Source organism: Danio rerio, chromosome 14, assembly GCF_049306965.1.
Source record: "Danio rerio strain Tuebingen ecotype United States chromosome 14, GRCz12tu, whole genome shotgun sequence".
In the NCBI taxonomy this organism is placed as follows: Eukaryota; Metazoa; Chordata; class Actinopteri; order Cypriniformes; family Danionidae; genus Danio; species Danio rerio.
This window is the reverse complement of record NC_133189.1, coordinates 11,015,815-11,087,903: the sequence shown is the minus strand read 5'-3', so window position 1 is coordinate 11,087,903 and position 72,089 is coordinate 11,015,815. Positions and strand designations below refer to the sequence as shown.

Genomic DNA, 72,089 nt, shown 5'->3' with positions numbered 1-72,089 from the left:
GGAAGGAAAGAAAGCAACAACAACAACAAAAAGCAGCGTGAGTAAAAGAAATAAAAGAAGACTAAAGGAAATGGCTGGTCTAGTAGGGCAAATCGGCTCATATGATGAAACTGTAGAGCAATGGAGCTCATATACTGAGCGATTTGATTATTTCGTTCAGGCTAACGGAATAAAAGATGAGGTTTTATTACCAACTTTCCTCAGTGTAATGGGCAGTAAGACGTATAATTTATTACGCAGTCTGGTCCAGCCAGATAAGCCTGGTGATCGCTCATTTAAGGATATTGTAGCATTGCTGCAAGAACATTATGCACCGAAACCCCTCATCATTGCTGAAAGATTCCGCTTTCATAAACGTAATCAGTTAGAGGGAGAATCAATTGCACAATTTGTTGCTGTATTGAAGCGATTATCAGAGCACTGTGAATTTGGTACAACACTGAATGACACAATAAGAGACAGATTTGTTTGTGGCCTACGTAGTGAAACAATACAAAAAAGACTTCTTTGTGAAAGTAATCTCACATTGGAATGTGCAATGGAAATCAGTGTATCTATGGAAATGGCTGCTGAAGAAGCACAAGAGTTAAGTACATCCAGTCATGTAAACAAAGTGTACAGTGAGAAAATGAAACAGGAGCCTAAGAAAGCATGCTACCGCTGTGGAAAAAGTCGTCTTTCAGCACATGAATGCTGGTTTAAAGATAAAGACTGTAGAAATTGTGGAAAAAAGGGCACATCGAGCGTGCATGCCAAAGTAAAAAGCTGATTGCAACAGGGAAAGTAAACTCATCCAAACTTACTGAACCTAGGAAAGATTATATCAGGAAAACAACAAAGAAAAAATGTAAATCAAGTGGAGAATACAGGAAAAGAAGAATATGAATCCGATGTTCTCACATATTATGTCTGTGTCTTCAAACTCTGATGGGTACTGGGTAACTCCACTGCTGGAGGGACAGGCTATTCCCATGCAAGTGGACACAGGCGCAGCGGTATCACTGGTGGCAGAGTCGACGTACAGAGAAAAATGGCCACACCTCCGACCTAAGGAAACAAACCTAACCCTGAAATTATACACTGGAGAGATGGTACCTCTTTCAGGAGTTGTGGACATAACTGTGGAGCTAAATAAACAGAAGGTAAAATTACCATTATATATTGTGAAAGGAAGCAGCCACACAGCATTAATGGGCCGAGCATGGCTAGAGAAAATAAAGCTAAACTGGCAAGAAGTGCACTTAATCGCAAAAGAGTCTACCAGTTTGCAAAACATTCTGAGAAAGCATGCAGAGGTGTTCAAAGAGGAACTAGGAAACATGAAAGACATTACAGTAAAGCTGGTCATTAAACATGACAGTAACCCAAAGTCCTTGAAAGCGCGCCCTGTTCCTTACACAATAAAGCCGAAGGTGGAAACAGAATTTGCCTGCTTGGAGGAAACCGGAGTACTTAAGACAGTGAGTGTGAGTGAGTGGGCCACGCCCATTGTTCCGGTGTTAAAAAAGGATGGAACTGTCCGAATTTGTGGTGATATTAAAGTCACGGTCAATCCTGTGCTAACTGTAGAACAGTACCCCTTGCCATTAATCGAAGATCTTTTTGCTGGATTATCAGGGGGTCAGAAATTCAGCAAAATAGATTTATGTCAAGCTTACCTTCAAATGCAGGTAGATCCTGTTTCACAAGAGCTGCTGACCATTGTTACTCACAAGGGCCTCTACCGATATCAGCGGCTACCATTCGGGATAACTTCGGCTCCAGCACTGTTCCAACGGGCCATGGACCAGATCCTGAGTGGTTTGAATGGAGTACAATGTTATTTTGATGACCTGTTAATTACAGGAAAAGATGATGAGGAGCATCTCAGGAACTTAAATGAGACCTTGCAGCGGTTAAAGGAGTATGGTCTTCGGGTCAAGAAAGATAAATGCGAATTCTTTCAACCTACCATCGAATATCTGGGACATGTTATCGACAGCACTGGTCTCCACACAGCACCATCAAAGGTAAAGGCTATTGTGGATGCACCATCTCCAAGGAACATAAGCCAGCTGAGGTCTTTCCTAGGGCTCCTAATATACTATGCAAAGTTCATGCCAGTACGCTTCGTCCTCTGCATGAATTACTGAACAAGTCTAAACAATGGGTATGGTCTAACAGATGCGAAAAGGCATTCAAAGATGTGAAAAGTGTATTGACACAATCCAAGGTCCTCACACATTACAACCCTTCTTTACCCATACAGTTGGCATGTGATGCGTCTCCATATGGTGTTGGCGCCGTACTTTCACATGTGATGGCATCCGTCGAAGAAAGACCAATCGCTTTTGCATCAAAGACTCTAAACTCTGCAGAGAGTAATTACGCACAAATCGAACGAGAAGCTTTGGTGTAAAAAATTTCCACCAGTACTTGTTTGGACGTAAATTTACTCTGCTCACTGACCACAGGCCACTTACATCTATCTTTGGCGCTCAAACAGGCATTCCCTCATTGGCGGCACACCGCATGCAGCGCTGGGCTCTGCTATTGTCAGCGCATCAGTATGACATCAAATACAGGCGATCTGAACATCACTGTAATGCAGATGGACTGTCCAGGTTGCCTCTGCCAGACACGCCACCTGAGGGCAGTCAAGCTGACATCTTCTACTTCAAGGAAGTGCAAAGTGCTCCAGTCACGGCGGCTCAGGTTAAACGATTCACTAGAACTGACCCAGTTTTGTCAGAAGTTTTGACCTGGATCTCTCATGGTAAAAGAGGAGAGATGACAGAAAACTGCAAACCCTTTCTGAGTCGGCATGATGAGCTCACAGTACAGTCTGGTTGTATACTGTGGGGTTTTCGTGTCATTATACCCCCACCTCTAAGGAAACTCCTGCTCAAAGAACTTCATGCAGGCCACGCAGGAGTAGTCAGGATGAAAGAGATAGCCCGTAGCTACTTTTGGTGGCCTGGCATAGATGCAGAGATAGAGGAGGAAGCAAGGGGCTGTACAGATTGCCAAAATGTTAGAAACATGCCACAATTAGCTCCCCTGCATCCATGGGAATTCCCAGAGGACCCATGGCAAAGAATACATATCGACTTTGCAGGACCAATGGAGAACCACATGTTTCTGGTGATGGTTGATGCTCACAGCAAATGGCCAGAGGTAGCCATATGAATGGCACATCTTCTGAGAGAACCATCGAAGAGCTCAGATCTGTATTCAGTTGTTTTGGCATACCACAGCAGCTTGTAAGTGACAATGGCCCTCAACTCGTGTCAGAAGAGTTCCAGTCCTTCCTACAAATGAATGGTATACGACACATCAAATCTGCACCATACCATCCATCTACAAATGGTCTGGCTGAACGTTTCGTACAGACTCTAAAAAAGGCTCTGAAAGCATCGCAGGATAAGGGTTCCTTAAATCAAAGATTGCACACTTTCCTCTTGGCTTATAGGAATACACGACACGCAGTCACAAAAGTCTCTCCTGCTACAGCATTGTTGAAACGTCAACTACGAACCAGACTGGACCTGCTGAGACCATCTGAAACCAAGCACATTGTCTCCTCACAACAGCAAAGGCAGGTGGAGAGGCGATGTAAAGTAAAACACAGAAGTTTCAACAGGGTTGATTGGGTTCTTGCTCGTAATTATGGGAAGGGATCAAAGTGGGTACATGCAACCATTCTTGCACAAACTGGTCCTGTCTCATACATTGTTGAAACTAGAGACAAGCAGACATGGAGGAGACATGTAGATCAGATATTGTCTTCAGCAATGCCTAGCGATGACTCTGGTGAGTTGGAGAACCAACAGAAATTCTGCCCTCACATTGACCCAGTGAAGGATGTGGTACCTGAAAATTTTCCCACACCGCTTGCTAGGGAGTCACAGGTAATTGCACCCTCTGAGGATACACCTCTTTCACCTGCTACATCAGCAGCTATTACAGACACTTTAGTAAACCTGCCATCTGGTTCTTTTCATCGTTACCCAACTAGAGTGCCGAAACCACCACAGAGATTGGATCTCTAGTTAGAGGCTAACCCACGTCGATGGGGCAGAATAATCCCCAGGGTTTAGCCAGGGAAATGAGGCAGTCTACCCTCTTTCCCTTATGTTGGGACTTATTGTGTTATATTGTTATGTTCCCTACATCTATTAAAAATATATATAATAATCAACCGAACATATATAGTGTTAACGTACCCCTGAGTGTTAAAGTAAAGGGGGAGGAATGTGTTGTGTACTGTGGCTTCAAGTGTAACGCATTTTGAGCCTTATGATGTTCCATATGGGACGCGCAGCGAGATCCTGCGTCTGTGCAGTATGACATTGTAGCATGTCTCCTGTATATCCGCAATATTCAGTAAAGAGTTCTGTTGCATAAGTTTTGTGTCCGTGTCATCGCTTAAGTGCAGCGCACTTACATCCATGAGAGATGTAACAACTTTTATGCTGCGTTCACACCAGACGTGGATGAAGCATCAAGCGCGAGTGATGCAAAGAGGTGAATAGACGAGAATGACACAATTTACTCAAGTTAAGGCAGATTTCAAGCGCACACATATGCTTCGGCGTAGCCTCTGCGCGGTCGCATAGCCCTTGCCGTGGCTGACGCCAATGCTGACACGCACCTTTTAAAAAATGTAACTACACAGCAAATTCATTGGTGTTAAATTTCAAGTGTTTTGGTAATTCAGAGTAAAGTGTTAAAATTCTGGAGTTAGATAAAGGTAAAGTAACCCTCTAGGCGTTAGAAGCTGATTTGCCCCCTTGTCATACAGAGTAACATTTATCTACCTTTGTAGAAAACCCTTGTATTTGAGAAACTAATCAGAGTGTCTGAAATCTCGCCACACCCTCATTCACCTGGCCCCTAAATTGGTCAATTAGTTTAGTCCACTAGACAGAGTGAATGACCACAAATAAGTGAATTCAGACACCTGCTGTTGAACACCTGCTGTTAACAAGCACAATCACTAAAGGAATAAGAAATTGAAGGAAGAAATAAAACTACAGACACAGCCTCACACCAAACCAACTGAATTAAAACAGAGGATTAAACAACTCCATTAAATAATAGCATAAGCAGCTTCACTGATTACAGTTTGACTTCATTTCTGTAAGAATATTTGACAATGAACAGAGGTTTATATTTTTTTATTAAAAATATTTCATTTGACCTCACCATCATAGAGATCAGAGGCTGCTTATTTGAGCTCTTGAAGCTTTACTCTTGCATCCTAATGTTTCTCTGACTGTTATAGCTGAGTTTCTAAAACTCATTAGCTATAGCAAGAAAGGTCAAGAGAAACTATACTGTTTATGCTTAATTGTTATAGATATAATTTCAGGTGTTTAATAAGTTGAATCATAAAATATGCAAATATAGTTGCATTAAAACTGCATGGGACAATACTATTCTCAGTCTGCTGCTCTTCATAGAAGATTCAATAAACAATTAGGATGCAATTAATAATTAGAGTGTCATGCACTAAACATTCAAGCTCCAGATTACTCTTTATGACACACAGGCATCAAGAATCAGGATATGAACCTCAACCGTGGTTGCTAAAAAAAAAAAAGCTGCATAGTTCATGCCGCAATGCATGCTGGGTACCAGCATAGTACAAAGCTCCCAGCATGCATTGCAGCATGAATAAATGATGCAGCTTTATGTTCTTACAATCTCTTTCTTTTCCTTTATTTTGTTTTGTTTTTGGGAGGTGATGTTTCAGTAAAGTGTTTTTTTTTTACTTGATTTTTATTTTTTTGTTTGTCACCATTATTGAGATTCAAAGACTAATTGTTGATGTCTGTGTGGTTTTAAGTTCTGCCATTGATCAAACATTCTCATTGTAAATAGTGTTTTTAAACCTGTTATAAAGTCATTAATTATTGGAGCTTCAGTGGTTTCATTTATGCATATTATTTATTTCTCACACATAACTAATATGATACTGAATTAAAAAACAAGCAGGACAGGATGGCTATGATATCACAAATAATCTCTTCAGACTGACACTTTAATTTTCTTTTGGCTATCCATGCTATATGTATAAATAGTGTAATTAACACTAACTATAGCAGTCAAAATAAAAGACATTTAAAGCAAGAAGTTGAAGAGCCTGACTAAAGCAGACTCTGTCCTCCATCATGGTGACTTCAAATGAACAACAGAAATTTCATTAAGAGCTTTTGTTCACATGACAGAAATAAAGTCAAAGGTCAGTAATAGGTGAAGCTCCATGATAAGTTGTTTAATGTGATGAGTTTTTTTTTTTTTAAGATGTTGAAAAATATTTTTTTTTATTGTGTAATTTGTTTTATTTTTATTGATTATTATTTTATTTAGAGTTTTTTTTTTTCTCAGTTGATTTCATCTTTGGTTTTGGCTTGTGTTTTTCTTTCCTTCAGTGATTCTGCTTGTTAACAGTTGTTCATCAATAATTCTCAATCCTCCTTTAATTAGACACTTAATTGTCTCATTAACTTCATCACTGTCTGAGTGTTCAGCCCTCTGTAGTGAGGACACTAGTTAGGATTTTGCGTTCGAATGAAAAATACAGACTATGGGATGTATTTTTAACAGAAATATTCTGGACACTGAATTTACGAATGTAAAATGTTGAAAACAGCAGATTACTGGCAACCACTGCTGCCAGTATTTTGACATACATTTAACAGATATTTTACACAATAAGAGTTTGCTAATTAACACTCTCTGAGTGTTAAAAATTTTAACACTTTCAAAAGTGTTATTTTAACACTTATAGTGGTTCCCATATAAACTCTGAGGGAGTGTTAATTTTAACTCTAAGGTAGTTAAATCTACCAAATCTAAAATTTGCAGTGTGAGTTCGATAAAAAATACAGACTGTTGAATGTGTTTTTAACAGAAATATTCTGTAAACTGAATTTATGAATGTTAAAAACAGCAGATTACTGGCAACCACAGCTGTTGGTATTTTTCCCTAAAATCTAAAAATGAAAAAAAAAAAAAAAAACAGCTAAACGGTTTTTGTGTCACCATTGTGGAGGATAATAGCGTCTCTGTTCAAGTCCAAGATGTACTGAGAGTATTTGATGTTATGCTGCATCTTCTTTTGTGTAAAGGTAACTGTGTAGTTACTAATGCAGTCAAAATCTGTTTGCTAACTGCAATCACACATGAAAACATTATAGCATCTAAAGGCTTTACATTTTTTTGCACTAAGCTATGATTTTGTAAACTGAACATTGGATTAGTTCATGAAATATGGTTACTTTTTGTAAATTTATACAGTTATATAAAACGTCCATGATTTTCACAGAAAGATTCTGGCAACCACAGCTGCTGGTATTTTTTCGGAAATTTAACAGATATTTTACACAATAAGAGTTTGCTAATTAACACTCTCTTGGTGTTGACAATGTTAACACTTTCAAAAGTGTTATTTTTAACACTTATAGTGGTTCCAATATAAACTCTGAGGGAGTGTTAATTTTAACTCCAAGGTAGTTAAATCTACTATCTAAAATTTGCAGTGTACACTCGACGCAGAAGTATAAATCACCAGACAACACCGGACAACAGTTCATCAAACTGGGCTCGGCTCAGTCAGAAGCACTGCTGAAAGCTTCCATCATCCAGGTATAGTTTCTGAAATAGCTTATGAACTCACAGAGCTGGGAGCACCTCTGAATAGATCTAATGAATTCAGACATGGCTCCAAAGGAATCGACGCTGTATATCAGCCTTCCTTAAACACATATCTCAATAAAATCCATGTTAGCCATTTAAAGGGTCACAAAACACATTTTTTTGAGCTGTTGACAGTCGTATATTTGTCCCACACTGCTATAAACACTATTAGGACACATATATCTCACTAAAAAGTGTAAATTGATTATTTTTGTGTTATTTCGAGCAAATTCATACTTCTGGTTTGAAACGAATTTTTGAAGCTGGATCACAGCCATGATATAATAGCATGTATTCCAGCGTGAAGACTGGACGTCTGTACCAGAGTGTGTCTTATTACATCTTACAGTGTGTTGCATTAATGCATGAGTAAGGCTTGGTTCAAACCAATCAGCGTGCTCTTTTGTGCAACTTCATTAATATTCATTACTGTCACAGTGTTTACACGACAGACACCACGTTGTATTGGCAAAATAAGCGTGGTGTTGCTTTTATAGTTTGCTACAGTTAAGGTTTGTTTTCATTTTCTCACTGTGAGAGCGCAGCTGGAGCCACGTGTGGATTAACAGTGTATGCGACGCTCGACAACAATAACTTGTGTCTAAAGAGGAACATTGTTTACCTGAGAGCTGTTCTCATCTGCAAACGCTGAGATCCAGATTCGCTTGTAGTCTTCTCTTTATAAAGACGTGGCTCTAGTTACTGGTGATTGTCCTGTCTCTACAGATTTGGTAAGTGAGCGAGCAGTGCTCTTTGTTTATTCAGTTTGTTCAAAGCGAACTAACTATTACACAGAGTGTAAACATGTTAGCACCACAACCAAACTATTACCGTCGTGTGGGATTTTCACCGCATTTTGTGACTGGAATAACACACGCAGCTGTCTGACACTACCTGCCGTGTGCATCTAAGTTTCCGGGAAATGCGGAGGGTTTTTTTTCTCTCATTCGACGTGCGGTATCAAACATTGCATGAAAAATACATGCTTAGAGCAGTTCCTCGAATCAAATATCTCGTTTGTCACGAGGGGCATGAATGAATTCCCTGAATGAAAGAGCCAAACTGCAGTTAAAGTCCACCATTCAATAATTTGGCAAATAATTCGACTACAGATGTCAATGTAAACACCATCACTTTCTCCTGTGTGTGTGTGTGTTTTGACTCTGAATCTCGCGCATGCCCAAATAGACACTCTCACACCATCCCACTTTAGTTCCTCCGACACTTCCCCTAAATAGAGCTGGACACGCCCACTTTTCTGACTTTTTCCAAAGTAGAGGTGTGAAAACACCCTGCTGAAATGAGGAGGTTTCATGGCCCTTTATTATAGAAACTAAAGTCACTGGGCAGACAGATGCCCTGCCCTTGACATGAAACTGTGTCTATTGTGAAGTGACTGTTTCAAATTGTTCATTTTCTATTTACACCTGAATAGTGCAATTTATTTGTGAGTTTCGCACAGTTGCTCAGTGGTTTGAAGGGATTCACTGCATATGCTGAAGTAGTTGGTGTTTCATTTCTCTGTGGCGACCTCTGAAATAGATGCTAAACCAAAGGAGAATTAATGAATGAATAGTATTTTTTTCACTCTTGTTGAAATACATTTTTTGGCAAGTAATGGTACTGTGTAATGTTAAGATCTCAGGACCATGTGATTTCCCTGATTGGAGTCACCTGTGGACAGCTTATAATGAGACTCTTTAAGCTGCTGTCACACTGGGCTTTTATTTAGACTTCTACTTATATGCACGCGAATGCGTCAGACCGGAAACACAGGGTCATGCGTCAAGTTTCGCAAGTTGCTGAGGTGCAAACTTCAAGCTTGGTGAACTCTGACCTGCGAAATCACATCACTAGACTGCGTGAGACAAATCGAGGATTAAAACATGACCTCTCTGGACAGAAATTTAAAATATGGAGCAATCGCTCGCTTTTTTAATGTCTAATCATCTTGTTTAATCCCGCCACTTTTAGCAGAGCCGTATGACAGATTTTCACAAACTTAAACTGTGGTGTGACCGCAGCTATAGGCATGCGGGAAAGAGATGCGAGCGCCAAGGTGGTGAGTTGTGGGTTGGGCTGTCTCTCGAGAGCAATTTGCCCTCCGGAGATGAAGATAGCTAGTCAGACAGGGCTTTATATGTGAGATAGTCGATTTGGCGGGTGTGTGTGTGTTGGGGGGGGGGGGGTCTCGGTAATCCTGCTGCTGTGATCCGTCAGGGCCATATGCATCTCCAAAAAATTGGCGGTATAAGAAGCGAATGCCATCTAAAGAAGGGGATAAAGGGGATAAGGAAGAGTTCAGCAAAGCAGTAAATTCCTCTGTTAAACTTCACCATGACTTGTCCAGCTTTGACACGAGCACCTCTGCTGTTAAAGGAACATGTGCTGTCACCATATTGGATGCCTCGAGGTCTTGGCCTGGGGCCTCGTGGTCTGTACTACTGCCAGGTTTTTTATTTCTGCCCATTCCTGCATTTGCTTCACTCCCTGATCATTAACGACACTTTAAATTGTGTCGAATATAAGAAATGACTGCTGCAAATGAATCAAACTAAATAAAGAGTCGGAGCATGGACAACATGCGACCTCTCGCTACATAGTGAAACCGATCCAGCAGAGGTAGTCAGTCTGAGCTCTGAGGGGTAAGTCTCTGGAAGGCGAGAATCTAGCCGGAACTGGCCCGAGTGTATTTTGCTATCTGGGTGGCTAGGCGTGTATCAGCAAACTAATAAAGCCCGAAAAAAGCCCTGACCTTAGCGAATAAACAGTGTTGCACTAGGATCATGTATGTCAGAAACTGTAGTTTACTGCTGAACTCATTTTGTCAAATAAAATTACACAGAAATCGAATAATAACACTTCAGTCTCCTGCCGACGCTCAGACGCGCTGCTTTGAGAAACTGTCTATCACCGCTGTCAATCACGATGACACGCCCAGCAATAAATTACTGCTAAAAACAAACTGTTTACAAAAATGAAGATCTGCTCCTATTTCAGCACAATAACCAGTGCCTTAATCGACCAGAACCATCTTTCGGGACATTTTATTGCAAGTGCAATAAATTTTTTTATTTGGGCTCAAGTCTCCTTTATTAACACGGAGGAGTCGGGCTTTATGACTTGTACTGCAGCCAGCCCCCAAGGGGCGATCTAACGGCCGAGACCTCCACTCAAACGCAGGCTTGCGGCACACTTGGCCCAAACATCTCTCCTTCTACTGTACTGCCAGAGCATATGGTATAACTCTTCCGTCACCTGGTGGTAGTGCCCAGAACTTACCAGTGGCCGAACGTCTCTCCTTCTACTGTCCTGTCAGATCATATGGTATCGCTCTTCCAACACCTGGTGGTAGTTCCAGGAACTGCACTGTATTCTTCGATCAGCTTCTTGAAATTACCTTTTAAGGATATATTTGTGTTTTTGAAGAAGAATAAATTTGTGTTTCACCTGCAATTGAATCTGTGATCTTTATCCTGACAGGAAGAGGTGTAATCTGTAAATTAAAGTGAGGTCTGAGCTGAACCCAGATCTTAACTTTAATATTTTTAGAATACTTTGATGGTGAAAACAGCATGGGCAGGCACAAAAGGGATGTGAGTGAGGAAGTGCCACATGAAGCCTCCTCAACCCTTAACCAAGCATGAAGATCATCATTAAAAAGGCACCAGAATAGCAATGTTTCAAATAACTGCAGACCAGTAATAAAACAGGAAATTTGGTAATGCTAATCCACCCAACTCCTTACTTTTTTTGTATTATGTAGATTTGGTGAAGTATGTTCACAGCTTTATTTGATCAGTATACAAATTCTGTGATCTTGCGAGCAATCAGTTTCAGATTGGTCACTTCCCGGCATTCTTTTAGAGCAGCTGTTACCACTAGATTTAAGGTGTGAGCCATACACCTAATGTGCCTATCAGCCATTGCCTTAACCATGTGTGATGGGGCGACGTATGGGCTTGGCACTACATTTCCCATAAGTCCGTAGCAGAGCGTAACGTAGCATAATAGGTGTCAGTACGCGCTATAATACAACGCACAATAGCATAGCATGCTTTTGGTTGTCATTCATTGAGGCTACAAACAAGCGGGTACCAAGCTCAGGTAATTTGTTCTCTAACTATTATGGTAATTGTGACTATGCATGTTCATTGTGTCAGGAGAGCTGTTGTTAATTTGATGTCGTCATTTTAAGTTTGATTGCATGCATTTAGAACAATATGTTGTTAGATCAGCTCTGTGTAGCGGATGATATAAAGTGGACTCACGCATGGGATTTATTGCGAGGTAAGAAATGCGAGAAGAAAGGCGGGGTAAACAGTTGTTTTATTCTGTTGTGTTTCAGAATCCCACCCGTGTTAATGGTGATTGGCCTGGTGACACAGTCGGCAGATTTTAACTGATATGCTACTTGTGTGAATTACATTCAAAAGGTAAAAGCAATTTAAAATGCTACTTACTGTAATATTTACTATTAATAATGTGATTATTTAAATAAAATGGTTTTATAGGTTCTCAAAGAAGAAACTCTGGGTTGGGTTTTAATTCATTTCGGTTAGATCCAGTTATGTAAGGTATTTGAATTTTATCCAAAGCCATTTTAATGCAGATTTAATATTCCCAAAGATTTATTAAGTCGTTTTTGTGTTACAGGACTAGCACGACTATTGTTACTATTTTTGTTTGTTGATTTAGGTGAAAGGCCCTGTTTGTTGTGTACAAATATTATTGGAACTTTTTTCTTTTTGTTTGTTTTGTTACTCCCCTTGTGTTTTAAAGGGCAGCCGCTCGGTCTCCTCCGTGGGTGTGAATGGAACTGGTGAGGTGGTGGGACCTTTTAACGGTTTGTGGTAATTTGTGTATATTTTTGGAGTGCTGTGGTTGCTATAGTGTGATTGCTGTGCTACTGGGAGTTAAGAGCTACTCATTGGTTGCATCTTCTCACACTTCGTCCTGCCCCGTTGTAGGCCTGTGGTTTGCCCTGAATGTTTGTTTCTTTGTGTTTTCTTTCTTTAGCATTCTCTTCTTAAATTGAAATTGCCCCATTTATGCAATGTTTTAACTAGTAACTGGTTTTGTACTTTATATTAAAAACCTTTTGGAATGAGTCATAGAGTTCTGATTAAGTTTTGTGGCTATTATTCACTCATCATTATCTGATGGGTTACACATGTTAGTGTCATTATCTGTGACAAAATTCTCAACAGAAAATTTTGCTCCAACATCATCTTGCCATTGTTACACAACAGCCTGGAAGTGATGTAGAATGTTGGCTGCTGTGTGATCTTTATTAAGAACCTCCATCTTGAGAAGTGCTGTCAAACTTTTATGTTCATCTACTCCTTGTGGACTCTGTTTGCATTCTATTCAGTGGCCAGTGAGAGAAAAAAAAAAGATATGCATTTGCGGACAATTCGCTTGTCTAGATCTCAGACATGCAGTGCACAAATTTCCCTTCAATTTTTGAGAGAGCTTCTTTTACTTTTGTTTTTGCATCTTGGTAAAGTAGATGTATAACTGTGTGAGAGAAATGTCAACGAGATGACAGTTGGTATCAAGATGCAACCACATTGAGAAGCTTGTGAAAACCTTTATTCTCCACTGCTGAGTAGGGCATGAGTTCAAGGCAAATAATTTCTCCCGTTGTGTTTGTTATCTGCTTTGCAGTGAGGTGGTTGGGTGGATAAGCCTGTTTTGCATTAAATGCAGCTAATGTAGGTAATTGAAACTGACTTGATGATTTGGTACTTGTGGAGGTTTTAGCATGGTGGCTTTGATGATGCTGCTGGGGGGATTGGTTCTTGTGGGGAGATTGGCAGACAGAGAGGATGCTTTAAGTGCATATGTTTATGCATAGCAGCTGTTAATAGATGTTTGATACCTCTGCTGATTAGACTTTTTCACACGTATCACTTTGGTTTCTATCTGCAGCACTGACTGTAAAATGCTTCCAGACAGAACTTGAGCAAGTTTTTTATTTATTTTTTTGGCTGGTGGACCAAGAGATGGCTCAGCAGCAGCCACACTCTTTTCTATTTGGTTGCCCAAATCCAGGTGAGTTGTTTCAACTAAGGCCCGATCCCAATTCTATTTTTGTGCTCCGGTTTTCCCCACAAGTCCAAAGACAAGTGGTTCAGGTAAATTGGGTAAGCTAAAATTGTTCGTAGTGTATGTGTGTGAATGAGAGTGGAAGGGTGTTCCCCAGTGATCGGTTGCAGCGTAAAAACATATGCTGGATAAGTTGGTGATTCATTACGGTATGGCTTCCCCAGATTAATAAGGGACTAAGCCGAAAAGAATATGAATGAATATATACACAAACACATTTGATTCATTTTATTTGGAATGACTAATACTATTAGAACAACACAGCATCCAAATAATCGTAAGGAGCCCATAATGTTTCACAGTACAAGCAGCATGCAACCATTGATGATCTTTTGCGTGGCACAATTAGACACTCAATCCATTCTACGTGCAGTATTAAGTAAATGGATTAAGGATAGAGATGGCATCGTCTTCTCCACACATGAAGACTGCCTATTATTGCAGATACAGAACAATACTTTGCAATTTGTTTAGAGTCTTTTTTACTGAGTCCGGCAATTTGTAGTCCCCTCACACACAGTTTATGAACGTGCCCTAGGCTACCGTAAATTAAAACCACTAACTTTGTGTTGTAGCCACACACTTTCAGAGCATTCACTAATGGTTGATATTTCAGCATTTTTTCTGAATAGCACAGATCCATGTATGAGTCAAAACAGCAGCCTACTTCCATTATCAGAATGTTTTTCAATACTTCATCCACAACAACAATATCAAGAGTGTTTGGAAAATCTCTAATGACAGTACTCAGAACATGTGCATTACTGCTCAATGAATGAAAATATACAATGAATGAATATATACACAAACACACACACACAGAGACACACACACACACACACACACACACACACACACACACACACACACACACACACACACACACACTCATATTGGATTGAGATCTGGTGAATGTGAAGGCCATTTGAGTACAGTGAACTCATTTTCATGTTCAAGAAACCAGTCTGGGATGATTTGCGCTCTATGACATGGCACATTATCCTGCTGGAAGTAGCCATCAGAAGATGGGTACACTGTGGTCATAAAGGGATGGACATGGTCAGCAACAATACTCATGTAGGCTGTGGTGTTGACACAATGCTCAATTGGTACTAATTGGCTCAAAGTGTGCCAAGAAAATATCCCCCACACCATTACACCACCAGCAGCAGCCTGAAACGTTGATACAAGGCAGGATGGATCCATGCTTTCATGTTGTTGATGCCAAACTCTGACACATTCTGGTGGTGCGTGAAAATCCCAGTATATCAGCAGTTTCTGAAATATTTAGAACAGCCTGTCTAGCACCAACAAGCATGCCTTGTTTAGAGTCACCTAAATCACCTTTCTTCCCCATTTGCGTTAGTGAACAGTTGGACAGGTGTACCTAATAAAGTTAGTGTGTGTGTGTGTGTATATATATATATATATATATATATATATATATATATATATATATATATATATATATATATATATATATATTTATATATATATATATATAGTAAAATGAACACAGTCCTTACATGTTAAGTGTTTTTGTTTGCTGAGGGAAGGAAGACTTGGTAATGGATGTTTCGGGACAAGTTTTTAGAAACTAGAACTAAAACAAAGGAAAACAGGTACTGCAACAATTGAAATTATAAAATGTTAAATGTAAACCAAAAGAACACCCTGAGAAAGGGCCTACACATAAAAATGTAGTCCCAGTTCCTTTTTTTTTGTAGTCACAGTTCCTGTTGAAGACATGAATGTATCATTAAAAGACAACATTTGTTTTATGACTTAAAAGAGAGCAGTTTTATTTTTATTGCTGTGTTCTTTCATTTAATTTTTATTCAGTAACAAAATGTACAGGAAGTTAGCTGAACATTTTTTCTTCCTCAAACTTTTATTTATTGTAATTGTTGACTTCCTTGACACACATGCACACAAAAGAGAGAAAGGTTTTACCACTTTCAATTGAGGTTTTCACAGTTGCCCTGCATGCACACAAAGGCAAGGTACTGCCAAATTTATTCTCACGAAAGTGTTATATGAAGCGTGCATCGATTACAAAAGGCCTCTGCAACACTTTATAGAAATGTACAAATATAGAAGCATTGCTAAAGGCCTCTAAACACTAAACAAGAATGATGTGCAGGAAATGTTGACAAAGACAAAACAACACTTTGTTTAGAGGGTTGGTTGTGCGCTGTGGTACAAATTAAGTGTATTCCTCTCTTCCTTACTCTCTCTCTTTCTCAAAAAACAAATACAAAGAAATATGAATAATTCCTTTATAAAGGGCTCTTAAGTTCTACTGTCCTTTTACAGAGGGAAACACTGTTCATGAGTTCCCCCTTGTGGCTTTCAAAAATTTCAACTGTCATAAAGGGAAACTAATGAACAATGTTTGAAACATAAAATAAACCACATGAGATATTTATTTACTGTACATAGACACAGAGTCATTTAATACATAAATTTGTTAGAACATACACTGTATAAAATCAAGAAACTGAAACAAATACAAAAAGGTGCCTTCTAAACTGTAATACATTGCTACAAAAATTGTACATTCTAAATATATATTTTTTGTCACTAAAACAATGATTTTCAGTGCATTCTTGGTAATCTTCTTGTTTCCGAGAAAGTAGCCAACAACAGTTAACAGTGAATTAACAGAGCTCGGAGTCGACTTTTTTATGTTTGAAGTCACACTTTGTGCCCTACTTTGTGACAGTTCTTATTAAGAATTACACACTTTGTGAGAATTAACAGGAAGTTCAGGCATTTTATTTTGTTTGCTGTCACTGTAATGGTGTTGACTTTGTGTTGCTTTAGTTGGGCTCTTCACTCATGACTTTTTAATTTTAGTTTTTCCTCTGGCTATGCTATAACAATTTTTTTATAGCAAAAAATTAAAAAAATCAATTGTTAAATTAATCTAGTTTTGCTCTGATTACAATATGTTTATTTAAAGGTGTGACTGATTAATCTTATGCAATATTTTGCTGTTTTTTAATTGTCTACACTAAGTTTCATATGTTTATTAATGACAAGCATATACATGAAATGTAACTAGTTCTTTTACGGAGTTAAAAAAAAAAAAACAGTTCAGTTATTATGAAGACACCCTCAGATCACATGAATGAAACCTTGAACCTCCACAATAGTAAAAATTAAAATGCCCCATGCTCCAATGCATGCTGGGTACGGCACAGTACAAAAATCTCGAGAGGGGTCTGGCTGCAGACTCGGTGCAGTGCAATCTGAGCTTCATCCAATGCTTTTTAACGCGCTCACCTAACCCCACCCCTAACCCTATACCCGTCACAGTGACGTCACTAACTCTATTGAGTGCATTGTGTCTGACATTGCATCGCTGAGTGATGCAATCTCAGCTTGCATCATAAAGGCTGCATCCAGATACTATTGAAAATCTCAGTATGCATTGTAAAAAAATATAAATAAATTATGTAGATTAATGCTCTTATAGTTTTCATTTGCTTTTGATTCTGCCGTTGTATATGTTCAGACTTTCAGTAGTCTGTTTTTGCTCAAGACATGCATACAAACATTCAGAATTCAGTGGCACATGCAAGCATGTTTATTTACTTTTATTTATGAATTAACCATTAGATCAAAGTGTTGAATTGACCCTTCGCTAAGCCCTGCCCTCCTTAGTTACTGTTGCTACGCCTGTCAAGCTTTCATGCCTGGCACGTCTATTACAATATGAAAGAGCCAGTGTCAGACATTGCCAGGGATATATTTAGTCATTTTTGGCAAACAGGTGAGAAATACGAGAAAGCCAAACAAAAAAGTACTGCAGTATGCGTTACAGGGGTAAATTCACGACTTAATACGCAGAAGATTAGAAAATAACTTAATCAAAATTGAAGCTAGGTTAGCCTAGCCGCCTCATACGCTGAACAATCAAGAACTTAGTTCATGCACAGCAGGAGAGGTTTAAAGGGCCATGAAACCCCCTCATTTCAGCAGGGTGTTTTCACACCTCTACTTTGAAAAAGTCAGAAAAGTGGGCGTGTCCAGCTCTGTTTAGGGGGGAGTGTCGGAGGAAGAAAAGTGGGATGGTGTGGGAGTGTCTATTTGGGCACGCGCAAGTTTCAGAGTCAAAATACACACAAACACACAGGAGAAAGTGATGGTGTTTAACCTACATGGACATGTGTAGTCGAATTATTTGCCAAATTATTAAATGGTGGACTTTAACTGCAGTTTGGCTCTTTCATTCAGGGAATTCATTCATGCCCCTCGCGACAAACGAGATATTTGATTCGAGGAACTGCTCTAAGCGTGTATTTTTCATGCAATGTTTGATAACGCATGGCGAATGAGAGAAAAAAACCCTCCGCATTTCCCGGAAACTTAGATGCACATGGGAGGTAGCGTCAGAAAGCCTCGTTTGTTATTCCGGTCACAAAATGCGGTAAAAACCCTACACGAGGTAAAAGTTTGGTTGTGGTGCTAACGTGTTTACACTCGGTGCAATAGTTTGTTCGATACGAACAAACTGAATAAACAAAGAGCACTGCTCGCTCACTTACCAAATCTGTAGAGACAGGACAATCACCAGCAACTAGAGCCGCGTCTTTATGAAGAGAAGATTACAAGCGAATCCGGATCTCAGCGTTTGCAGATGAGAACAGCTCTCAGGTAAACAATGTTCCTCCTTAGACACGTAAGTTATTGTTGTCGAGCGTCGCGTACACAGTAATCCACACTTGAGTCTGAGCTCTCACAGAGAGAAAATGAAAACGAAACTTAACTGTAGCAAACTACAAAAGCAACACTTCACACTTGTTTTGCCAATACAACGTGGTGTGAGTGTCGTAAGCACTGTGACAGTAATGAATATTAATGAAGTTGCACAATAGAGCGCGCTGATTGGTTTGAACCAAGCCTTACTCATGCATTAATGCATCACACTGTAAGACGTAATAAGACTCACTCTGGCACAGACGCCCAGTCTGCACGCTGGAATACAACGCTATTATGTCATGACCGTGACGCAGCTTAAAAAATTCGTTTCAAACCGGAAGTACGAATTTGCTTGAAATAATGCAAAAACAACCAATTTACACTTTTTAGTGAAATACAGGTGTCTTAATAGTGTTTTTAGCAGTGTGGGACACATATACGTGTTTTGTGACCCTTTAAAAATAATCCAATAATAACAAATTAAAACAGTGATTTATTTTTTATAGCTACAAAGCATGATAGACTAATTGTTATGCAATGAAATCTAGCGTTACTAACTGACAAGGTAACACGCATGGACAGTGATGTACGTAAATTATTCATAAAACGAACAACCAGAAAGGCGAAACTGATGGATTTGTGTCAAATATTACCCTCATTGACCCATAACAATGTACAGTAGCTATAACTGTCAGTTTGTTTGTGTGATCTTTATTCAGTTTCTATTCTAATTTGCAGTTCTGTAGAAAAAAAATAAATTGAAATGCAAATCAAAGTATAAATAGCAGAAGTGAACAATTAGATTTTCCCTACCAGCAAATATTATTCAGACATCAAATATAAAAGCAGACAGTAACCTAGTATAATGACTAAATCTCTATACAACAGACAAAAACATTGGTGAACTGTAGCTCTAATATGGACATGAGTGTTATAAATGACTGAAAAACAGTTGAGAGGGAATATATTGATCGCAAGTGCTCAGATTGTGATCACATCTCGGTTTTGTACTGTTGATACGTAATTTAGCTTGAAACAGATGGAAATATGACTGCTATTAGAATGACTACTATGACGAGGGCTTAAACGGAGCATTGCTGTTAATATAGAATAAAAAAAAGAAAAAGACAGCTGGAAACATAACCTGTTTGTATTTTTGTAGGAAAACAGTTTAGATTTTTTAGGGTAAGAGGTGTGTGAGTTATTGTCATCAGGCTACCACTAAATGTGTCAAGATTATCAAAAACAAAACCAACTTAACTCTGCTCCTTTAGCGCCCCTCACACAGCTTGATCCACGCTGGCATTTCTCCCCTTGGGTTTTAGGTTTTGGAAAGGGAAAAAATTCCACCATCCTGTCCAAACTTTTAGGATACCAGGTATCAGATTTGTACAATCCTTATGAAGAGAAGATAAAATCGGGGTGATGTGCTTTGCGTGTGCCAGTTAAAAGACGTGCAGCTGCATTCTGAACAAGTTGCAGTCGAGAAATAGAAAACTGACTCACCCCACAATAAAGGGCATTGCAGTAGTCCAAGCGGGAGGTTACAAAATCATAGATTACTGTTTCAAAGTGCTTGTGTGATAAAACGTGCTTAATTTTGGCCAGTTGTCTTAAGTGAAAAATGGCTAGAGCGAACAACAGACCGAATCTGGCTTTCAAACATTAGTTCAGGATCCATTTAAAACCCAGGTTTACAATCTCTGGCTTACAGAAAGCTTCAAGATTATTCAAGCATACAGAATGAGCGATGTTGGAACTGGAGCCAAACAGCATCATTAAAATGGAGAAAATTCAGTGCCATCCAAGATATGGGGCCCTATCATACACCCGGCGCAATGTGGCGCAAGGCGCGATACAATAGTTGTTTGCTAGTTTCAGCTCGGTGCAAGAGTCGTTTTGAAGTTTTGCGCCACGCTGTTCAAATAGCATATGCATTTGCGCTCATATGTGCGCCCATAGGCTTTCTGATCTAAAAAAGCAGGCATGTTTTGGCACGTTGCTGACGCGTTGCTATTTTGAGAAACTACAATAGTCTGTTCTTTAAACCAGAACAAAGCTGGTCTATTGTCCAGCGCAAAGCGCACTAGTTGTGCGCCTCGCTTACACACTGCTTAATACACACACGATGTAGAGCAATACGCAAATATCTCTACATATGAAAAAGAATTAAAATATTAAGGATATATATATATATATATATATATATATATATATATATATATATATATATAGGATATAATAAGAATATATATAGGATATAAATATAAAGGATTAAAATATTACAAAACATATTATTTTCTAGCCTACATAAATATAAAAACCACTGCCTTCATGCCTTCATCTCGGGAGGCTTTTTCAGTTCATTCAATTTGCTTTTGTATAATGTTATTATTAGCAGTATTATTTATTATATCCATATTTATATTTGTTTTATTAAAAACAAGCTTAGATTTGCCCACCTGTCAGGTTTTTGAACATATGGGGCACAGCATGAGTATTTGGATATAACTAAAGTTTTTGAACACACTTCATTATTATTGTTAATTTATTCGTTTGCTGGAAATTAGAACTGAATTTAGAAATAGTTTTAAAACAAATATTTGCGCTTAACAAACGAAATTAATTATTTATAGGCTAATTGATGTCTGTGCCTACAAGGTTTCCCTTTATCCACAAGAGTGAAAGTGAAAGTTAATAATTTATCTCTCATTCTCGCGCTGTAGATGCTCTGTTTAACTGCTTTCTTTCTAGTGAAATGCTCAGTTTTTTCACTTTCACTTACTTCACGTCATGTAAATAGCAAATACGCAACTGACTCTTAAAGGGAATGGGAGATGAGACTCTAATTGGTTTATTCTCAAAACACACCTATAACTCATTAAGAAAAAAAAACAACTCTTTTAGACCATGCGCCACGGCGCTAAGTGGATTTTTCCATCCTTATATTAGCAAAAGTGGATTCTGACATGCTCTGAAAGCGTTTGCGCCCTGCGCTTTGCGGATGGACCATCAAAATAGAGCCCTTAATGTCCTTTATACATGAGTCCAGTGGATTTAGAGGAAGGCCATCTGTCCTTTTAAGGGGAACATAAATTTGACAGTCATCAGGATAACAGTGAAAGGAGATTCCATGTTTATTTTCCAATGATTTTGGCATAAAAGAAAAGGCAATAATTTTGACCCATACAATGCGTTTTTTTTTTTTTTTAAATATACCAATGCAACTTAGGACATCATTATTATTTTGTTACTTATTTATTTATTTCAGATATTTTTTTTTTTAATTGTATATTCCAAGCAAAGTATAGTCCAAAATATACAGGCTTCAGTTTGTACACTGTTTAAAAGCAACTTATAATGCAGTTTTTTTTACACAAGCAAAAAAGAAATGTATATACAGGTATATTTTCAAATTATGCAACACTCATTCCTTATATGAAGATGTGCTCTCCATACTCATCAGTCGTCCTCTAAGCACTGAGCTGCCATGGTGAGAGAGCTGCTGCTTGAACTCAGTAGTCAGAAAATAATAGATAAGAGGGTTGAGGCAGCAGTTAAGGCTTGCCATACACAGAGAAATGGGGTGAAACTGTTTGATGACCTGACTCGCTTCACAGTTTGTTATGATGCTTTGTGATACCATCAGGTACAGGAGGAAGTTGATGTGATAGGGTGCAAAACAGAAGAGGAAAACTCCTGTGCACACTCTAACCATGCGCAAGGCCTTTCTTGTGTCACTAGTAGACTGCTGCTGTTTGTTCCGCTGTCTCATAGAGTTCTCTATTAAGTAATTACAGAAGCCAATGATGAATAACGGACCAAGAAATCCGAAGAGTTCAGCGGCGGCCATCATAGAAATGGCTAACTGAAAATTCAGCTTGCGCATTGGCAGGTCTTTGAAGCAGCTTCTGTTACCCAGTGACGAATTCGATTTGCTCCTCATTAAAATGAAGGGCGAACAGCAGAGACCAACCACAACCCATACCGTGATACTGATGCAGACGTCATAGCGGGACTTCCAGCGCCTAGCATGAAACGGGTGCATGAGAAAACCACAGCGCTGAATGCTGATGCAGACCAGAAATGCAATGCTTGCGTACATGTTTAGGTATTTCAGGTAAAAGCAGAGCAGGCATAACTCGTTGCCAAAAGGCCAGTCCTGTTGGATGTAGTAATGAATTCGAAGAGGCAAGGAGAGCACATGAGCCAGGTCAGCCACGGTCAGGTTGATCATGAAGATGATGGCTTTCGTCTTCTTGCTGTGAATTAAAGAGAATTGAAGGCTTTAGAGGAAATGCTGAGCAGAGAAACAGAAATAGGTCACAGCAACAGGTGTCCAAAAGCAACATCTGGTCTTTAGAAATCACGCACTTTTACTGTTAGATGAACACTGAAGCGAGAGTTCAGAAAACAGTCATCACACCTTTATAATCATGATACGTCTTGAATATGAAGGAGTTTTATGCATGTATATGACAACTGTGATTAAGTGTCATTAGCTTTTTATCAGTTGACTAAACTGTGTGGTTGAGCTGTCTGGACAAAAATAACGTGCAGTGACAGATCGTAAAACAAGCCAGTCATTGTGTTGCAAGATGCACTCCAGAAATGTATTTCTCAAATTTGTATTGTTATAAAAGCTGCTTAAATGCCTTAATTTGAACTAAGGCCTAACATTGTGTGAAAAAAAAACAATCAAATTCAAACCAATCAATCAAAATCAAATTCAATTCATCTTTATTTCTAAAGCACTTTTACTAGGTAGATTGTGTCAAAGCAGCTTAACATAAAAGTTCTATTAAATTGAAACTGTGTCAGTCTAGTTTTGAGAGTTTAAGTTCAGTTTAGTTAAGTTCAGCGTGGTTAGTTTTCACTGCTGAAAGTCCAAACACTGAAGAGCAAATCCATTAATGCACAAATCACAAAACAAATATGCTAAGTATTCTTAAAGCTGGACTAATTGTCAGTAAAGAGCATCTTCAAACGTGTTATTAATTAGCTAACTTTGCTAACTAATCCTTTTTTGGAAGAACTAATTTGGTTCTAGGTATATTGTAATTGTAATTAAATTACAGTACCTCATAACTTTTAGTGTATCTGGTGTAGTTTTAATTGTAAGTACATAGTAAGAATATGCCTTTGAAAGTTCATTATGTGCTTGATTAGTGATATTAATGTATTTCATTTGTGTTACAAGTACTTTACAAATACATTATGAGTGTATACAGTACATTCGAAGAGTATTCATAGCGCTTCACACATTTTTATGTTACAGCCTTATTCCAAAATGAATTAAATTAATGTATTTCTTCCAAATTCTACACACAATACCCCATAATGACAATGTAAAAAAAAGTATTTTTTAACTTGTTTGCAAATTTATTAAAAATAAAAAACCTGAAGAATCACATGTACATAAGTATTCACAGCCTTTGCTCAATACTATGTTGATGCACCTTTGGCATTACAAGCAATTACAGCCTCACACACCTTGGGAATTTTTTCCCCTTCCTCTTTGCAGTACCTCTCAAGCTCTATTAGGTTGGATGGGAAGCCACGGTGTACAACCATTTTAAGATTTCTCCAGAGATGTTTGATAGGATGGTCTGTGCTCTGCCTGGGCCACTCAAGAACATTCACCAAGTTGTTTTGAAGCCACTCCATTGATATTTTGGCGGTGTGCTTTGGGACATTGTTCTACTGGAAGATGAACCATCGCCCCAGTCTGAGGTCAAGAGCACTCTGAAGCAGGTTATCATTCAGGATGTCTCTGTAAATTGCTGCATTCATCCTTCCCTCTATCCTGAGTAGTCTTCCAGGTCCTGCTGCTGAAAAACATCCCCACAGCATGATGCTGCTACCACCATGCTTCACTGTAGGGATGGTATTAGCCTGGTGATGAGCGGTGCCTAGTTTTCTCCAAACGTAACACCAGGCATCCACTCCAGAGAGTTCAATTTTAGTCTCATCAGACTAGAGAATTTTGTTTTAAATGCCTTTTGGCAAATTCCAGGTGGGCTTATGTGCTCTTTACTAAGGAGTGGCTATTGTCTGGCCACTGTACCATACAAGCCTGATTGGTGGATTGCTTTACAGATGGTTGTTCTTCTATTAGGTTCTCCTCTTTCCACAGAAGAATGCTAGAGCTCAGACAGTGAGACCATTGGGTTTTTGATCACTTCCCTGACCAAGGCCATTCTTCTCCGATCACTCAGCTTAGATTGCTGGCCAACTCTTGAAAGAGTCCTGTTGGTTCCAAACATCTTCCACTTACTGATGATGGAGGTCACTGTGCTCATTGGAACTTTCAGAGCAACAGAAATTTTATCTGTAACCTTCCCCAGCCTTGTGCCTCAAAACAATCCTATCCCGGAGTTTTAAAGACAATTCCTTTGTCTTCATGCTTGGTTTGAGCTTTGACATGCACTGTCAACCCTGGGACCTTATATAGACAGGTGTATGCCTTTTCAAATCATGTCCAATCTACTGAATTTACCACAGGTGAACTCAAATTAAGCCGCTGAAACATCTCAAGAATGATCAGTGGAAACTTATGTACATGTGATTTTTCAGTTTTTTATTTTTAATAAATTCGCAACAATTTAAAAAAAATATTTTTTCACATTGTCATTACGGGATATTGTGTGTGGAATGTTGAGGAAATAAGTGAATTTAATCTATTTTGGAATAAGCCTGTAACATAGGAGAATGTGGGCAAAATGAAGGGTTATGAATACTTTCCGGATGCACTGCATATACAATAAATATACAACTGCTGAGTACAAATATGCTGAATAATGCCATATTATTCCGAATTGGCTACAAACTGCACACTTTGTATTAAATTCTTTTAAAACTTTTTTTGCAAAGTATACTTGTAGTATCACACTACAAAACTGTTAGTAAATAATATGAATTCAACTTAAGTGTTTTAAATTTTTAAATTTGCACAGAAAACTTTTTAACATTGTCCTTATTGGTTGTACAATGTGAAAAAATATAATGGATTGAATATATTTTTGAATAAAGCTTAACCATAACAACATGTGGTAAATGTGAAGTGCTATGCATATGTTCACGATGGACTGCACTTTTAGGACAGAAAAAGAAGTAGAAGAAGCCTAACAATAGTCCTCCAACACAACACAAGTTTTATCAATCATGAATTGCTGACCTTACAAATCGACACAGCACCCAAAGAGCCAGTGTGTTGCTCAGCACTCCTGGAATGAAGATAATCAGGTAAAAGTATGTGTAGAGATGGTTTATGGCTGTTTCCCAGTCAGTCATATTGATGGAACAGGAGAAGTTCACCATTTGATATGATGTATTCATGGATGTCATGGTGAAAATGTGAATTCATTTATTGTTGACGGTAGAAAATCACTGTGGAATGTAACAAAAACATTATTAAACAACATGCACTCGGAAAGTGGGACTAAACCAAATATCAAAATATCACCTCAATCAAATTAAATCACACAAACCCAAAGGTTTTTGCAGATTAAACATTATTAGTTTGGGAAATTTATATCTAATCTTGATTTCTTAATTAATCTTGATTAATGATATAAGGATTTCCTGTCATATATCTATGTACCATGTTGTGTCTGTGTTATCCTTGTTCAACGTGTCTATGTTTAACTTGTGTCTGAGCACATGGCTTAACCTGTGTTTGTGTCTGGCATGTGCTCCTCTGTTCCTCCTTCCTTGTTTCCAGCTGCCACGCCCCCTTGTTTAGCCCTCATCTAGTCCTTGTTAAGCCTGGTTTATACTTCTGCGTCTAGTGACCGGCGTAACCATCGGCGCATGCAACGCCCGTAGCTGTGCATTTATACTTCTGCTTGCTGTCTCTGTTGGTCTGGATTACACTTCCGAAACGCTAGTTGGCAGTGAGGTGTAAATGTTCCTCTGTGTCGAGTTTCTTCGCTGCTATTTTGCTTTTCCTGAACACTTCCTGGATGTACAAGTGGCTCAAACTTGCTTATTTTGAGGCAGGAACCGGCATACGTGCAACAACTTTAACTATGAGGTAAACACAAAACAAAACTTTCCATCCAGAGCTCCTTCACGGGACTCCACAATTGTAAACAATCGCTCCATTGGGCTTGCTCCCGGCTTGCGCCATTCGCGCGGCTCTCGGTCCCGCCCAGACTCGTCAGCGCTACCAAGCCGACCAACCACAGAGCTTGCGCTACGCGTTGTTGCGACATGTAGTTAAATTTTTTGAGATGTGCACGTCAGTGACGCTGACGGCCACGGCGAAGGGCTATGCGTCAGCGCCGTATCATATGCCGGTGTTTGACGCAGAAGTACAAATCAGCCTTTAGGCTGCATTTACACTGCACAAGGCAAAGGCGCAATGACCAGGAAAAAAAAGAGCGGGCGCTGACTAACAGCTGATAATTAAAGTTAATTAAAATTAAAATTGATATTCCTGTATCTAATCTGTTTGCAGCTTTTGACAAGCTGTTTTACTATAGTTTATGACAGAAAGGTTCTCATTTGTCCATCTTCTTTGATATATAGGCTTTTTTTAAACCTTTAGGCATAGTCGACAAATTAAATATGAAACACCTTAAATGACATGAAACTAGAACATGAAATTAGATTAAGGCAGGGGCGAGGCAGTGGCGCAGTAGGTAGTGCTGTCTCCTCACAGCAAGAAGGTTGCTGGGTCGCTGGTTCGAATCTCGGCTCAGTTGGTGTTTCTGTGTGGAGTTTGCATGTTCTCTTTGCGTGGGTTTCCTCCGGGTGCTCCGGTTTCCCCCACAGTCCAAAGACTTGCAGTACAGGTGAATTGGGTAGGCTAAATTGTCCGTAGTGTGTGTGAATGTGTATGTGGATGTTTCCCAGAGATGGGTTGTGGCGGGAAGGGCATCCGCTGCGTAAAAACTTGCTGGATAAGTTGGCGGTTCATTCTGCTGTGGCGACCCCGGATTAATAAAGGGACTAAGCCGACAAGAAAATGATTAAATTAATGAGATTAAGGCAAATAATTTAATTACTGATGTCCATGTAAACATAGTCAGTACATTTTACTTGTGTTTGCTGCTGATTACTTGACTGTTTTTTTTTTCTCTGTGTGGCTGTTTGAGCTGTCTTTGTGCTTTGTCTCATGTTTGTATGTGTTTGTTTTGTCTGTAGACTTCTACTGTTTAACCTATTCAGTTTATCCTTTTATAGTTTTTTTGTTTAAGTAATTATACTCTTTTTATTGTTTATTTAATTTAGTGTCTTTAAGTGTTTAGTTTCCTTTTTGGTAATTTTTTCCTGTTTTATTTTAAAAGTTAAATCTAATTTAATTTCTTTTCTTTATTTTCAGTATTTCCCTTTTTGATATTTTATTTTATGGTTTTATTTCTTAGTTTAGTTCCCTCTGGCTTTATACTAATCATCCACCCTCCCGCACATATACCTTTATCTGATATATATATATATATATATATATATATATATATATATATATATATGTATATATATATATATATATATATATATATATATATATATATATATATATATATATATATATATATATATATATAAAATGCGGCGAGTTCACCGATGCAACGTCACCGTGGTCCCGGATCCACACCAATTCCCTCATCATCAACCCAAATCAAACACAGCTGAGACCCATAAAGAGACACGGATATAAGCCGCGACCAACCCAGAGACTGAGAGCTTCATTTTTACTCAAATGACTCCCTGGCTGATACCTGTGTCTCTTTTCTCCCACAGCGGACTTAAGCAGCTCACCATCACCACTCTCTCTCTCTCCTACCTGCACGGCCTCACCCTTTACCCCGGAACCCCTACACTCTTCCCGGCCAGAAGACCGAGCGATCGCTCCGCCATACACTCTCAGTACGATTGTAAATAAATCACTCTCTGGGGCAAAGTGTGAAAATATACCGCTGCTTGCGTGTGTTCTCTCTATCTCGCCACAATATATATATATATATATATATATATATATATATATATATATATATATATATATATATATATATATATATATAAACCGCACCCGATTGTAACGTTTTTAAGTCGAATTCTTTGTTTTAGGCATGATGATACTGTAGGTCACTTTAGATATTAACAGCAGATTCAGTGAGCTAATCTGCACATCTCAGGTAGTAAAATAATAGCCTACGTTAATCGTAAAAATTAAGTGAATATTTATTAATAAAAACTAAAGTTGGTCTTTGCACAATATTTTCTTTGTTTTCAAATACAGAAAATAAAAATAAGACATCTTATCTTTTACAGATACAGGAACAAGATAACAAAAGGGTACCACTTTAGCCTAAACGGCAGCTATGTTGTGTTTACTTGGCCTTTTTCTTTGCACTGTGCTAAAACAGAATAGCATCTACTGTGCCTAAACTCTGCCTCGCCTCCAGCTGCACTGAATGAGCATTCACTTTCACCACTTGCTGTAGAAATTAACAAGATTCTCCTCGCAAGGCACTGCAGTCGTGTAAATAAGCTATTTTATTTATCTCAGAACGATAGCAGAGTTTCCTCTCATGACTCCTTTAACTGAAAGTTTAAACAGTACTCTTGCACTTCATCCATTATTTTGGGCGTCTCATCTTCCCATTCTGCAAAGCCCACTCTCTGCTTTTTTGCTGATCCACTGCCATGTCCTGCTTCATCCACCCACAACCCACCCGCAATTAATCATATCAAATTTTTTCATTACCCAACCTGCAGATATAACAGCCATCCACGCATCACTAGTGCACTAGTCAGGCTACTACTGGTCAGATGACAACTCTCCAGGATCTCTGGTCTGCAGTGCCTCATCCAAGGCCTTCACCACCTCCTGTCTGGCCTTACCATCACTGCTCAGTCTCCTGTCCTCCCAGCTCTCTGTGGCTTCTGACCGTGCCATCCAGGACACTCCAGCACCACCCTATTCATCACTGTTGGACTGTGTTTAAATTTAAAATTTAATTTTTTATTTCTTTTATTTTTTATTATTTTTATAATCTTGAATGTTTGTAGCATGTCAGACTGCATGAACATCATGTGACACTGTAAGATCTCAGCTTTCATAAACTCAGACTGAATGACAATGAAGATGCGCCAAACACAGAAGAAAACGCCACTGGAGTTTTACCTCATCTACCCGTGACACTTTCACTATGTCGCAATCTGAAAGGATGCCTCACAGCGAATGTACACAATCTGTAGCGGCAATTTTGCCTACAGCGTGTTTCAATAATAAAACCAGGAAGAAAAAAACTGTTTTGACATTTCCCTGCGGTCAACTGAACTGTCGCATGAATTGCGTCATTAAATTCGGAGCTCTTATTGGTTCTTGGATTGAAGCTCATCGCAGGTGATGTCACACTGCAGGAAACTGTCTGAAATCTTCTGACACTGCCAGAACTTCATCGGAGGAAAAATTTGATCGCAACAGGCATTATAAGGCTGTCTGTGAACATTTCAAACCAACGATCAATGATCACCGATTTTAGCCTAGGATTTCAGGAATATTTTTGGATTTTCGAAATTTGTCTCAGGTGACAAAATCGTAACTAAAATCTCACAGTGTGAGTAGGGCTTAACCCCAACTACTTATAATTGACAATGAACTTGACACATAATTGACAATGAACACCCTGCACTCATTCTACCTTTACATCCCCCTTCATCTAAACGTGACTTTATTCATGCTTTCTCAGGTGTGGATCAATGGTAGGCACGGTAGTACAGCAAGAAGGTCACTAGTTCAAGTCCTGGCTAGGCCAGTTGGTATTTCTGTGTGAAGTTTGCCTGTTCTCTGTGTGTTAGCATGGGTTTTTCTCCAGGTTCTCCACTTTCCCCCACAGTCCAAAGACATGTGCTATAAGTGAATTGGTTAAACAAAATTGGCTGTATTGGTCAGTGTGTAATTAAGCCTATGTGTGTGTTTCCCAGTACTGGGTTGCGGCTGGAAGCACATGGTGGAATAGTTGGTGGTTGATTCCGTCAGCTATTGCAGCATATTGGCAGTGACTTCTGATAAATAAAGGACTAAGGAGAAGGAAAATGAATGAATACAATTTTTCAAGTCCTTTTCAAAGTATATATTACTTGGCCTAAAGAAACAATTAGCTTATGCATAATTACACGGAATTAACTGGGCATGGGACGATAACTGTTTTCAAGATATCAAAGATAAAGTGGTTTGGAAAGGTCAAGGTTTTAAAACCGACAAAATTTTATGTAATACCCTTCCTCAGGTATCTATAAGATTTTTTTAAATACTTTTTTATTTAGTTTTTTAGGACATCAGGATCTCCAGCAGAAAAATTATCCAAAGATACTGTTTTAAATTACAAAAGAAATCTGTGTTTTTGAAACAAAAACAACAGAAGTCAGTGATTCATTTGAATTATATAGCCTGACATGTTTACTGTTCTAAAATATAAATCTTAAAAATCTTTTCAAAATAGAATATATATATATATATATATATATATATATATATATATATATATATATATATATATATATATATATATATATATATATATATACACATATATATGGGGAAAAAGTTTTAGTTTTTTACCCAGACATTTAAAAATAATTTATTTTTGAGCAGTGAGCACGATACAGTGAAAGCGTAAAACCGTAATATTTTTATCCAAGGTTGTCATACCGTCAAAATGTCATACCGGCCAATGCCTACAATTAACCATAACAGTCAGTTAATTAACTCATATAATTATAGTACTTCGTACAAAAACACGTTCAATGATCAAAAAAGTTAATGTCAAGCCCTGTTCAGTTGTGTATATACCTACAGCTCTTTCATAACTCCCACCTCCCTTCCTGTATAAGCGTGAAGGAAGTGTGGGTGTGCCGTACACATTGTTTTGCCCACAAATTGTGCATTTGTATGTATCATGCCTCATTTTTTGAAAACCCAGAATTAAATTTTTTTTTAAACAACATACAGAAGTATCTCATTTTAATAAAGCTAGGTGTGCTGTAAAAGCGAAAGCACATGCTGATCAAATACAGGAACTCGTGTCTCATCATGAGTAGGCATGTGCTCATTTATTACTGCGGGTATATTTATTTTGTTTCTTGTTGGCTACAAGAAACTATTTATTAGTTTCTGCTTTCACTACCTAGTACGTAATGTAAGTAATGTGTATTTATATAGCGCATTTATTGTGTATGGTCATACATCCAAAACACTTCACAAAATAATACACACGTTTGTTTCACAGATAATTTGACTTTGGTTATGAAGAAAATGAAGCTTCTTAAAGTAATTACATTTTTTTTTTGTGAAAAAACAATTACACAAAAAAGCAACTGAGAATCACAATTAAAATACATCAAAATAATCCAATTATCTACTTAACTTCATGAAAAAGTATAATTTGACATTACTATTTTCTCTTTGCTTAAATCAGCTACAGTATGTTTCAAGCTTGTTTGTGGAGTATTAACTAGTACAAGACTTTTAATATTTTGCAATGGACTTTGTCCTACCTGTTGGACCGATCTCTAGTCTGCATGTATTACACACTTTTCAGTCCCGTTTTCTCATCACGCGACCTACTGCAACAAGAGGAAGTTATATAAATGTACAGTGCTTTATCAATTGGCATGTTATTCTTTAGCATCACCACCAGCAGAGCTAAGGCATAATAAGGCGCAACATGGTTCTGAAAATGAAACGTGACCACTTCCGTAATGATGTTTTGACACTTCAGTCTCTCTCTCTCTCTCTCTTTTAACTCTCTCTCACACACACACACACACATTATCACAGATAACTGTCGCAGATAACTTACACACACAGAATTTTCAAAAAACACGGAGCAAGAAAGATAAACTAGCTTTGCACATGAACAAAAACAAAACAAAAGCTTTTAAACTTCCGAAATATCAAGTAACCAGAAAAAAAGTCAGAATTATTTGCCCCCCTGTTTATTTTTTCCACAATTTCTGTTAAACTAGGCAGGTTAGGGTAATAAGGCAAGTCATTGCATAACAATGGTTTGTTCTGTAGACCAACAAAAAGTATATATAGCTTAAAGGGGCTAATAATTTTCATCTCAAATTGTTTTTTGTTTTTTTTTTATTAAAAACTGCTTGTACTCTAGCCGAGATAAAACAAATTTCTCCAGAAAACAACTATTATCAGACATACTGTGAACATTTCTGTGGGAAATATATAAAAAATAATAATTCAAAGGGGGGCTAATAATTCAACTGTATATATATATATATATATATATATATATATATATATATATATATATATATATATATATATATATATATATATATATATATACACACACACACACAGTTGAAGTCCAAATTATTATCCCCCCCTGAATTATTAGCGCCCCTGTTTATTTTTCCCCCAATTTCTGTTTAACAGAGAAAAGATTGTTTCACCACATTTCCAAGCATAATAGTTTTAAAACCTTATTTCTATTGACTGATTTATTTTCTCTTTGTTATGATGACAGTAAATAATAATTTACTTGATATTTTTCAAGACACTTCTATACAGCTTAAAGTGACATTTAAAGGCTTCACGAGGTTAATAAGGTGAACTAGGCAGGTTAGGGTAATTAAGCAAGTTATTGTATGACGATGGTTTGTTCTGAAGATTATCGAAAAAAAAAAATTGCTTAAAGAGGCTAATAATATTTTCCCAAAAATGGGTTTTAAAAATTAAAAACTGCTTTTATTCAAGCTGAAATAAAACAAATAAGACTTTCTCCAAAAGGAAAAATATTATCAGACATACTGTGAAAATTTCCTTGCTCTGTTAAAAATCATTTGGGAAATATTTAAAAGAGAAAAAAAATCAAAAGGGGGCTAATAATTCTGACTTCAACTATATATATATATATATATATATATATATATATATATATATATATATATATATATATATATATATATATAATCATTTTTTTGTGCTTTGTGGGAGTAGTTTTTCACCTTGTTTAAATTACTGCAATTGTATTGTATTAAATTGCTGTAATTTAAACAAGGTAAAAAACTACTACCACAAACAACAAAGAAAATTATTTGGTCAGAAGAAAGAGAGTTTAGCCTATACTTGTATTAAGTAAGCCAACAAATCCACACAAGTGAATTGTTGCCAGTACGCATAAGTGCCCCAAGTGAACTGAACTGAGTTTCTTACAGCAGCTCTCTATAAACGTGTGACTTCACAGCACCTCAGCAGACTCTACGCGCGCGCGCAGTACGACAGGCGCGTTCTCGCACAAAAATGTAACGGACAGCGACCTCTAGTCACAGACGGCTCAGTCACCTGTACTTTTTTTGGCATAACGGTAAAGTGTATATGATTTATTTTGTGGAGCTCACCGACGTGCTCTGTTAAGATGGTTTAAGCTTTGTGTTTGTTGGTCCACGTCTAATGTTTTAAATTACATCTTGAAGGAACGCCTTACAGGTCAGTGAAGATACATTCTTACTTGTCAGTTTAAATGTTTGTTGTTTACCAATAATTCACTGTCGTTTTGTGGGTATAAACGTATGTTTTACGAAATTAATAAACTAATGCTATAGATCATCTGGCATCTTGTTTGAATTTAGTTTTAAAATATTCTTTAAATCAAACAGATGTCGTTTCTCAAATTTTGTTCAGTTTATATTGCTGTGATTAAAGTAAAGCTGGATTTATATTCGCACATTCGTTCAGTGACAACTTGTGACACAATACATTTATTGTTTACCATAATACTAAGAATATTCGGTCTGAAACCACGTGCAAATATGACTTTAAATCAACATTAGCACTATTTAATTGACTGAACAATGTTACTTTGATAGCCATAGACTGCTAATATAAATGCTATGCAAGTAAAGCAAACAGTTATTTTAGTTTGATTAACAAGATCTGTTTTGGTGATTGCTACTGATCAAACTAGTTCTTAAATTCAGTTTATGTAATCAGTTATAATCTCATTACATGTAGTTTCAAAGCAGCTTTGCTTTGCTAAAATCTACTGCGGTCGTAAGAATAATATTCAGTTTATTATAAAAAAACTTGATCAAAATTTTGCTGTATGATGTTTCAAAACAAATAAAACTGTTATAAAAATTTAATGTGAAACATTTTTGCCTTTATTAATAATTATGTTTACAAATAAATTAGGACAAAAAGTGCTGCACATTTTGCATCTGCATTTAGAAATACTTCATATGATACCAAAATTAATGTTTCTTTGTATCACACCTTCAATCAGTTATTAAAACTATCAGTTATTAAAACTATTATGTTTAAAAATGTGTTGAAAAAATCTCTCTGTTAAACAGAAATTAGGGGAAAATAAATGGGGGTGCTTATAATTCAGGGGGGCTAATAATTCTGTCTTCAACTGTAAATGTTTTGTTTCAGATTTGATTATTTGCTTTTTCTTAGAAAGAAACCCTTGACTATATTGCTTGAGCTGATATTTACTCAAGGGTATCATTCACAAAGCTATTTGCAAAAGGTAGCACAGCAGGTTACTTTAGCAAAAGTGTGACTTCAAGGTTTTTTGCTCACTTTCTTTATATAATTTATTTAGTTTGAATAATCATTTTGTTTTACATGCTATTGAAATAATAAACAGAAAGTCTGTATTTTCTTTAACCTTAATACGTTCGTTAAATTAATACATTTTTATTTTTAACTCATGTCTGCAGCCAGTATACGAGCACAGTGATTCATTGTTAAGCACTGTCACCTCACAGCAAGAAGGTCACTGGTTCGAATCTCAAATGGGGACCAGTGTCATCAGCATTTTTGTGTGAAGTTTTCATGTTCTCTCTGTGTTCCTGTGGGTTTCCTCTGGGTGCGTCGACTTCTCCGACAGCTCAAAGACATGCGCTATAAGTGAATTGGGTAAACAAAATTGGCCGTAGTGTATGAGTGTGTATGTGAATGTGAAAATGTTTCCCAAAACTGGATTACGGCTGGAAGAGTATCCGCTGTATAAAACATATGATGGAATAGTTGGCGGTTCATTCTTTTTCAAGTGGCGACCCATGATGGATAAGGGACTAATCTAAAGGAAAATGAATGAATGAATGATGAGCAATAAGGATCTTGTCATTATATTACAACTTAGATCAAGCAGCTACACCAAAGAAATATTTTATTTTATGTTGAAATCATACTTTTGTGTGTGTATGTGTGTAAACAAATATTCGTAAGCAATATATAAAAATGTACGACTCTTCTTTCTGGTTATAACTACAAATATTTAAAACATTAGGCTGAGGAGGTTAAGTGTCTTAAAAAAAAAACTCAGAGACTTCATCTGGAGCAGAATCAGAACAATTATCAAAACATTAAATATTGGATAATCAGTTCATCAACAGCTCCCAAGCTTGCACAGTCATAAGTGTATTTGCATGTGTTGGTATTTTACATTAAGCAGTTTTGAATTATTTGTTGTGAAATGTTTGGTGATCATGTTAATCTTACTGAACAAAAATGACCTCTGCTCTTTCCTTTTGTACAAATTCAGATGATCTGATTTTTGGAAGTTTTGGTTGTTCTGTCCAGTGTTGGGGAACGTTACTTCAGAAAGTAATGCATTACAATTTTTAGTTGCTCCCTTAAAAAGGTAACCAGTTGCGTTAGTTAGGCCCCGTTTACACTGCCAGTCAAATGTAACTCAATGTTTTGCTCATATGTGACACAGATCAGATCTGTTCTATGACCATGTAAACACAAAAAATAACACATGCATTTGAATATTCAGAGATCGGCCCTTTTCCTCCTCTTCCTCCGCCTCAAAATCATTTTAAAGTTGGGCGAACTTCGCATATTTCGAAAATGCTAAAAGCCAGACAATTTCTTCCATCATGGCGCAAATGCTAAAACCCACCTTTACGCATGCGCGACGTTGTAAATTTAATGGCGAGTGTAAACACATGAATCGGATATGGGTCACAATTAAAAGAACATGTAAACGGACAGACAAAAAAAATAAAAAATCAGATATGGGCAACAAATCGGAATTGGGCATCAAGACATGACAGTGGGACCTTAGTTACTTTTCATGGCAAGTAATACCTTACGTTACTTTTGAGTTACTTTTTCATTACTTTTTTCTGACCTGGCTGAGGCTTGATCCCTTTCAGAACTTGCAGAGGGGTTTTCCATTCTTTTTTAAATAGAGGAGCTCTGCAAATAAATTGAATTCAATTCACCTTTATTTGTACGTTCACTCTATATTTGTATTTCTACAATGTAGATTGTGTCAAATCAGCTTCACATAGAAGATCATTGTAAATTGTAATAGTGTCAGTTCAGTTTTCAGAGTTTCAGTTCGGTTCAGTTTAGCTCTGTTCAGTGTGGTTTAATAATCACTACTGAGAGTCCAAACAGTGAAGAGCAAATCCATCGATGCGCAGCTCTACAGATCCCGAACCATTCAATAAATTTCACCAATTGGCAAAAGTGAAGAATTAAAAACCTCAGGAGAAACCAGGCTCATTTGGGCATGATCATTTCTCCTCTGGCGAAACGTCTTGTGCAGAGCTGCAGTCTAGGCGCCGGAGGCTGGAAGCTGGACCTTAGCGAAGACTCTTCTGTCCCTGGAGCGTCACAGGAATCTCCACTCCTCCATGACCACCACAGCAGCTGCTCAGGATATGGCCTGGTCCAGGATATGGAAACCTTGGGATCATCTCGTCGCTGGTCTTGGATCGAATCAGTCAAATCGCTGCATAATCTGAGGGCCTCGGGATGAGGATATCCAGGTGGAAATAGAGAATAAAGAGAATAATTAGCGTAGCTACTCTTTATAGTGATATAAACGAGATGCAGAAATCTGTGTGAAGCACATTTGTGTATCATACCGCTAAGTGATGCACTGAGTGTATGCTTTACTAAACAGATAGGTCTTTAATTTAGTTTTGAATTGGGAGAGTGTGTCTGAGCCTCGGACATTAACAGGAAGGCTATTCCAGAGTTTAGTAGCCATGAATGAGAGGGCTCGACCTCCTTTACTCGGCTTTGCTATTCTAGGTACTACCAGAAGCCCTGAGTTTTGAGATCTTAAAAAGCGGGTTGGATTGTAGCGAGACAGAAAGTTGGTTAGATAAACATTAGCTAGATTATTTAAAGCTTTATAGGTAAGAAGCAATAGTTTTATTTCAATAAGAAACTTAACAATTAACAACACACTATATATGCTTCATTTACCTTTAAATAAACGCATAATTTAATGTAGGATGAAGCCATCTTCTGAGAGCTTCCTGACCACAGAGCTGTACATGCTAGATTAATGACAATGCATTTGCTACTTTTGTACTTTTTATATTATTAGTGAAGTAAAATCACTGTCCATTCAGACAGTGTCATCTTTTTCTTTCCTTTAATAAACTCAAAATAATGAGAATATTTCCATCGCAGTAACGTAAGGTCCTGCCTTCTTCATTTCTGTCTGTTCCAGCATTCTCTCAGTGACAACATGACTAGGATCATTTTAATTTAGCAATTTATTTTTAACTAAAAAGCAAATCACATTGCATAAAGTAACTCAAATATCATTATTTATTTTTTAAAAGTAATGCATTACTTCACTGGAAAAGTAATATTATTACACTGGTTCTGTCTGACTTTTCTTGTCGATTGACAATCCCACAACTCATTGTGCAATCATGCATGTTTAATAACTGCATAGTTTCACTGCATACTCCTTTGTTTTTTTTTTACTTTTGGGTTATTTAAAACACAATCTAAAACATAGGTCTCAAACTCAATTCCAGGAGGGCCACAGCTCTGCACAGTTTTGTTCCAACCCTAATCAAACACAGCTGATCCAACTAATCTAGGTGTTCTACTACGCTGCTTCTCAATATGCATTCTTCATCGATCTTGCGTCCTAGTGTTCCCCTTCGGTTGGGGAACTTCAGTGCCATAGAGTGGATTGATTGAAATCCACGAATGGGAGGATTCGGTTCAGAAGCCGCTTGTCTGAAAGAGTATTGAACGGGCCAATGAATGCAATGAATTGGCAGCGTAAGCTTGCACAGGTGTACTTCATTGCCAATTATCCCAGCATATAAGCACACCTGGAGCGAGCAGACGCCATCTTTTTCGCTTCAGAGACTTTCTGATCGAGTCGATGAGGGTTCCTCCTGCTGTGACCAGCGATTCTGAGCGAACGAGAGCATTCTCCGGTCCAGAGTGTGTACACGCAGCGGCAGACGGTCGAGCTGGGTTGCTCACTTGCCTGGAGTTCTTTGGGTCCGGTCCTCCAGAGCGGTGCGTATAAAGTTGCAAACTTCACAGAAAGAGCAACACAGTCGTGCTGCACGTCCTTTTCAGGACGGCGCTCCGACTGTGCGTTTCTGGATGCGGTGGTTTCCTGTCCTCGGATGATGGGCACGAGCACTGCGTTGCATGTCTGGGGGGTCCAGCATGTTAATGCGCTGCTCGCGAGCAGTTCATTTCGTCATTGCGATGCCATGACTGTTGCGCAGTAAAGATCGCGGCTAGCCTTTGCAAAAGGGCGAACCACCCCAGTTGTCCCCTGCTCTGCAGCGGGCACTCGGGCAGATCTGAGGGTTTCAGCGAGAGATAATCCGTCGCCCACGGGCCCGCGGACCTCCCCCTCCTCTAAGCGCTCCATCCAAGCTTTGGGCGGGGGAAGCGATCCGTCTAACAGATGGTAGCCCTTACGCCCGATGACACCGGAGACCAGACGTCCACCGCGGCATCGGAGGGTGGGCTTTCATTGTCCGATGATGATCCAGACCCGCTCGCCCCCTTCGGGCTGGTGAGCGCTGTCACTACGGATCCTGAAACGGACATGTTAGCCGTGCTTTCCCGGGCTGCTTCGGCCGTGGGTTGGAGATGGTTTATCCCCCAGCTCCGCGGCCGGACCGACTAGAGGGGCGTTCCCTTCTTCCCGGAGGTGCACAGTAGGCTCACGCGGTCTTGAAAAGCACTTTTTTCTGCTCGTGCTGCGTGTCCCTCCACCCTAACCACTCTTGACGGTGGAACAGCCAAGGGGTATGTGGCGATTCCTCAGGTTGAGTGCGCGATGGCGGTAAATACGCGCGGCGCCTCTTCTTGGCGGGGTCCGCCTCGTCTCCCATCCAAAGCCTGTAAGTTATCTACCTCCCTCGGAGCTAGAGCTTACATAGCTGCGGGCCAGGCTGCTTCCGCCTTGCATGCGATAGCCACCTACCAGCGCTACCTAGCGCAGGCGCTGGCCGAGCTGCACGAGGGTGGGTCCAACCCAGGCTTACGAGGTTCGCACCGCCGCCGACTTAGCTCTTCGGACTACTGAGTCCGCTGCGTGTGCGTTGGGGAGGACGATGTCCACATTAGTGATCCAGGAGCGCCACCCCTGGCTGATATGCGCGAAGTCGACAAAGTCCGCTTTCTTGACTTTCCCCATATCCCAAGCCATGTTCGGCGACACCGTCTGTGAATTCACCCAGGAATTCAAGGCGGTGAGAGAGCAGTTGATGGGTGATGTCTTATCGGCGGTCCGTAGCCCGCTCCGCCCGCTGTGCCATTCATACCTGCTCCTCTCCGAAGGCGCCCGCCTACGAGAGCTGCTCCGCCCCCGCACACGCCTCTGGCGAAGCGAGCGCGTCGGGCACCTCGGAAGCAGGCAGCCCCCCTGCCCAGAACGCCGCTAAGTCTGGCAACGGACCGCGAATCGTCCCTGGGACAGGCCATCTGGAGAAGAGGGAACTTGCTCTTTCCCCGCTGGAGGGCGGGGCCCCATTTCCAACGGCACTTTTTACTGCCATGAAAACATTATGAAAGGGCACTTTTCACTTCCCCAGATGTGACAGCCCGAAATCTGCCAGTCTGGGACGCTATGCTTTCTAGCTTGCAGATTCGGTGCGTTTCGCCAGTGGCTTACGAGTGCTGGGAGGACGGTCTCCTTTCTCCCACCCCTCGAGCCTCCCCTCCGGAGCTCGGGTTCGGAGTGAGAGCAAATATCTCACCTCCAGCTTTTCCGTGGGACCCGCGAGCTTCCCGGATCAGCACACCCACTCCGCGCTGCCCCACTGCAATCAGCGATTGTAGTGATGAGTCCATTAGCGGGAGCTCTGCCTGCCTGGTTAGTGCGGGCCAGCTCTTCGCCGTGGCTCATACGCACAATCAGACTCGGCTATGCGATTCAGTTCGCGAAACGGCCCCCCAAGTCGCGGGTGTGTATTCACCAGGGTCAGCCCCCTGTCCGCCCTTGTCTTGCGAGAGGAGATTGCTGTCCTCCTGGCAAAGGATGCAATCGAGCCGCTCCCTCCAGCCGAGATGGAGAGAGGGTTTTAAAGCCCACACTTCATCGTGCCCAAAAAGAGCGGTGGGTCACGGCCAATCCTAGATCTGCACGTTTTGAACCGCTGCCTGCACAAGCTGCCGTTCAGAATGCTCACGCAGAAGCGCATCCTCCGGTGCGTTCGTCCTCTGGGTTGGTCTGCAGCATTAGACCTGATGGACGCGTATTTCCATGTCTCCACTCTTCCTCGCCACCGTCAGTTTCTGCGGTTTGCGTTTGAAGGTCGAGCTTGGCAATACAAAGCCCTCCCCTTCGGGCTCTCTCTGTCTCCGCGGGTCCTCACCAAGCCCGCGGAGGGTGCCTCAGCGCCCCTTCGGCTCGCGGGCATCTGCATACTCTATTTCTTTATGACTGGCTGATTTTTGCCCTCTCTCGGAGCAATTGATTATGCACAGAGACAAAGTGCTCTGGCACTTCCACCTGTGGGGGTTTCAGGTCAACCGAGAAAAGAGCAAACTCGCCCACGTGCAGAGGATCTCTTATATCGGGCTGGAGCTGGACTCGGTCACCATGGCAGCGCGCCTCTCCGGAGAGCGCGCTCAGCTGATGCTGTACTGTCTGAGAGAGCTCGACAGTAAAATAGTGGTCCCACTGAAACTATTTCAGAGGCTCCTGGGGCATATGGCATCCGCAGCCACTTCATGCCGCTCGGATTATTCTATATGAGACCACTTCAGCATTGGCTTCACGATCGAGACCCAGACGCGCATGGCACGCGCGCGCACACCGAGTCTCTGTTACTGCGCTGTGTCGCCGCGCCCTCAGCCCTTGGAGCGACCCCTCGTTCCTACAGGCCTGGGTGTCTCTAGAACAGGCGTCCAGTCTTGTTGTCATTTCAGCAGACGCTTCCAACACGGGCTGGGGGGCTGTGCGTTGCAGGCATGCGGCTGCGGACCTGTTGGAAGGTACCCAGTTGCATTGGCATATCGCCTGGAGCTGTTGGCAGTGTTCCTCGCTCTCCACCGTTTTTTTCCGGTGCTGGAGCGGCAACACGTGCTGGTCAGGACGGACAGTACGGCGGCGGTGGCGTATATCAGCCGTATAGAGGGTATGCGCTCTTGCCGCATGTCTCAGCTCGCCCGCCGTCTGCTCCTCTGGAGTCATCCGCGGCTGAAATCGCTGCACGCCATTCATATTCAGGCAAGCTCAACCGTGCAGCCGATGCGCTCTCACGGCAGCCTTACGTCCTGGAGAATGGAGACTCCACCCCGAGTCTGTTCAGCTAATATGGGCGCGATTCGGGCAGTTACTGTGCAAGGTCAGGGAGGACAAGGAACAGGTTGCTGGTTGCGCCCCTCTGGCTCAACCGGACCTGGATGTCAGAGCTCTCCCTAGCGATAGCCCTCCCCTGGCAGTCCCTTCAAAAGAGCACCTACTCTCTCAGGGACAGGGCACCATCTGTCATTAGACGCGAGGAAGACTTAGGTAACCACCGATTGCGGTGGCTAATACCGTCACTCGGGCTAGAGCCCCCTCCCCGAGCGCGCCTATGCCCTGAAGTGGAGTCTATTCACTGAATGGTGTGTCTCTCGCTGAGAAGACCCCCGTAATTTGCCAGATCAGCGTTGTGCTTTCTTTACGCTGAGAGAAGCTGGAGAGCAGGCTGTCGCCCTCCACACTCAAGGTTACGAAACTGCCATCTCCGCTCTCATAACGCGGTGGCTGGCAGCACCGTGGGAACGCATAACCTCATCATCCGGTTCCTCAGGGGCGCTAAGCGAATTAATCCACCCCGCCCCCTCTCATGCCCTCTTAGGATCTCGCCCTCGCTACACAAGCCGCGTCAGATCCCTTCGATCCTCGACTCAGTATCTTTCTGTCCCTGAAGACAGCTCTGCTGGTCGCGTTGATATCGATTAGAGGGTCGGGGACCCGGAGGCATTTTTCGGTCAGTGACTCGTGCCTGTAATTGGGCTGGCTTTCTCTCACGTCCTGAGACCCCACCCGCGATATGTGCCCAAGGTTCCTACCACTCCGTTTTAATACGAGGTAGTGAGCCTGCAAGCGCTGCCCTCGGAGGAGGCAGACCCAGCCCTTCTTATTGTCCAGTTCACGTTTTGCGTATTATCCGGACCGCACTCAGAGTTTAGATCATCTGAGCAGCTCTTCGTCTGTTATAGCGGTCGGCAGCAGGGAAGTGCCGTACCGAAATAAGTTCCCACTAGATTGTGGATGCCTTTCTTTCACTATCAGAGCCGAGATGAGCCGCGTCCCCCGAGAGCGCGTGCGCACTCCACTCGGAGCTTCGCATCCTCTCGAGCGCGCGCACGCGGCGCCCCTCTAACAGACATCTGTAGAGCTGCGGGCTGGGTGACACCCAACACATTTGCAAGGTTTTACAATCTGCGAGTGGAGCCGGTTTCCTCAAGGGTATTAGGTAACCCTTGGTGATTGAGGAAACAATTTGGTAGGGTGTTGAAACACGCTTGCTGCGCCATTCTCCCTAACACGGAGGTACGTGCGCCTTTTTATCTGTCAGTAAAGTTCCCCGTCAGGTGAGCCCTGCAGATTCCTCCGTGGCCCCCAGCACTGACTCAGCGGAGGAGTCACTTGCTGGCCCACTACGTTGTAGGTCTGCCCGCTGGTCAGCCCGCGTTTTGGGTAAAGGTGCCTGCTATGCGTGATCCCCACTAGGCGATCCCATATGCTTATTCCGCCACGGTTAAGTTCCCCCCCCTGGGCGGACCCGTGTCTTCCCTCCCCGCTAACCACTCTTTTGCTATGCGTACTCCCCCTTTTTAGGGCTAGTCCATATGTAAATTCTGCCATCTATCCCCCCTTGGGTAACGGATGGCCTCCGCAGCGTCCTCCCTATCGGGATTGCACGCTTCCCAACGTACTGTCGTATTTTCCTAGAATTATCTAGATGCTCACGAGTTCCCAAAAATATATCTAAATCCGTAAAACTTCTGTTGAAGTAGGATAAATTAGGGCCAGGGACACGTTGGAGGACCGAGCCTCCCATGATGTGGGTGCGTCACGCTTGCTTGACAATCCCCTCATCGGGGGCGTTGGTAAGGTGCAGTCATTATGGCGCTTTCCATACTTCTCCCATTTGTGGATTTCAATCAATCCACTCTATGGCACTGAAGTTTCCCAACCGAAGGGGAACGTTCGAGGTTACAGAAGTAACCCTTCGTTCCCCGAGGAGGGGAACGGAAGTGCCATACTCCGTCGCCATAATGACTGTCCCTTAGCTGTTTGAAAGTCTCTTCAGCTTAAAAGGATGGTGTCTGCTCGCTCCAGGTGTGCTTATATGCTGGGATAATTGGCAATGAAGTACACCTGTGCAAGCTTACGCTGCCAATTCATTGCATTCATTGGCCCGTTCAATACTCTTTCAGACAAGCGGCTTCTGAACCGAATCCTCCCATTCGTGGATTTCAATCAATCCACTCTATGGCACTTCCGTTCCCCTCCTCGGGGAACGAAGGGTTACTTCTGTAACCTCGAACGTTCTCATGTAGCGTCATCATTGCTGCCAAATTTCAGTTCCAAAACTCAAGACCGCAAGAACGGAAGACGTGTGTAAAGTCCCACTGTGTCCTTGGTATCGAGGATGCATCGCTGCAGACTTGAGCACAGACCTCGCTCTAGAAGTTTCAGAAGTCATTGCGACTGTAGGTGAAAAGCGCAACATTTTATATAGATTTATTATTAAGGTTTAGAGATATAACCTATTTATCTCAGGAGTTTTTCTAAATTAGATGGTGAAAGTAAACATTAACATAAAAATTTTAATAAAGGCATAAACACATTAAGGGTGTTTATTTGTTGAAATTTGTATTAAAATCTGTTTTATTTGTATTGTGCAATGTATATTTATAAAGTCTTTATGCATTGTATATAAATGAGAAGAAAAAAAAATCGCTGTATGAATGTATGAATACTGTATTGTTTAAATAATTTTTGGTTAAACATGCGTGAAGGTCATACGACCATCAGGAAGAATGCAGCATCTCATTTCTCACAGGACGGGTTCACTGTCCTCGCTGTCTCCCATGTTCGTTTTTTTTGAGGTGACCTGACAAGACCGGTCTTCACAAGAACGCAAGTCTGTTCTCTGCATTCTTGGAATTGGGAAACAGCCCTAGACACTACTAGATCCGTTGTGTTTGATTAGGGTTGGAGCAAAACTGAAGAGCTGCGGCCACTGGGCACTGCAACATCCACCATGACAGCAGTTATGGAAAACAGACAAGTAGAAAAGCCAAAAGTTATCTTGATTGTTATATCATATTTTTACATGTTTTTTCTTACTTTATCTACAAATTAATATAACAAATAAACAGAGATTTAACTTTGGATGCAACTACTCCATGTTCGAATTAGCTTTTTGTTTCTTATATAAAGACGTAAGTGAATTGTTTACCCAAATATGGATTAAAACAACCAAGTATTTTTTTCTGATAATTTTCTTTGTTTACCATACTTGCATTTTAAATATTTTGTAACATTACGATGGATGAAGTTGTTGCTCTCAGTGTCAGAAAATAACATGTTTTTTATAGGCATTACTCTAATAAATTTTCTCACTTTAATCTGCTATGCAGGAAACTGCAGATTGTTGATTGGTCCATTCTGTAAGCAGACAAAACACAAGTTGTATTCATCAGATCAAGCTTTTTGGAGCTGTGCATAGATGATGGGAAGGACGGATCATGCAGAACCTTTGCTAAGTGTCGGAAATTAACTGGAAACAGGAGTACATCTACTGCAAGTGCCAAAATGGCCAGTCTTGTTCTTAATGAGACTGGGATGGAGAACTGTGGCATTGACGACTCCTTCAAATACAACCTGTATGGTGTTGTGTACAGTGTTGCATTTGTTCTGGGACTCGCCACAAACTGCGCTTCACTGTTTGTCTTCTGCTGCCGCATGAAGATGCGCAACGAGACCACACTTTTCATGACTAATCTAGCTTTATCAGACTTAGTGTTTGTTTTTACTTTACCTTTTAAAATTTTTTACAATGTGAATCGCCATTGGCCTTTTGGTGACACGTTGTGCAAAATCTCTGGAGGTGCCTTCATCACCAATATTTACGGTAGTATGTTGTTCCTGACTTGCATCAGTGTGGATCGCTTTCTGGCTATTGTTTATCCTTTTCGTTCACTCTCCATCCGTACCCGTCGCAACGCTGGTATTGTGTGCGCCACAATCTGGTTGCTGATCCTGGGTGGAGGCATGTCAGTCACCTTCTTCTCTTCCACCAACCAGTCTAAAACAAGCACAACCTGCTTTGAAGGATTCTCCAAGAAAACATGGAAGACATATCTGTCCAAGATCACCATCTTTATTGAAGTGATGGGTTTTCTTATCCCACTGCTGATCAACTTAGCATGCTCCTCCATGGTGTTAAGGACCTTGCGTCAACCAGCAACTCTCTGTCAGATTGGCACCAACAAGGAACGTGTTCTGCGCATGATTGTAGTGCATTTGGCCATTTTTATAGTCTGCTTTGTACCTTACAATACTGTTTTATTTGTCTACGCAATGGTACGCACTCGTGCACTTGCCAGCTGCTGGGTGGAGAGGCTTGCAAGAACCCTATATCCCATAACACTGTGCATTGCAACCTTCAATTGCTTCTTTGACCCGGTGGTCTACTACTTTACCTCTGAGTCCTTCCAGAAATCACTGACTACCGGGAAGAATCAGGCTATGCAGGAAGATGGATTGCAGAATGAATGCCCTTTGTCTAACAAGGAGAAGACAGATGTAGCTGATCTTTACACACTGACAAGAAATGGAAAAAATCAAGTTGGTGAGACTCAGTTCTGACCTATACATTTCTATTCTTCAAATGCTATGCTAAAGAAAATGATTGGTATTTGGACTGTTTCAGTGAAACCCTTTCATAGAGCAACAGGTTTACTGGTTTAATAGTTTCTTTTCTGTCCATCAATTTGTATTAACTACTTAAAACATACCTTTACAGAGCCAGTTGTATAACTTACACTGATATGTCAGTGTGCTAATCAGTGTCACTTAATTTAATCAATGAGTATTACAAGTTTGTCACATAACCTGCGATCGTTCGCCAGAGATCACTGGTTCTCACTACAAACCATGGACTACACTTCTGCCTTTTCCTGGACTACATATTCATACATGCACTTCTCCCAGACACCCATCTTGCCTGATTACATTCTCACCAGCTGAACCTTGTCAGAGACTGATTAGACACGCTTCATAAACCACTCATTCACCCATCCAGTTTGCAGAGTCTTGTTAGCTGTACCAGTAGCATTATGAAGCGTTTTCCCTGTCTTGTTTTCCTGTGTTTAGATCTTAGCCTTGCTCATCCGTGTTTTCCTGTTTAGCCGCCTGCCTTTCGACCTATTGCTTGTTTATATGACTACGATTCTGGATTTGCCTGCACATTCCCGTTTGTACCTGTATGACAACTGCTTGCCTGACGCTGAATAAACCTGCATATTGGATCTTAGGTCCTGTTGTCTCTGTCACTCCCTCCCGTCGTTACAGAAGACTCGGCCAACTGGATGGGTGTATGAGTGGTTTATGAAGCGTGTCTAATCAGTCTCTGACAAGGTTCAGCTGGTGAGAATGTAATCAGGCTAGATGTGTGAGCATGGGTGTCTGGGAGAAGTGCTGGTATGATTATGTAGTCCAGGAAAAGGCGGAAAAGTAGTCCATGGTTTGTTGTGTTAACCAGCGATCTCTGGCGAACAATAGCTGGTTATGTGACACAGTTAAAGCACCTTCTTTAGTTTTTCTGTAACAGATTAGTGTGTGAATATTGAATGTTTATTGAAAATGTTGCCCTCCGATTGCCTTTTACAAAAAAGGTAACACGTTAATTATAATTCTAACTGACAATACATGCATTTAGTTAACATTATAAACAATATAAAATTTCATATTGTAATACTATTCTCAAACATAGTGTTTCTCAGCTCATAAGGTAATAGCTCTAGAGCTTTACCTTAATTTAACCAGAAGCTGGCTAAGGCAGATAACATCTATCACACACTTTAATGACATTATTTTGTTGAAAATATTGATTCTTTGGATTTAATGATAAAATATTATTTGGAACTTTGTTCAATCAAAATAGCATGGTATACATTTCATATTTAGTGTAAGACTGGATTTTAATTAGAAAGGTTTACTTTTTAAAAAGCAATTTGAATTATTGAAAAAAATATAAATTTTAATTAATATTTTTAATTGTGTAATCTCAAGATTTTTTTATTTTGAGAAATTGATTACAATGTTTACATTGTATTGCATTAATAGTGTAATATTTTTTTCATTGAGTGCAGTAATTACATCATGAGTTGTTAAAAGGTATGTACCAGCAGAATTCATACCTAACACTTTCATTCTTGTGTAACTATAGCCCCTTTCACACAGTGATACCGGTAAATATCTGGAAAATTTCCGGAACGACTTTACCGGTATATTCAAAAAAGCACTGTTCACACAGGCGAGGACGTTACGGAAATTTTCCGGAAAAGAGCATTCACACATCCATTCCAAATTACAGGTAAATTCTGACATTATTCACCACAAATGAGCTTTAAACGGCTGCGCTTGTATTTGTAAACATTTAACTAAATTACAAACTCTGTGGATGATCAATATTGTGAACAACTTTCGCAGGATCACTTTCGCAAGTCGAGATGTTCATAATATGTGCGTGTGCAGGTGCTCACAGGCTGTTTCACAGGCACACGCAAAGCTTGAAGGTAAACAAACAACGGCTTATCATAAGCATCTCATCGATGATTATTTACACAGTTGCCATTAAGAAGAACATATAAACGTTATCTGACTAACTTCTAGCAGCTAAATGTGTCTGGCAAAATATTCAAAGGCTTTTATTCTCATAAACCGCGCGGATGTAAATGCGTCTGTTGTAAATGCGACTGTTGTGATTGGCTAAAGCAGACGTCTCACGTCAGCACGTTCTAGACGTGCACGCGCTTATTCCGGCAATCTTCCTTCTGCATTCACACAGCGCAGCATTCCGGCAAATTACCGGTAATGTTACAACTTCTCTTTCCGGAAAATAGCCAGAACGAATTTACCGGTATTTTCAAAAAGGACTTGTTCACACATGCAACCTTTCCGGAAAATTGCCGCCAATTTTCCGGAAAGGTCTGTATGTGTGAAAGGGGCTTATGGCTGTACCTTACAGGACAAAGCGTTTCATAGAAATATTTGTTAAAATGGTGAAATGATATGCTATTATTCTGGTAGCATTTCATAATTGTTTCAATAGTTTAAAGGTGCAATAGGTGATTGTCTTTAAAAACATTTTTGTTTTTATTTTTGAAAGTCTCTTTACAACTTGATGGCAATCATCAATTTAAATGGTCCTAATGAATTTATATGTATTTTAAGATTTTGTGGAAGGTATTGGACTGAAAAGTTCCCCCAATCGAAAGGTTTGTCCTGAACATTACAATGCCCTATTTCATTAGCATGTTCAGTTCAGACAGTGAATTGTAATTGCTAACTGAATTATAAAGTTTTGTGTTTGCTGAATGTTGTGTGATGTATTGTAGTCTAGTACTTGGTCCTGTATTCAGAAGGAATGTCGTTCAGGCTAACATTAGTATTTGTGAAGAGCTCCTGTTGCATCTTTAACTAATTTAGATATTATATTCTGCTTCATAACTGCTTCTTCAGCCACATTTTTCATAGTTAAGAAGCAGACTGTAATATCCAAATGAGTTAAAGATTGAATAGGAGATCTTTAAAAAAAATGTAGCACAAATATAGCACCTTTTGAGGCAAATCTATGTGGCACATAAAGAGTATAAATAAAGAGCCGGAACAAGCAGTACTTGTAAAAGTCATTTGCTCTTTAAAATCTGTTTTACTTTTATTAAAATCACTTTTTAATCATTTTTTTACGAGTTCACACTTACACATAACTGACAATAACGTTTAAGCATATTTGTCATTTTGTCTGGAGAGAGGAAAGACACTTTAACTTTAATGTTATTCCCCTTGTCTGAAGAAAAACTAAGTAAAAGGGGTATGAGCAAGTGTCTGGTTTGGCCTCAGAATGCTCCCCTATTAAGTGAATTAAGTTTGTAAGTGTGAAAATTAGATGGTGGAAGTATGCTGAAGATAATATGGTGAGAGAGATATGCTAAAGTATGCTGAGAGATAATGGGGGTAGTACATACTCGATTATTTATTGGGGTTTGTTTTTGTGGTCACTAGATAATGCTATGTTTGTCAATGATGAATTAGCCTTTCCAATGACCTGCATATGCTCCTTCACAAAAATTGGTTGTAAAACTTCCCTTCATGAGTTTGCACTCACAAATAAAGATAATTGACATATTAAGGTTTAGTAGTATTTGTTAGTGATGGGAAGTTTGGCGAATTGGAAAGTTTTCCATGAACCAGATATTTTGGACTGTTTTCAATTAACTGGTTCAAAAAATCAAATCACCGGTTCATTTGATCTACAATATAATGACATCATCTACAATGGCGTAATGACAATTGTCCTATGTTAGAACTCAACATATGAAAAATTTATAGTTAGCAATCATAGTTTCCGCCAGTTAAAACATCACCATGATCACGATCACATGATCACACCATGAAATGAAAAGTGTCTTACACTTTAAGTTTTGCAACCCAAATCAAGCAATATTCACTTCCTATTTAAATTCCATTTCAATTTTCTGTTATGAAATAAACATACGTTTCGCCAGATCCTCCCATTTAAGCCCATGGTTTACCTGTGTTGTTCGGTTGGGTTCTGATGGTACGGTGCTGCTGTGTCAGTCACAGCAGGCTGTCATGTATTGTTTGCATTTGGTTCATCACCTGCTAAATCAAACATGCACATTATTATCAGCTCACCTGTTCTCAAAACAGAAGAATCCGAAAGAAACCATTCTTCAATTCAGTACTGCTGATCTGTAAACAGCTGCAACCGAATGTACTTGAGAACAAGATTCCAAAACCACAAAAGTGACTCTTGATTGGAGTGAGAGACGGTCTATTATTGGGCATGTACATATCTGCTGTTTGGGTCACTCATCATCATCAGTTCTCTTTTCACAACTGATCACTCAGTGTACTCTTCTAGTAACTGAATAACTCTAAATAACTAAAATTGTTTATTTTACGTCAGAGGAGGTATCAGCCATGTTAAAAGTAAGTAATTTGTGGATAATTGCTAATTAGAGATGCAAATTGTTTCAAATGATTCAGTTCAATTTGATGAACTGGTCCTACTGGTTCATTTAGAAGATCCAGTTAAAAAGAATGATCCATCCACAAATCAGCCATCACTAGTAGTTGGCATGATGTTGGGTGAGAGGGCTCTAAGCTTAAAAATACAGTCTTAACCTGTGTTAATCCCCTTGTCAGAAGAGCGAAAGAATGTGTTAGGGTGGGGTGAAAGGGCATTGGTGGGATGGAAAGGCGCATACCTCTGGAAAGAAAAAGTGTGAAAAATCTGGAGAAAAAAGTAGCTGCCAGAGGTGAAAGCAGATGGATAGGTGAAAGAGTGTGAAGGTATAGCTGGCGTCAGGTCTTAAGTAATCAGCGGAAGCGTTCTCATGCCTGCACTGGCAACTGGGGTAAGCAAAATGTGCAAAATATGAAGGTGATGGAGGAAAAGTACCCACCGGAGCCTTTGCAGAGGCATGCTCATGCTTGGGATGGCTCTGGAGGTGAAAGCCTAAGGAAAGGAAGAGGTATGTGAAGGGATCACAGGACCTCAAGTCATCAGTAGGGGCAGTGTCACTCTGCTATTAGCACCTGAGATGGGCACCTGTAGAAGAAATTGGTGCTGAGGCTTGTACCATCAGCGGGAGGAGTTGTGGGCTGGGATATTGTTTTTGACATGGGAAAACTGAAGGGAGAGGCTGTGGGGCAAGGGTAGTTGAGAGGGTTTAGAATTGAAATATGGAAAGAAGTGGAAGAAGATGATCCTTAACCATCTGAGAGACCCTTACTCACAGTACCTGGCAACAACACTGGTTGCCCCCTAGTTTAAAAAAAATGCTCAAAGTTGCACAGCAATAAGCCTTGCCTCCCCTCTCTCATCAAAGGTAAATAAATAACACTGTATAGTCTGCATCATAATAAAAAAAAATACAGTTAACAGTTTGTTTTATAATTTCTTATACACTAATCTACTAAGATAATTTCTGATTAAGGTCATTTTTTATACACTCTATTAAGGGTAAGCTGTACAATGACTCTATAATGTGGTTCCTGGTCAGTATTATTCCTACCTGAATAAACTAAAACAGAACTTATACTGGTCTGATATTCCAGATCCTGCTGTGACTACTGTGGATTTGCACATTGTGATACAGATGCTGAAATGATATATGGTGCAACCCTACTACAAACAGTTTTTGAAGGACATTCCAAAGCTTCAACACAGGCTGAAGGAGGAAAAGGAATAGTGTGTCCTGAAAATCCTCTAATGGGAAACCTGGCTTGAGGTTGGCTAAGCTTCCTGATCTTAAACCAGACAGACAAATTGGTATTGACCTTATTCTCAAATGCGGAAGTGGGCCTGTTTTCGCGATTGTCTTAGAACTTCCGTTTCAGTCGCCTATGGGAGAAATGACAAGGAATAATAAACGGCAAAAAACGGTCAAACTACTTGCTCTACAAACAAATGTTTGCATGACTATATAGACCAAGTAGAATAATACAACATGGACATATCAGTTTGCAACATCAAACAACGAAACGAGCAGTTTTTAATGTCTAAAAATCAATGGAAGTGAATGAGACCGGAAGTCTCGTGCCAAAAAGATTCAAATGGCAGCGCCCGGTCGTTTTCGGAGAATAAGGTCAATACCAAGTCCTTAGAGTTCTCATGAACAGGAAGGAGAATCATTGTTTGGCCAATTACAACAAGCTGCTGCCTACTGTATTATATTTCAAGCTTGTCTACAACATAAGTGCTGCCTATTGGCATTAAACTGACATCTGAGTTGCTACAGAAACTCACCGTCCATATGATCCTTGTTGCAAATACACCAGGGGCCTCATGTATCAACGCTGCGTACGCACAAAAACTTTGCGTATGCCAGGTTTCACACTCAGAATCGCTCTCGTTTAGATTTACTTACAATGAACTGAACGTGGGAATGTGCGCTGCTCCACGCCAGCTTTATGGCTGGCGTACGCACATTTTTTGTGCGTGTCTGTTTTATTTCCATTGGCGACTCCTAGAGGCAGTTGTGTTAGTTTCCTCTCTACAAAGTGTCTGAGCCTTGCAATGGCAGCTGTATGAGACGGGTTCATCTAGCAGGTATATAAGGTTTCCATACCATACAGTTGACCAGCTAAACATTAAAGCACAATTTGCAGCAGTTGCCTGTTTTCCCAATGTAATCAGACCGATCTACTGCACGCACATTGCTATAAAGACACTATCTGAAGATGAATTTGCATGCATGAATCAGAAACATTTCCATTCAATAGATGTGCAAATAAAATATGATGCACAGACTTATTATTGATTCCTACTTGTCTTTCTCGTGATAAATAGTAGGCAAAATCTGATATGTAGCGGGGGAAAAAAAGAAGAAAGCGTTCATCAGACACTGAATTCGAACCGAGTTCATGCTCGAACGTGTCAAAACATTTTAACATGCATCTTACGAGCTGCGCCACTGAGACTGTTAAAGGTACTGCAACATTTTACACTTATAAATCACACTATTTCTTTTCAAATCCACAGTGCAATGTTCAGACTCAACTATGTTAACCGCATCAGCTAAACTCTCCCCACTCTATTTTTTTTTTTTGTTGTTAATCACAGAGAACAAACTTGCAAATAACACCGCTTTTCTCCGGTCTACCTCCGAAAGCATCACCTCCAATTCACATTCTGCTCAAAGTTTCTCTTCTTGCTTGCTTTTGCCATTGCTTTTTTGTTGGGTTTTGCCAAAGTAGAGTCATTAGCATATTCATACGGGGGAGGAGGCAGGGAGGGGTTTTGTGCTCGTGCATGTTGCGCTCAGTTTCACGTTCATTCGGCTGTACAAAAGAATATGCGTGAGATTCGGCGTACGCAGTGTTTCATAAATCTGAATTTTTTTCTGCGTACACACATTTACAGCTTTGTGCGTACGCAATGTTTTAGTATGATTTCTACGCAAGTAGAGAGGCCCCAGTACTTTATCTCGACTACTTTGTCAAAGCACTTGCCTGATTCTGAGAGAGGGAAACTTTTTGCATTGATGCCTGCAAGAAACAAACATCTGTCAGGTAAGCAACAAATTAAATGAACAGAGAAAATATAGATAATGAAAATTTCCAACATCTCTCATAACTGTTTATCGTCTGCCATCAAACCAGATCCAATGCCTCAAGATGTGTCAGACTGCTTAATGAGCTGGGATCAGTTTGGGAATTTTGTTGGAGGGCGTGGAGAGAGGACCTGCCTACATTCACACTCCTGAGGGTGAGCAACAATTTTATAACATTCTAAGACATATTTAATGAGTACATGCCTCTATTTCTCACTGGTCTATTCGCCTTGGTTAGCCTGTTGTAAGTCTTCCTTGTCTTTGTTGATCATCCCTAAGTCTCTCACCATAGTTGCCACCTTGGTTCTCTCCTCTGCTTCCAGTTCCCACCACCAAATCCCCCACCTTTCCTTTGCAGTTGGATTAGTTACAGAGCTAGGTTGAGAATTCTTGGAAGGGTGTGCAATGTCATGTGCTTGCTCATAGAACCTGATTTTATCAAGTACAAAATATACCTGGAGCAAGTTCTTAGTTAAACCTGAAACAACATTCCAATCAACTAATCAGATTTGAGGGACAGTTTAGACTTTATGCTGTTTTAGGAATAACATTTAGATATGATTAGGTTTGGGGGTAGGGATTAGCTTAATTTAATTGTCAGACAGGGATAATGTTACAGGATCAGCAAAATATATAGAAACAAAAAACCTCTGTTATACCCAGATACATACTATGCATACTGGTGAGATAGGCGATGCATTTTGGTTGGTACAACAGGTGTTGTCAAGTACGTACAAGAAATTACATATCACAACTGCGTCCAACAAAAAACTAAAAAGACTTAACATAATAGAGGGAGATGTTTGTTTTTCACATGGTAGTAACTGAATCTTAATAAATATTAGTGCCGCACCCGCTGCATAGTATAACCATTGATTAGCAAACAGATTCTGATTGTGGCACTGGTGTTCATACCCTAATATATTATTATTATTTTTTTTGGATTATAGTAGTGGATCAGTGTGGTGCTTCTGGTGTCCGGTCTGAGATGTGCACATACTGTATATGGATATTGGTTCTTAAAGGAGTTATTTACAATAGAGTAGGATCTCATATAGAGTAGTTTTATGTTCTTGCGGCCTTATACAAAAGGTTTTACAACGTGGTACTTGGCCACTACTTGGTGGTTGGGAACCCCTTGTTTAAACAGCTCTTTAATGATCACATTTACTGGTCTATGATGGGTAATGCGCATGGCCATGCTAGTCTTTAAACAGTTAGGCTGTTTGGTCACACTTTATTTTGATGGTCTGTTTGTTGAATTTAGGTTACTTTGCATCAACATGCTAACTAATTCCCATTAGATTATAAGTAGAGTGTTAGGTTAGGGTTAGTGTAAGTCTGTTAAATGTCTGTATTAACAAATATTAAGCAAACAGTCTACTAATACTCAAATGGACCATGAAAATAAAGTGTTACCGGCTGTTTAACTGGGAGAAGAATATAGTAAACATTTAAGTTACCTATAGCATGTGTATCAGATGTGAATAAAGCACGTCATCATATTATGCATAGAATGCTTATTATTGCAGCTTCCACATCAGTGTGCATTTTTTCAAATCATAAATGTTCAATTTCAATTCATTTTTGTTATGCGTTTTTAATTGTGTGAAATGTGTCACACTGGTGTGATCGCGTATGCCAAAGGATTAAATGAAAATAGCTGCAAATCATAAATGATGAATTAGTGTCTATTGGTGAACATTTTCTCAAAAACAAAAGTTATGTAAGCGTACTCACAGAACTTCTCAACTGCAAAGTGAATGCAGGTTAGAGGTGGACAGGAAGGGGGGCAACTACATTCAAGCTCTGCCCAAGGCAGCTATGTCTAGTATAAGTGCATCCATTTTTGCACCACATTTAGTGTAAGAAAATTCATGAACTGGACTTGAACTGGATAATTATTTCAATGCTTTTGAGAGGATTGTGACAACCCCAGGAAGTTGCACTCCTCTTAAAAGCATTGAAATATCCAGTTCTAAAGGGTCTGTAGTATGATGTACTGTAGTTAAATTGATCATGCTTAAAACATAAAAGTTAGTCTCAAAAGCTTCCAGTTTTATAATTCCAAGACAATCTACCTAAAATCTGTACAAAAGAGGGCTATAATTATCAGGTTTTTCATCACAAAAAGTTATAAAGACTTTGTGCATGTAAGTTTATATATCACTATCACACACTGTATATATGTATAGTGTTTTATCTTCTCTGGGTCAGATTCACTGAAAGCCCTAAGTAATCTGACTTAGGGGTATCCCTGAAAGGGGAAAAACTTAAACATTCTTAAAGGATTAGTTCTACCAAAAATGAAAATTATGTTAGTTACTCAACCTTTCCAGTCCTTCTAAGACCTTCATTCATCTTTAGAACACAAACTAACACAAACTTTAGATGAAATCTGAAAGCTCCTGAGACATTAAAAAAACAGAAAAGCACCCAAAAATATTTAATGCAACTTGAGTAGTTCAACTCTTATCAAGGGTGGACGAGCAGGGAGCTCTCAGATTTCATTCAAAGTAAGTTCATTTGAGTTTTGAAGATGAACGAAGGTCTCGACATGAGGGATGACATGAGGGTGTTTAACCAATAACAGAATTTCTTTCTTTTTTTTTTTGGTTGAAATAACCCTTTAACTATCATTTAGTCAAGTGTTTTTGCTAAACACTTCATTGTAATTTCTGGAAACATACGTCAGTGGACCCCGCAGTTACTATAATTACTACATCTCATGGTAAACAGAATGCAGCCAACCACAACTCTAATGAACCGTAATGCTAAATGTTTAAACCACAGTTATACTAAATATGTTTGCACTACGGAAAGTACAAACATCACAGAAAAGGTGTTGTATGTGAAGGGTTGTGGAGGTTTAAGAAAACTATTATTAACATCTAACTAAACCTAATATTTTATTTAATATTAAATTCAAAGCACATCACCATATATATAAATAAATAAATAAATAAATATATATATATATATATATATATATATACAGTTGAAGTATGAATGTATGTATATATAGGTTGCCACCCTCTGCTTCCTTCGAACAATCCAAACCAGTTTGAGTTTTTTTCTTCAGTTAAACACTAAATAAGATATTTTGAATAATTTTGGAAAGGAGTTACTATTGATTTCCATGGTATTTTTATTTTTACTATGGATGTCAATGGCATTCCTCAGAATATCTTGTGTGTTCAACAGAAGAAAGAAAAGACAACACAATTGATGAACTAAACTTACCACCATTTTTAGTATCTACATCACTGTAAGTTCTGGGGCCTCATTTACTAAAACATTGCGTACGCATTTCAATTCAGATGTATGAAACACTGCGTACGCGGATTCCCACGCATATTCTCTTTGTACATCCAAATTAACATGAAACTGAGCGCACGTGCACAAGCGCAAAAGTGATCTTCCACAATGCTAACAGTCACATTTAACACACGAGAGAGGGTTCTTTTGCTGTCATCTTTAGGGTACGAGTGCTCCTGTTTCAGGAGGCGTGGCTCTGTACGACAGGGGAGGGACTGTGATTCAGAAATGTATGCTAAGCTGTTAGCATTGTGGAAGATCACCTACTGCCAGAAGTAAAAAGCATTGTGTATTGCCAGAAGTAAAAATGTTACTATTTACCCCACCTGCGGGGCAAGTTGTAACAGACAGAGGGTTAGGTGTAGCACATGCTTAAAAAGGCAGATATCACACAGTTAAGCAAATGCAGATTTGAACAACTGCGCAGCCGTTTGTACGCAGCTCCTCCGACCGCTGTTTGTGCATAGACGTGCCTCACATTCACCAGAGAGAGAGAGATAGAGAGAATCAGCAAAAGACTATTTTCAGTTTCATATGGGTCCTTTTACAGCATCGATAATGTAGATTTGAGTTATTTTAACAACAAAACACAAGTAAATACCGCTATTCCGCCTAGTCTCTCCCTATATTGTTTACCATGCAACTCTAAATATTCGCTCTGAAATAGCATGTCAGTTTGACTTAATAATGTGTAATTCCTGCACGCCGCCAGACAAGCACTAGTCACATTTAACACACGAGAGAGGGTTCTTTTGCTGTCATCTTTAGGGTACGAGTGCTCCTGTTTCAGGAGGCGTGGCTCTGTACGACAGGGGAGGGACTGTGATTCAGAAATGTATGCTAAGCTGTTAGCATTGTGGAAGATCACCTACTGCACCTTTAATTTAAATTCAGTTTACTTTAAAAAGTAGCTATATTTCCTCAGTAATTGGCTCATTTCTTTTTATTCTACACAGTATATTTATCTGTTAATTTATTGGATAAACACATTTGAATCTATTTGCATTATTATCCATTTATCCATTATTATACAATGCATTTATTTACATTTTTAACAATAAATGTTATTCTATTTAAAAAATACTTTCTATTCAAAAACATTTTATTATAAAAAGTTTTCAACATTTCACTCAAAACTCAAAGATTATTTTGTTAGTTTAATTGGTGTCCAACAGTGTGTGGCTTAATTGTAACACCCTGTTGCAACTAACCCCGCTGTGTCATGTATTCCTCAAATCTGTCTAGCAGTCACTGTGTTTTTTTTACATCTTTTAAAATAATTTAATCTTTTAGCCTAGAAGACAGTAATTACAACAATGTAAGATTTTACATACATAATTTGACAGATTTTTTAAAAATAAATAAATAATAAAAAATACTTTTATGCTGCAAAAATGGGTGTTTCTCATGCAAATTTCATCTAACTATTTCAATAATTGGCAGGAAGATGTCAACACTGTGGTGAAAACCTCAGAACATGCTATGGTTAACCCTGAGCAAATATTTTAAAACTCCGTTACATTTAACCCCACATTACTTTGTGCCCTCCGCTCCCCTATGCATTGCATTTATAAATATGTGTGTACCCATAAGAAATGGACTCAAATATCAGTTAACGTGCTTGTTTTTATTTAAATTTAGATGGTGCAGGAACATCCACTGGCACACACACAGAGTTCGTCCCTTCTGAGCAACCTGAACCCAGTGTCTCAGGCGCTACCTCCAGTGTCTCTAGTGCTTCCCCCAGTGACGAGGCTCGTCTGTCAGTACGTGTCTTGGCGCATGCTGTTCTGGAGTCACAACAGCAAATTGTTAGGGCCATCGGAGATATTAACAGTCACCTAAAAAATATAACTGATGAACTCACAGACATAAGCCAGTCATTAAAGGAATTGGTCAAAAAATAAACTTAGTCTCTGATTACTTTTTATATTGCCGCAACCACACGTTGGCAGGCTTGAATGGCTTGTTGGTTGGGTTGTATACACACTGGTCCTGGATCTGGGTCATCTGGCGGTGCCACTGCCTCACCAAGAGGTATGCCATGTCTGTGCGCAACATTGTGCAGCACACCACAGGCCAGCACATTGCGGCTCACTTTGTTAGGGCGGTATAGCAGCATCCCTCTACTCTTATCTAGGCAGCGCCACCGGCATTTCAGCTGCCCAGTCGCCCGCTTTACAATGAACTGTCTGTGAGAATGGGCATTATTGTATCTGCACTCTTGGTCAGTTCGTGGGTTGTTGAGGGGGGTTAACAGCCACATCTTTAATGGATAACCGCAGTCTCCTGATATGCAGTTAAATAATTACGCTCAAAATAAAATAAAATAAACTTAGCTGGTATAATATCTTTATATGCATCAATCACTAAGAAGCCACCCATCACGCACCCTGCCACCTTGGAGCCCCATCCCAACCATGCTGTTTGTGAGGATAAATGAATCATGGGTTGACCCAGGCCACTTTGCCACAATATTTGTTAAGCACATTTGAGCATCAGATATTATATATAATTACATATTAGTATGCTGACGCCTTTGCGAGCAATGTGCTTTGATGGTGCCTTTATAGCAATGTGCATGCAGTCGATCGCTCCGATTACATTACGAAAACTGACGATCGCTGCAAATTGTGCTTTGATGTTTGGCTGGTCAACTGCTCGGTATGGAAACCTTATATACCTGCTAGACATGCGAATGATCATGTCCCATACAGCTGGCATTGCACAGCTCAAAGACGGCTGGCTTAACCCCGAGCCATCTGACAGTTCCTTTTGGAAAGAAGCAGTTGCCTGGAAACCAAGCCTCGTCAGCACCTGTAAGGGAAGGGGTAATGCATGGCTCCTCGCTGTCTCTCTTTCCAAATGTGGACCCAACTCAGCACAGACCTCCAAGAGAATAGCCCTTGGAAATCTAAAACAGCTTATAAGCCAGTAATCATCGTGGGCCAGAAAATCACCATGATCCCTAAAAACACGTTCCCTTCGGATTTGCCCATTGACAATGTCCTTTAATAAGGCCAACATAGTCATTACCATAGGCTAAGGGTTGTATGCATTTGCAAATGCTTTTATATGTTGTAAATCACATCATTGGTACAAAAATATTTTGTGTCAATTAACCCATTTTATCAATTATAAATTAATAATAATGTTTTTCCACGTGTTAGTGCTATACTTTGTTTTGTGCAATTTAACATAATTGCCTCTAGTATTCGCCAATGGAAATAAAACAAACACACACAAGAAATGCATGTACGCCAGACAAGAAGTTGGCGTTGACCAACACACATTCTCACGTTCTTTTCATCATTAGTAAATCCAAACGTGAGCGTGAAACCTGCCGTACGCAAAGTTTTTGTGCGTACGCAGCGTTGAAACATGAGGACCCTGATGCGTGACGATAATCTAAACAAATGCAATTACTGAATGAGTATCAGATTGGTGATCATTCCTAACCGATGTGGATGCAGAAAATGTGCACAATTAAATATTCAGTGAAACAGAACACAGTCAAAAACTTCAGGCTGCACACTGCTTAACACAAACATGAAGTGGAGATCTTTACTTAAACAGAATTGCAACATTAATTTGGAATTTGAAGAAAATAACCAGTTATCAATAAACAACTGGACACATACATTTTCAAACCACTTGTCTTCAGCTTAATGCAGCAGCAATTTGAGTATCATCAGGGTCTATAGTGACTTGCACAACAGCTTGTATGGTATCAGAAACTCTTATGTGAATACAGAGAAAAATCCTCTGGTTTTGCTTTTACTTGACCAAATGCTTATTATGACTGCAGCAATGGGTCTATTGTCCTAGACTGAAAAAGGCTTGTGTCCAGGGCTCGAGAGCTGCCCTAATTCTCTTAAAAATGTTGTTACAGCCCCTTTTGGCACATAACCTTCATTAGATTAGGGAAAAGAGCTGTAAATCACTATGAAGGGGATTTTATTCTGTTTACTTTTACATTACTTTTTAAAATGACATAAATGTATTACTAATACTTTTGCATTAGTATTGTAGTCAACAGTATCATGTCATTCACAGAATCATGTATTTCTTTCCAGTGATTACCTTTTCTTTAAATTATAAAATGCCAGCAGAGGGTCTGACAATCATGTGATTGTGATTATTTATTTAGTCACAATGAACTGAAAGTAACCACTCACAGATCTTTTCTTTAGTAGAGTGAACAAAAGGAAACATGGCAGCAATTTATTAAAAGGTTGTATTTGTTAACATAATAAAATTAATAAGAATCCAGGAACAAAATAATAATACAGCATGTGTTACTCATTATTAATTAACTTAGAACTACACTCATACATTATTCCTAAAGGGCACCTATTTTACTTCTTTTCCAAGATTTAATATAAGTCTTTTGTGTCTCCAGAATGTGTCTGCAAAGTTTCAGCTTAACACACTCATCAGATTATTTATTATACCTTTTTATATCTAGGAAATTTGAGATGTTATGGCATTGTAGCTGTTTTTGTTGACTGTGCCTTTAATGCAAATGAGCTAGTTCTTCCCACCCACTATTCCCACATGCGTGTCAAAGCCATGAGCGTAGCCTTCACCTGCTGCATGTAAATAAACAGTACAGTAGATATGCATGTTGACAAACAGTACAGTGACAGACAAGAATGAAGCAGATCTCCCTAACTACAGTAACTTTCCCAATGGTTATTTGATAAATTTATTGTGGAGTTAATTCAAGCCTTTCTGCAAGGATGAGTCACACACAATGTCATTATAAAGTTCGTGCACACGCACACTCACCATACACACACCATACCTGCCAACACTCCCCCTACCTACGATGACGATGGCATCGTTCATCGCAATGTTTCACATTAGACATTGTACGATGCCAAATTGGTCATCATCTCCCAACCCTAATTCAGTGATTCATCACATCGACTATTTTATCTCAATATTAGTTAGGTCTCCCTCAGTCACATCGCATGCATATTTTAGATGGTACACAATTCTACTGCAAAGCTGATCATACTAAGTTCTGGTCTCTCTTTATTATCTCACTGCATAATTTAAAATTGTATTGTTTGTCCTTAAAGCTCTAAACGGTAAAGTCCCATCATACCTCACTTGTTGTCAAGTCCCCTTCTGCGCTTAAAAGAGCAGAATGTAAGGTTAACACCAAGTGGTTGAATTAGGTATTGAAATTCAAACTTTTTTTTACCGGATCCCCCACACAGGTTGCCAGATTGACAATACCAACATGAGCTATTGCCTGAATAGAGTATATCATATTTAAATGTGACAACATGCAACAAAAGCAATATTTTCCTTGTTAAAGGAGATTTGTCCAAAGCAACACCTGGAATTTTTTTTTTAGAAATAGTTTCTATTTCCCCGAACATTATGTCAACTATCGCAATTGATCACCTTATGTACTGATTATGTGCTTTTTTCAGTGTTTAAAGTAAAAATTGAGTTTAAATAACATTTTATGTGACATTTATTGCCATACTGATAGCAGCTGCAGCTTATAGTGTTCCTCAGATCTTAAAAATAAAATAAACATTTGATAATGAAAGTTAGAACTATGACTCAGCAAATATCAGTGCTTTTGTGAAAATGTTAAAGAGATTCAATATCTAACATCTATTAGATTCTAAGTTATTATTATTAAAAAAATTTGGAGTGCAGTGCACTATTCTATGGTATTTACTGTAAATGTTTCACCTACTGTAAATACATTGAGGCATCTTTCATGACTGAAATGAAATACAGTATGTTTTCCACCAAGGCAACCCGGAGTGCTGAAATATAATTGGCATGATATAAAACATAAAACGGGCAGTCAAATATTCGGACATGAAATGTACATATTTTAAGGAGAATATGACTTTGTTTTTAAAATAAAATCTGTTCACTTTGCATGTTTCTTAATTATCTGCAAACATATTATGTTTTTTTATGCTTTAGAGAAGTCAAAAGTATACATACACTATATAAAAAAATGGAGGGTTACACACAATCCATTCATGTTGTCCCAACACAAATTGATACAGTTAACTTAACACTTTAAATGAGCGGAGCAGTGGCGCAGTAGGTAGTGCTGTCGCCTCACAGCAAGAAGGTCGCTGGTTCGGGCCTCGGCCCAGTTGGCGTTTCTGTGTAGAGTTTGCATGTTCTCCCTGCGTTTGCGTTGGTTTCCTCTGGGTGCTCTGGTTTTCCCCATAGTCCAAAGACATGCAGTACAGGTGAATTGGGTAGGCTAAATTGTCCGTAGTGTATGAGTGTGAATGTGTGTGTGGATGTTTCCCAGAGATGGGTTGCAGCTGAGAGGGCATCCGCTGCATAAAAACTTACTGGATAAGTTGGCGGTTCATTTAAAATAATAAGGGACTAAGCCGACAAGAAAATGAATCAATAACACTTTAAACTAATTTATGTGGATTGAACATAAAAAAATATAAATGTTCTTAAGCGTACAGCACCTTTAAGATAGACTAGACTTTTAGAATTTTGAACTATCTCTCACTCATAATCATTTAAAGTGGTGAAGTTGAACCTCCAAGCTCTACACTACACTCTAGTGGTTACTCGCAACCTTGCACTGCTTTAGTATTAGTAGACTGTCTGCTTAATATCTGTTAATACTGCTCTTTCAACAGACATTTAACTGACTATAAGAAACTTACACTAACCCTAACCCCAACTCTAACCTAACAGTCTACTTATAATCTAATGAGAATTAGTTGGCATGTAGATGCAATGGAACTTAAATTCAACAAACGGACCATCAAAATAAAGTGTGACACTATTGCCTGAAGTAACTGAAGTAAAATAAATTAATTTGAAGAATGTACAATTTACAAACATAACTATAAATAAACAAAAACTATTAAGTTTGCTGTAGTGCCATCTTGTGGTTTTCTGGACACTAGTTATATTTTGGTTTGTTCCTGTTTTGTAGTTCACGTGGTCACTAGTTGTTTCCAGCTGTCTGTCATTGTCTAATTATTGTTGTCTTTATAAGCCTTGTTATGTTGTGTTTAGTTTGCCTTTGAATTTTTGCTGTTTGCTCGTGCACCCTGTTCACCCGATTCTGGTCTGTTTTGGCCGGCTCTTATCTGTACCTAGTCTGCTCACTGACTCATCATTTTGGTTTGTTTGTTTGTTTTTATGTTATGACCATATTTTTGAATTCCTGTTCTAACTTTGTTTGATACACTTTTTGTTTATTGGGTTGTACTTTTGTCTCTGTTCGATTTTTGAACCTGGCTTGTCCCCTTATTTATTATTAAAAGTTCTATTGCTGCACTTGGATATCTCTTGTATTTTGTAAGCCCATCGTGACACAATAACTTTAAACGCAAATGACTGACACATTAGGTTAACAAAAGGTTAAATTAGGTTAAAAAATTATAAATGAAGATACATTTTATTTTTCATTTTATTTTATGGACAAATAAAAATTAATGTCACATTGCAAAGTAAACAATTTAAATGATTGTATTTTTTTTAGATGTCTGTTAATTTACTTTAGCAGCATCTCTTATTGAGAAATTATAATACACATGTTTAATGATTAGTTTAATTAATATGACCAGGGTTGGGTCAAAAGCACATTGAGCCATGGAGCTGTAGCAAATGCAAGGGGCACATTTTTATTGCAAAACAATAAAATAACCTTAACTCTAACATGGTAGGCAGTTTAAACATGCTTTGCAATGATCACTTACAGAAAAGGATATTGGATATCAGTGTATATATACCCAGTTATCCATGATGAAACGCTTCAGCTGTTTGTGTAGTAAAGGGGTGATCTGGAACTGGTGTCTGAGTGCAGTAAATGATGGGATATGTAGTTCAGTTGAATGACAGGGAGTGTTCCCCAGCAGCCTTTAAGGGCAATTCTGCTCGTGGTCATGCTGGAGCCGCTTCCAGATGCTCCCAATGCCCAGTCCTTGAGGTTGGAGGAGTGGAGGCAGAACATGCGAAGAAATAGAGGGCCAGGTCCATGCAGCGGAGGTGAGCATGAAGCTGTGGGGATCCTGGAGCGTGGAGCTACCGTATGGAGGGCCTGGAATGTGGAGCTGAGGAGGCCCTGGAGCATGGAGCTGAGGTGGTCCTGGAATGTGGAGTTATGGGGAAGCTAGGGGCTCTCGTTCAGCAGGCACTGGTGAGTCAGACAACCCCAATGGGTCAGAAGGCTCTTGGTCAGGAGACACTGGTGGTTCAGACTACCTCAGTGGGTCAGGAGGCTCTCGGTCAGGAGGCACAGGTAGATCAGACAACCCCAGTGGGTCAGGGGGCTCAGGCTCAGGAGGCACTGGTTGTTCAGACAACCCCAGTGGGTCAGGAGGCACCAGTGGATCAGAAAACCCCAGTGGGTCATAAGGCTCTGCTTCTGCAGATATTGGCGGGTCAGACAACCCCAGTGGGTCAGGAGGCTCTGGGTCAGGAAGCACTGGCAGGTTAGACAACCCCATTGGGTCAGGGGGCTCTGGGTCAGGAGGCACCGGTGGATCAGACAACCCCATTTGGTCAGGATGCTCTGGCTCAGCAGAAATTGGCAGGTCAGACAACCCCAGTGGGCCAGGAGGCACTGGTGGTTCAGACAACACCAGTGTGTCAGGAGGCTCTGGATTAGAAAACACTGGCAGATTAGACAACCCCAATGAGTCTAGAAACTAGAAACCAGGAAGCATACATAGATCAGGAGGCTCAGGATAAGGATGCATTAGTGGATCAGGCAGCTGCATTAAGGGGTCTTGGAGTTCTGGTGGCACTGAGAAGTCACACAGCTCTGGTGGCCATTTGGGGACTCAAATGGCAGCTCTGGTCACTCGTGGAACTCAGGTGGCTGACTTGGGATGGGAAAGCCATCTTGTGAGCTAACAGCAGATTGGCGGTGACCAGCGTGTGATCTGGCACCTTAGCTATGGCCACTTTGTTAGCTGGTAGACTGAAGCACTCTGTGGCCATGGGAGTAAATGGAGGAAGTGAATGAACCACACTCTGTCCACCTTATACACTTTCTATACTCATACGTGCCTTGCACCTTCTATTGTACATCTTCTATACACTGCTTCAGGTGTGTGCTCACAATATGTGTGTGCTTTCACTCCTCACTTCAGCCATTCTCACTTCCAATATTCACTTCACTTCAGTTAATCCTCCACATATCTGTCACTCACGCACAGCGACTTTCAGGAACAATGCAATGGGCCATCTGCTTTAAAAAACAATCACACAACAATACTCGTTTTACATACGTTTTCATTTGGGTTTATGTTAGAAGTGCTTCATTTACAGATCTATGACTGTGGCTATAAGTCAAAAAAAGTAACCAAGAACTAACCAGAATCAGAGTACCCCAAATTAATTTGTGCCTTTCAAAATAAACTCAGAGATACCTGGTGGTACTGCACAATGATCTGCATTGGTTTGTCCTTCTCACAAAAATTAGCTGGAGTGCCCACCAGACTCACTAGAGGGCACTCCAGCTATACGTATACTCCACCAACCATTCACCTCGAATACACATCTCATCATGCTTTGCGCTAGTCCAAACTCTAATGACCTGCTGTAGCTGATTACAGTCTGATACACACACACAGCTGCAGATCATTTAGCACATTACACAAACTATTTAGGCACCACACTCACACAGCTACAGATTGGGATATTGTGTTTCATTTAATGTTGCTCATTATCATGCCTGTTCTTGATTTTTGTTAGTTTGTTTGTTTTTCTATGTTTTGCCCTGTCTAATTTTTATTTTTATTTTTTTGCCTTTGGGCTTTTTGAATTATGATAAATTTTTCCCTTTTTTGGACTACTTTTTTTTTTTTTTTTTGGATTACCCTTGCTATTAATGTTTTGCTCCCGTTTTGACCTCTGCCTGCTGAACATTCTCTGTATGAATAAAAGCTGCATGTGGAACTCCACCTCTGTTGCCACGCCCCCTCCATTACAGTCCTAAGGTACGTTCCAAATTTCATACTTATACACTATTCTATGCCATTTTGTAGTACAAATAGTGTAAGTAGTGCATTCACACTGAAATTCTAAAAAGAATAAATCAGGGGTCACCAACATGGTGCCCGTGGGCACCAGGTAGCCCGCCAGGTTCACATGAGTTGCCCGCAGGCCTGTTCTAAAAAATAGCTCACCATAGCACCACAAATGAGTAAGCTGCATCTAATATTTTTATAGGTATTCTTTTTAAATTACACTTGCATTGGTGTAAATTTAAAAATTACTTTAAGTTATATATAAAAAAACTTTAAAAACAATTTCAGACAAATGAACTGTTGCATATTGATATTTATCTACTTAAATCATTGTTGACAACCACTGTGAGAAATCATTAACATGATCAATGTCTTCACAAAGATGAATATTATTAATTATTAATAATAACATATAATTAAAAGAAAATTAAGAAAAATGTGTTATTTACAGTTTTTCTTGTTTGCCTTGATGCAGCCGTCAACTGAAACTCCACATTTTCGAAACAGTTACAGTTTTTCTCAATTGCTTGGATGCAGTTGTCAACTGAAACTCCACATTTTCAAAACAGTTAAAACACAGGCCTAAACAGCGGCACTCATGGTCAAAATGACACATTTTGCTTGCAAAAGGCACATATCGTGTCAAAACATTTAACATATGCAACAAAAGCTAGTTTTACCTTCAAACAACACAACTTGCAAACAAGTATAAGAGCTCTTTCATTTAATCATTACACAATGGACAACAAAATACAAAATACAGAACTCAAAATGCACCACCATTGCTTGCCATTGTAGCTTATAGCCAATGGCATTTGTTGTCTCTATTTGGGCTGTCAAATTTGCCTTTTTGCAAAGAATTGGATCAAGAATAAGATGTGCTTTGATTGAATATATATTGAATTCATGACATTTTTCAAACTGTGGCTGAAAACTGAAATACTGTATATAAAAAAACAGACAAAAGTAATAAAATACTGTAAATATTAGAGAAAACACATGTAAACTAATATACAGTCAAATCTATTGGGAGTATAGGACATAGCCATATTGACCTCCTCCATCAATGCTGGCACAGAACAACACAGACCTTCCATCATTTATATAAGTTTTGCAGAATGATGGCTAATTGAAGATTTGTGTGAAGGAGTGTCAAACCGGTGCTTCAGTGATTTCATAATGATGTTGGTCGTTTTTAATAGTTGGGAATAGATGGATTCTGTTTGGTTACCAAAACTAAAACAATGGAGTTTGGACTGCTTGAATGACATCTGTGTTAACTGTTTGGAAAAATGGTGGGGAAAATGTGTCAACCCAATGAGAAAGGGTTTACACATTTGCAAGACCTGTCCTCTGCTCTGCTGGGATAGTGATAATGAAAATGAAGAGGTACCTAGTTTCTTTAACCAGGTCAAAGCAAACTAGAAAAACTGTAACACACAGGCCTAAACAGCGGCCTAATGGTCAAAATGAAACATTATGCTTGCAAAATGCACATACCGTGTCAAAACATTTAAAATATGCAACAAAAGCTAATTTTACCTTCAAACTACACAACTTGCAAACAAGTATATGAGCTCATTTAATTAATCATTAGACAATGGACAACAAAAAACAGAACTCAGTGTGAATTCTATTTGGGCTGTCAAATTTGCCCTTTTGTAAAGAATTGGATCCAGAATAAAAAAATGCTTTGATTAAACTTATATTGAATTCATGACATTTTTCAAACTGTGGCTGAAAACTGAAATAACGTAAAAAAAAAAAAAAGTGTGTGTATATATATATATATATATATATATATATATATATATATATATATATATATATATATATATATATATATATATATATATAATTTTATTTTTTTAAAGCAGAAAAAAGAAAAAAGTAATAAAAACATTAGAGAAAACACATGTAAACCAATATACAGTCAAATCTATTAGGAGTATAGGACATAGCCATTATTGACCTCCTCCATCCATGCTGACACAGAACAACACAGACCTTCCACCATTTTTAATGTTTGCAGACTGATTGCTAAGTGAAGATTTGTGTGAAGGAGTGTCAAACCGGTGCTTCAGTGAATCGATACTGATCTTGGTAGTTTCTAATGGTTAGGAATAGACAGTTTCTGTTTGGTTACCATAGCTAAAACAATGAAGTTTGGACTGCTTGAATGATATCTGTGTTAACTGTTTTGAAAAATGGTGGGGAAAATGTGTCAACCCAATGAGAAAGGGTTTATACATTTGCAAGACCGGTCTTCTGCTCTGCTGGGATAGTGATAATGAAAATGAAGAGGAACCTAGTTTAGTTGACCAGGTCAAAGCAAACAAGAAAAACTGTAATAACTGGTAGCCCTTCATACTAGTCGGTACCCAAGAAGTAGCTCTCAGTTTCCAAAAGGTTGGTGACCCCTGGAATAAGTGCACTTTAAATACCTGGATGGTGCACTTATTCAACTGGTGAAATGAAGTGTGGAATGTTGGTCAGTTCACACACTCAACGTCCGCTGCTTTGCTCACATAGTGGGAAAAGGCGGAGCGTTCAGGCACTGATGTTAGTTAGATTATTTATTTTAGATTGTAAAAGCAAAATTCTCCTAAGAGGATGATTATGCTGTATCCCGATGGTGAATATGCTTATACTCATGGCAGGTATTATTTGTGTATGTGTTTCCCAGTGATGGGTTGCAACTGGAAGGGCAACCGCTGCATAAAACAAATGCTGGATAAGTTGGCGGTTCATTCCGCTGTGGAGACCCCAGATAAATAAAGGGACAAAGCCGAAAAGAAAATGAATGAATGAGTGACTAGTCCAGGGTGATGCAGTGGTGCAGTAGGTAGTGCTGTCACCTCACAGCAAGAAGGTCGCTGGTTCGAGCCACGGCTGGGTCAGTTGGTGTTTCTGTGTGGAGTTTGCATGTTCTCCCTGCGTTTGCGGGTTTCTTCCGGGTGCATTCCAGAGACATGCGGTACAGGTGAATTGGGTAAGCTAAATTGTCCGTAGTCTATGGGTGTGAATGAGTGTGTATGGATGTTTCCCAGAGATGGGTTGCAGCTGGAAGGGCATCCGCTGCGTAAAACATATGCTGGATAAGTTGGCAGTTTATTCCACTGTGGCGACCCTAGAATAATAAACAGACTAAACCGAAAAGAAAATTAATGAGTTACTAGATCACTCATGTGCATCTCACCAGTAAGCAGAAGATAACTTTTTTTATCGCACTGAATATATTGTTTTGAAAGACATGTCTGAAGCAAAGTTATGATTTCACTATCAGAAAGTTATGTTATTGTTTTGTAGGAAGTTGTTTGGCAAAATATGCATACATATTCAAAAGCAAGGGTATAAGTAGCGGACACTAATATGCATATGGTCAATTTGACCGGTATGGTAAATAATTCAAGATAGAAAAATATCAGTAATCTTTTGTGTTTGTAATTTGAATAAAATTAAAATGTTGGGAAAAAATATACACATTTAGGAAAGGCCACCGCATTACAGATATATGTTTTTTATTTTTTTATTTTAACAGTTGTTAAATTCCATCATTTAAAAATGCTCAATATGACCACCTCGGTTCTAGTGTTGAAGGAGGATGATTTCCTGGTTCTCCTTTTTCTGTTGTTCCCAAACTATTTTCCTTCATCTTTGTTGTCTGATGGTCCTGTTCAGCTCTTCTTCATCCACTGAGTCTCTACTTGTCCCACTTCGCTCTCCTTTTCCTCTCTCCTCCAGTCGGTCCATGTGTCTCCTCTGACTCCTTGAAACCCCTCTGCTCACCCTCAGCACGTAAAATCCAGTGCTTAAGATGTGTTTCAGGATATCCTGTCTCCAGCTACCTCAGGGATTTCCTTTGAAACAGAGACACCAGCTTCATTCTCCCTTGTCTCCACCATGCTAGGATTGCTAAGAAGTGGATAAAACTCATAGCCATCATGAAGACGACACTGCAGTTAAGGTTCAAGTAGAGCACATAGGAACTCAGCCAGCATAGGAAGTCCCCCAGGTTCCATTGCCTTTTTGTTGATGTGAGTGCTGATACATAGCAGTTCTAATACACTCAAGTTGAGCATGTAAATGTGGAAGGCTGAAGTCTGATAGTAAGTTCGAAGGGGCACATACAGTGCTCCACCTCTGCCCTTCAACACATCACCACCAACTTATCTCCATACTCCCTCGTCTCCACCATGGCCTATTATCGCATCAGCTTCATTAGACTCCCTCTTACCTCCAGCTCCACCTTGGTCATCTATCTGCATCCATCTCAGGACTCCACGCTAGCTGCTCCTCATACCTAAATGCCATCATGACTCTGGCTCCAAGCTTTTCTCTGCCTAGACTCTCCAGATTCAAGGTGCCACCATGGCTTTTTGTATCTGACTCCCACTCCACATTGCCACCCCTTCACTTCCCTACTTCAACCACCTTCATGGGCCAGCACAAGAAAAAAAATGTAAGAGGCATGGCTCTGCTGAACTGTCAAAAATGAATGTAAAAGTAGAAGTTAAATAAATTACAACTCTGTCATTGCCGGTCCCAAGTCCATATGAAAAAGGAGGAGGGTTAAGTGTGGGGTTGCAAGCCAACCTTATAAAACTAAACCACTACTCACACACTCAAATGAGATGCAGAGACTAAGGGTTTCTCACACCTGCTTCATT

General features: G+C 39.5%; 2 protein-coding genes across 2 annotated transcripts; one reads left to right on the top strand and one right to left on the bottom strand.

The window, feature by feature from the left end:
• Window positions 1-21,786: 21,786 nt before the first annotated feature.
• Window positions 21,787-32,091, bottom strand: p2ry10 (P2Y receptor family member 10). Its single transcript, NM_001089527.1, is given in 3 exon segments — window positions 21,787-22,763; window positions 25,679-25,890; window positions 32,011-32,091. Coding segments are annotated over 2 exon segments (1,005 nt in total). The 5' UTR covers window positions 25,849-25,890; window positions 32,011-32,091; the 3' UTR covers window positions 21,787-21,928.
• Window positions 32,092-33,629: 1,538 nt separating this feature from the next.
• lpar4 (lysophosphatidic acid receptor 4) lies at window positions 33,630-50,148 on the top strand. The gene is made up of 2 exons (XM_001334677.7): window positions 33,630-33,964; window positions 45,371-50,148. Exon 2 carries the CDS (start codon window positions 45,546-45,548, stop codon window positions 46,599-46,601), a length of 1,056 nt encoding a protein of 351 aa, XP_001334713.2. The 5' UTR covers window positions 33,630-33,964; window positions 45,371-45,545; the 3' UTR covers window positions 46,602-50,148.
• The last annotated feature ends 21,941 nt before the right edge of the window (window positions 50,149-72,089 follow it).

Excerpts from the sequence above, each read along its gene's own strand:
- lpar4 (XM_001334677.7), top strand. The coding sequence starts at position 45,546 with ATGGCCAGTCTTGTTCTTAATGAGACTGGGATGGAGAACTGTGGCATT.